Raw genomic sequence first — 60948 nt, 5'->3', positions numbered from 1 at the left:
ATCAGAATGATAGACTTCCTCATCAATAGCTGCTTGATTCAGCAAATACAAGAGGGCTGTGCTGTATTGTTCGATCTGGTTTATTGTAGTTTCTTCGAAGACGAATTTGATTTAGTCTTGTTTAATTGTATCTTATTTTACTTTAATACCTATTGTAGATGCCGTTTGACCTTCAATTAATGAAATTTCTCTTTCAAAAAAAATAAATCAATGGCTCATATATTAACTTTCCAAAATCTCTCCGATTTTTGCTCATCAAAATCCACCCACTAATTTTTTTCCTTCTTAATAATGATCCATTAATTTTAGATTATATAGTTTAATTAATCTCTATTATATAAGGGAAGGGGGGAGCAATGGTGTCCTCTTTTGAAATGCCAATTTCGCCCCCTTCCCATTCTAAATTACAATTTCACTTACAAATCAAAGGGGGCTTCAAACAAAAATTCCAAAAGTATAATTATAACAATCACTCACAAGTCAACTAAAATCATAAAATTGCATAATTTACGTTATGCAAATCACTAAAATGAGAAAACTTTATAAAAACTTAAAAATTCACTTACAAACTACAACCTATGAAAAAATTGACTTAAATCAAAGTGTCCACTTTCTTTACAATTTATGAAGTACTGTACTTAATTCAAAAATCAACTAAAAAATTATAATATTAGAAATCATAGATAAATTTAATAAAATTTCTATTTTAATCATAGAATTTAACTTTGAAAAGTAAAAAAAAAAACAAAAAGAATGGTGAGAGACTTAAGTGACAGAAACTAAACCAATCAAATTTTGCAACTAATAAAAACAATTATACTTTGTATGTCTAATGTTCAAATTTTGACTCTTATGCCGAAGAAAATCGAGTTTATGTTTCGAGAAAAATTCAAGCACGCACCGCGTGCAAAAAATTCTAGTAGTTAAATATAACCAGAATCGGACTCGGGAGGTGGGTTGCCGTTTGGCATAGACAACCTGCTAAAATCAAACCAAAAACCCTAAATTTTCAACACCAACAAAAACGACCTTCATACTCTACACTGAAAAAGGTAACTAACGTGCAACAATGGCAGTCACCAATTACTCCTACGAAACCCTAAGCCCTCTCCTTCCTTCTTCCGACACTATTCTCAGCGAAGAATCCGACGCTTACGCAGTTTTCCGCAATGAAATTTCTCTCTCCTCATTAGACCCCACCTCTGGTGTATCCGCAACAGTTGATTATTTCTCCCTTAACGTCGATGATTCTGCAGATGAAGTAATTCATCATCAAACACCTTCTCCTGTTGTTGCGGTTGCGGAGGAGAGAGAAAATGAGCCTGAACGGACGCTTGAGACCGGCTGGTTTCGGGCCGATTGCAGGTTTAAGAGCCCTATGCTTCAGCTTCATAAAGGTAATTTCGTCAAGAATTAGGGTTTGTTTTAGCTTAATAATTGTTTTTGTTAATTAGTATGCACATCATTATAATAAAACATGTGTTTGCATATGATTTTGGTGTTATAGATTGTGATAAATTGGGAGTATACGAGTATGATCTTATTTTGGATTGTTTATAGAGTGAAAGATTGTATTTTGCTTTCGTTGAGTGAAATCCGATACATGAATCAGTTAATAAAAGAATGGAAAAAGCTTTTACTGTGTCACTTAACTTATATAGGAATTCCTGAACTCAGGGTTAAGAAGATTAAGTTCTTTATTTGCCAGAATAGAACGAACTCCTTAGAATAAGGAAACAGATTAAATTTGTCGAGAAGTTTTTTTTTTTTTTTTTATATATTTAAATTAGTGCATATGATCAGCTGTGAGCATTGCTGAAATTAGTTTATATAGTAGCAACTAGAAGAAAACATTGTGCGAAGAACTGAAACAGAGTGATTTAAAAATCGATGGATACTTAAGTGGATATAGTAACATTTGCCAATCCGGAAATCCTAATAAGTGAAATTAGTTTATACATATTCTCTATAGAGGGTAACTAACTTCTTAGTGAAATTTTAACGCCACCCTTCCTATAGGTATTCAAACGGATTCTAATAACATTTGCCAACCCAAAATCGATGCTAACTAACTTGATTCCCTTTCTAAGAATTTAACTTCCTTCTTGCATAACTGCATAAGTAAAGCGTAGGATGGTCTTGTATGTTGGTGCTTAGCATAGTGGAGAGAAAGAGAAGTGTGGGAATAGTGTATAAAGGGGGAAGTATGTCAGAGGTGATTAACGTAAGATGTACTGAGAGAAACATTAAGTAGGGGATCTCATCTCTCTGAGTCTGTCTGAGTAGGTTGTAATTGAGCTGAGATCACCTTTATAGGAGTTTGGAATACAATCTGATCTTCTCTTTGCTTACTCCAATCAATTGTGCAAAATTCTCTTGCATTTTTTTTCTTAGTTGAATCCTTGCACATCCTAGCACGTAAAGGCTTGGTTTGGTTTTTCTCCCCCCCCGTGTTCTCAAGGACTAAGAAAATGCTGTATATTTTATTAACATTTGAAGGCTACTAAAAGGACGAACCTTGTTTACCCCCTCTCCTGGCAGCTCCCCATAGACGACCTAACTTTTTATTTATATATATAGATATTGCTGTATCTTCTTATTGACCTGTCAATTCAGAATTACGTTGTGGTTGCAGACCATGCAGAATAGAGATTTTGCTAACCATGACTTTATCTTAGCATTTCAGAGATCCTGGACTTCTGTGATTTTCTCTCCCCAACTCTTGAAGAAGCAGCAGCACGTAACGCAGCTATTGAACGTGTATCTGATGTTATCAGATATATATGGCCTTATTGCAAGGTACTTTTGACTCATACATGACTGTGACCCTTTTCTTTAATTTATGTTCGACAGTTCGTCTTAATCGTTGCTCACTTCTTTTATTGGTTTGCAGGTAGAGGTTTTCGGGTCATACAGAACGGGTCTTTATCTGCCATCAAGTGACATAGATGTATGTATGTTGCCTCCTTGTTTTAGGCTTAGTATCTATTGCCTTCTTGGACCATATACTTCTGGCCTTTCTTTTCTAGTGTCCTTTTTTATATGTATAAACACTCTAAAACAGTTAGCAAATATATAATGTCTTGCAATTATCTGAATAAATAAGTAGCAATATGATCTAATGTAATACTTCAAGAAATCTGTTAGAGTTTCTTGCCCTCAACATGTTTGCCTACATTGCACTTCTATGTTTCAGCCAAGCCTGATTATATGGATTAGCATAAACAAAAATGCAAAACACTAGAGCTGTCCTACTTCACATTGTTTTTTGGGATGTGGATGTGATTGCAAAATTGCTTTTGCTCAGCATCGTCATCTTTATGTTTGCTTAATACTTATGTTGTCTCTGGCTACAGTTCATCAAATACTATTCCCTGTTGCAAGCTTCAATATCCATTTATTGACATAGCTGTTCTCTAAATTTCTTCTTTCTTTGGGAGTGTTTGGTATTGTATTTAGCTTCCAGCTGTTCGAAAACTAAAAGCAGAATGAGTAAATCAGAAAAAAGTAGTTTCAAGTTCTGAGTTGCTGGTTTTCAAATAAACATAATAATATTTTGTGTTCATTGCACAACATGTATCATACGACAAAAATAAATTAAAAGCCAAAAATGGAAAATTGGCAATTTGGCGTACGGGCCCGTAGTGAGATTTGCTTTCAAGTTCTATGCTTTGATTTATGATCTTGGAGTTTTAATGCACCTAATTAAGCTAGAATTAGAAATAAGAATACATTTTGTAATGTATTTTGTTTTTATTCCCTTTCTACCTCTACCATTTTCACATCTCTCCCTTTATCATGTAATAATAACTTTAGTAGGCAATGATGCAATACTTTAAGAAGTTCTGACTTCTGAGGGTTCGACACATGAAAAGTAATTGGCCTTATGCTTCTTAGATATTCCACAACAAAATAGCCTATGCTTAGGGAACTTTCCACAAGTTAAATCTCTACCGGGCAACAGTGGCCCATTTGGTAGGCGGTTAGTAATTGGTGGTAACTAGTAAGAGTGATGTATATAGTGTAATTATGTAAGGATTCTCATGTCAATATCCATGGCAAGAAAACTTCATCACCAAAAATGTGTAATTCTTCATAAATATTATTGACACTCAATACCACCTTCTCCCCAATTGGTAATGGATGGTGTTGAAATATTAGTAAGGAAATACATGTTTGGGGGTGAAGTAGCATATCATTGATATTGACATGGGTGTTCTGTTACATATTTACACTAAAATGTGTTATTATTACCCCCATTTATAATGGCTTACTAATCTGACTGTAGAGGGCCCAAGCCTATGTTACTCAGACACAAATACGGGTGTCTACTCGGATACAGGTGTCCAAGTGTCCGACTCGACTATTTTATAGAAAAGTAAAGTTTTTAGTTTAAAAATGAAGTATCCAAGTAAACTGTCCGAAACGACACTCCGTTTTTGAGATAAATGAAGGTGTCGGAGGGCCCAAGCTATACATCTCTCTCCTATAATAGATGTAACAATTTGACTTTTGCACTATTTACATGCCTTACTTTGACCATAATTTTTGACTAATCTATTGATTCCAAAGCTAGTATACACTATACAAGATGCTTAAAAGTTTATTTCAAATTATATTTTCAACACATCAACTTTTCATGAGTTTTACTTTTAGATAATTTAATGATCAAAGCTGTGCATTATCAAGTGTGCTAGTCAAGCTGTTCCATTTCTTTATATGTTTTTCCCTCGTAGTTGGATGAACAAAGAAGCTTAGTTCCCCTCAAAGAATAGTTTCCTTTCCCTTTTGTTTTGTTCTGTTTTTATTTTATTATGTTGAAGCATGGTTGTATGTGATGTTTAGACAATTGTTATTGGTATCCATCTTAAAGTATTGGTGCTAACTGCAGGTTGTGATTCTTGAATCAAATATTAAAACTCCACAAATTGGCTTACAGGCTCTGGCCAGGGCATTATCACAAAAGGGTATTGCGAAAAAGATGCAGGTATTATGCCTCATTAATTAAGCATCATTGCTGATGTTAATACAATAAGCTGTGTAGTCAGCAATTGTTACTAATATGGGAAATCTCTTCTCAGCAAGGTAACTTGGAATTTTGAATTAGGATGGAGAGGTAATGCCTAACGAGTCACTTTAGGTGTGAATGTGTGATTTTAGTAGTATCATAAAATCAGCAGAACAGGCTGTAGTAACTGGATTCTTACTTGGCAGCTGGCACCTTTTTCTCCTATGGATCATTATTACCATACTGTCATACATGAAAGAATGTATTCTATATCTTAAGAAATGACCTACTTTTCCCAACACGACCTTAAATTTGAAATGGAGCATTTTCTCATAGAAGACGTAAATCAAATATTTGGCACTTTAGAAAAGCATTTTGTTATCGGTTTAAAGATAAAAGATGAAAAAAAAAATTAAATTTTGAAACTTTTTCCTTGTCTAAGGCTCTGAGCCAATTACATGACCTTTAACTCCCAGCATAATTCATTAAGATGAATAATTTCCCATGTCTTGCCCCCTTCCCCTCCTTTTTTTTTTCCTTTCCCTTTACTCTCCTTTTCTGCCTTCCTTATCAACCTGTTGCAGACCATGTGGTCTGCTAGCACTCTGGCGCGCTACCTTTCTTTTTTAATCTCCCTTCTCTCTTCCCCTCTTATACTCCCAACACTGTTTGCCTTTGGATTGCTTGCAACAATTGGACAATATAGGATAGGATATGACTGTCAAAGCTTAAGCTTCTTAATGCTGTCAACTGAGTCTTTAGTGGGTTCGAGTTGAGAAGGGAGGTGTAGAGGAGAAGAGTGGTGAGTGTGAGGCTTGGAGTTGCCTAAAGTTACCCTCGGTCAACAATGCTAGCTGCTGTAGGCTATTTCTTATTCAAGAGGTCAAAGTGAGGAATGTCCTGAAGGAGAAGGTGGAGGAGATAGAAGTAGGGATAGAGAACAAGAAAAGGTTGGCTTATTGGGAGGAGTTGAATGATGGATTCTGAAGGTGGGAAGGTGGTGAATGGTGGAATTGAAGGTGGTAAAGGGAGGACGTAAAGAGGGAAAGATAAGGAAGAGAAGGGAGGATGAAGAGGGAACTGGGTTGGGGGAGGGGGGGGGGGTCAGATTTCCCTTTTATATATATGTTCGGTTTAGTTCTGTTGCTTAATCAAAAATAAATACTCCGGGTTAAAAGCATGAATGTTCTATGGAATTGTGCTTGCTGGATCTGCTGGCGGTCCCATAATTCAGTGGAACCCGGGGTCTTGTTAAATTTAGATGAAAACTCAAGTTACCTTGCTGAAAATTTCCCTGCTTATATAGTTTATAAATTTACTTGTATACACTTCATATACATATATTGAGTTGATGCTCAGGTGATCGGGAAAGCTAGGGTGCCAATTATTAAATTTGTGGAGAAGGTGACTGATGTCCAATTTGACATTAGGTGGGTCAATATTTCTGTGTTACACTTTCCTTGTTTTCGCTTATTCTTGTTGCCCATCTTGTAGTAGTGGTTTTTGTGGCTCTCAATGTATATCTTAAATTTTAAGGTTGCATTTATACTGATCTCGCATCAAAGGTATGCTAAGCTAATACCTGTTCAAGGCAAAGTGGAGTTAGAACTAGTTACTTAATAGAGCATCATCTTGACATCCGGAAACCTCTCATTTATCTCGATAGGGGCAGGGGTCATTGGCAGAACATGCTGTTGTCTATGTTGTGTTTGGCTTTGAATTGCCTTATTTGCTTACTATTTTTACTTTCATGAGCAAAGTATACTAGTGGAACTCCACTCAGGCTTGCTCCATTTGAGCTCTTCAGCTTGCATAGGAGTGAAGATACTTGCTAAAGTTTGTTGGTTTATGAGAATGAGTATTGGGATCACTTGCTTTCTTATTCTTCGCCACCCCCAAGCTTCTTCTATTCTATCTCGTGATGCCACCACCATGGAGCTCTGTCTGAAGCCAGAGAATTAAATCAAGGCTACTTTTTTTGAGCTCACCATGACCATGATATTAGGCCTCAACAGCCTCAAACCATTCACATTGCCTACGAAAATGGTTCTGTGACCGTTATTATGATTGCTATCACATTTTAGATTCATAAACCTGCTGAAGCCCTGACTATGCATGGTTGCCGCTCGCTATTGAGATAAATGTTTAATGTTTGTTTAATTTCCAATGATTTTCCCTTCGCCATCCCTGATGACGATGCCATTGCTGTTACTAGGGATGCTACAGCTATATTACTTGGTTTCCCCCCCCCCCCACCCCTCTCATATGATGCCAGTAACTTTTAAAGGATTTTAGAGCCTCAAGTGCGCAATTACTTCCGACATAGTTATTGTGATTGTGACAGCGACTGTGTCTGAGATTGAAAACCATCATAAACATTAGTAATAAACCCGCTATCCTGGTTGTTGAACCACGTGGTAGTGAAAAGCAGTAGAGTGATCATGTGCTTGGGATGGTATATGTTTCTGATGGACTGCTGATAGTGCCAGTAAAATGGTATCTCTGGTAGTGACAGAGGGGTATTTGATTTTCTCTGAGGAGCTTGGAGTTAAAGCGGGGAAGTGGGGAGGATTGCAGATTGTGGCGACTGTTAATTTATTTTTTCTCTTGTTTTTGTTCCCAATATAAAGTGGCTTGAGTTAAATTTTGGGACTGCATGAAGAGATTCATTGTGGGGTATGTTCATTTACTATACTGCCTCTGTCTCTTTCAGTTTGCTCCATTTTCCTCTTTGGGTTATCTCTTAATGTTTGGCCCATCCCATCTCTGTTGATATGGTCCCATCATATGACTCTCCTTACTCACATAATCAATATCATCTTTTTTAGAGTAAAAAGGTGAAACACACCCACCGAAAATTATAGACTGTGTCTAATGCTGATAGGGAAAACAAAAAGAGACGGAGGGAGTACTAATACATTGGGAACCAAGTTTCTCTGGATTTCCTATATTTCTCTGATGATTGTCTTTCTTGGATTCTGCCAATACCTTGCTGTGTCATTGTTACACAAGTATCCGACACCTTAAATGGAATTGTGGATATATTGAAGTATTGAAAATGCGCCTAGTACATATTTGAACTGGTGCGTCACAATGGGTCACAAGTTGGTAATCTGATATCAACTGATGTGTATTAGGTTGTAAGAAGTATCCACAATGGGCCACACTTGATACTTAATCATTATACTCGTTACTTAGAATTGGATTACTACAACACTAGAGCTTGGGGCCAAAAGACAGAGGAAAGAAAGAGAGAGAGAGGAGGGCCAATGGGCAACCACATCCAATCTACTCTGACTAATGGTCGGTTCTATTCGAACTTAATTTTTCTGAACTTCTCTTAATTTTTCTGAACTTTCTGATCTTTTCTTAATGTTTTGAACACTGTAAACTTTTCTAAACTCTTCTTACTTTTTCTGAACTTTTTTTTTTTAGTATTCTGAACTTTTCTTTAATATTTTTTGAACTTTTGAGAAGTTCATGAACTTTTTTGAAGTTCATGAACTTTTCTTAATGTTTCTTAAAATTATTCATTTGAGTTTGAAGAAAAAATTGATACTGAAGTGATCTGTAAGTCTTCCGAAACATGTCTATATAGTCATTCCAGATAGTCAAATGCTTGGAACTTCTTGATCTAAACCTTGAACATGGGTCTTCGTTACCATGGAATTGAAACTCTCCCGTTTGGTTACAGAACAGCTGGATTTTGGATTTGCCATTCCGCGAAATCCTGTTACGGAACGCCATAATAAAAATCACATACTTCTCGCCGCGTTGTCCGTTCTGTAACGCGAACTCGCCGCGTTAGAATGCTTTAGTCCCTGTTACATCCGCTCTTTTTAAATATTGGCCAAAAAGAATTTACGATTTAATCATTTAGTTAATGAAACATGATATTATGATAGATTTGATTATATTGTGTTGTAATAATGTTTCATAAACTAAAATAAAGCAAATAAGATTAGAACATATTAATGTGAATTTTTTGAAAAATTCACGCCGCGTTGGCCGCGAAACGTTCTATTTTTCCATTACAAGCCGTTCCCGCGACAACGCGACCGTTCCCGTGAACGCGACCGTGACCGCGTTTTTTTCCCATGTTTGTTACCTATTATAATAAAGAAAAAAAGAGAAATATACTAGAGGTGTGGTATTTGTAATCTAGCTTCCCTTATGGACTGAAAGATTATGATCTTATCTATAAAAAAAACCTCTAACAAGAAACTGGAGCTATATAATTGGGGGCGAGGCCTGAGGGTTGATTTGAAGGGATAATAGAATAAATGGGAATAAAACTCCCACTAATTTAGTTAGTTTAGGCTATCACTTAAGACATTTCTTTGTAATTACCTGAAGCATGAAGCCTATCTCCAAGAAAATTTCATGAGATTATAGAAGGCGTGACTCGGAAAGCTTGATTGGCAAATAGGAAAGAAACATAGAAAGGAAAGGGGATAAGGTTTATGGCTTTATGCAACCTTCCCTGTAATGGATCAACGTAATGTAAACATAGAACTTGGTCAAAGAACATGAGACATGAATGCATTACGATGTGTCCTAATTTTTAAAATGTGGAAGAGAATTGATGAGATTTACTTCTGAAATTTATTGTTTATATGTTTATTTCTTTTTCTGTTGGTGACACTAATGTGAGTTCTGGTGCTGTAGTTTTGATGTCGATAATGGTCCTAAAGCTGCTGCATATATCAAGGTTTGCTCTCTTCTCTCTCATAGAAAGTTTGATTTTGAATTATGTAGCTATCTGCTGTTTGTAACTATTACTATTATTAGCGAATGACAACTCTTACAAATTAGCAAGTCAATCAAAATCTGAAGAGTCTTTCAACCCAGTGTTATTCGTGGTATTAATGTGGGTATGCAAGTGCAACTTGCTACCTGTTTTGGTTTAATTAGCCCAATGCGCACTAGTTATACGCCTTCTTCCGGTCACAGTTTGGGTTTTTGATGGGGGGGGGGGGGTGGGGCTTAGGTAACATAGTTTGAACCTGCTGCATGGAAGTACATGCTTTCACTAGGTATATGAGCTTACTTGAGCTCTATTTGCTCCGTTTCTATCAGTAGATCATGTTCTAAGTGGCACTTTGACAAGTGCAAATTGAAATATTGCGACTTTTTGGGGTTTTTCTTGGTTAGGTACCAAGGACATTATATACGTGATCATACATGAGATCCTAGATTTCCCTTTGACTAGCATTTGATCTATTTCCCAGTAAATTGCTTAGGATGTCCACCTTACATAATGTGTTTGGTGACATTGAGGGTAGAGAAAAAGAGATTTGGATTTTTTCTTTCTCTTAATTTCTTTTGAGGGATGGACAGGTGCTAGTGAATAGTAAGTTGGTAGCCTGGCAGGAACCAGATCCTAATAGCCTGCTATGATCTTACGTGTCTGAACTTGACTTATCAAAAATAATATCTGATGTTGGAGCTGATGTATTGAATATCTAATAATGGATATATAAACCCAATATATGCTATGTCTCTCATATTCCAATGGGTTTCCCCTCTTGAGCGTCCGTGTATCTTTTTGCTTTATAGGCTTCGGTTCAAATTTAATTTATGGATGCTTAGGAGCAGCTTGCTTCATTCTTCTAAGCTAGGCTTTGTTGTGGCTCTCGAGCATTGCTGCTCTACTTTATATTAGAGGTGGTGATAGACATTTGGATAGGGTTTGGTTTGGGTCATATTCAGGTGATGTGACATATGGTTTGGTTTCGAGTTGGTTCAGGTCTATTAGTCATACTACTTTTCCAATGGGTTTGTTTAAGTCGGAATGATTATTCACAAATCAAAGATGGTCTTGTAATATCTTTTATCCTGTATTTGGGTGCAGGTTGGTTCCACATCTACTTTGAACATAATATTTTATGATTGTTTCAGGCATACTTTGTCAATTTTTTTTTGCTTGACCAAATTTGGGTACAATTATGGCTTTAATTGAATCCATATACCGAGGTTTAGTAGGCTCATTCATTGGAAGGTCCTAGAGGTCTCATAATTCTAGGTGTCTGCATTCTACATTTTTTTTGTCAATTAAAAGAGAAATATATTACCCGAAAGATAAGTGCTTACAGCCTAAGTAAAACAAAAGGAAACAACGAGACCAATTTTACAAGAAATCACAGCTGCAGGCTGAGCAGCCTAGCTCATCTACTAAGTCTACACTCTACAGCCTAGCATGCTTCCAAAACAAACAGAAATTACCAGATACGTACTGCTACAAGCCACCCTAAAAATGACTTCCTTGACTAGATGCAAAGGATCAGCTAAATTGTTTACAAGCACCTTGTTGTTCCTTTGAATCCAGATGGCATACACCTCTCCAGTGAAGCACATGACCTATAATCTTGCTTGTGCGCTTTGTTTACGAGCCATTCTAGTAGCAAACTCAACCTCCTGAGTGAAGTTAACTTGCTGTTGCCTGATTCCAACATCTGAACAAAGGTCCTCCAAACAATAGCAGAATAAGAGCATGAAAAGAATAAATGCTGCACTCTCTTAATCATTTCCACAAAGTCAGCAGGAAGGATTTCAAGGCACTCCCACAAGCTCAATCTATTAGTAGTAGCCAATCTATTATGAACAGCAAGCCATAAAATAGACTCTCTTTAGAGAAGCACTGTCGTTGAAAAGGTAGTAGCCAATCTATTATGAACAGCAAGCCATAAAATAGACTCTCTTTGGAGAAGCACCGTCGTTGCAAAGGTCTTCCCCAATCCTTCTTACCAGCAGCCCCAAGATTGTACATTTTCTTATGTGTAGAAAAGATCATATTAGGAAGATGAGGTAGCCGAGGTGTGCATGTTGAGTTGGATATGTGGAATTCCCTTAAGAGATGAGATGGAGTTTGGAACGAACATCTTCTGTAGAGGGTGGACCTGCATATATTAAAGATAAGATTAGAAAAAATAGGTTATGATGGGTTGGACAGATGAGATAGCAGTCAGATGATGCATCTGTTAGGTTAATGGAGGGTTGGGATATGAGAGAGAGTAGAATGGGGAGGCCAAAGATGAGTTGGCTAGAGGGCATCAGGATCTTTATGTAGAATTTAGGTTTGCGAGAGCATGTGGAGGCAGAAAAACTACGTGGACAACCACGCAAGATAAAATCTTGATTAATGCAGCCGACCCCACGCTATTGGGATTAAGGCTTCGGGATTGTTGGTGCTGTTATTGCATTCTATGTGACATTCTTTTATACAAAATGGTCACTAATAAATCTGTAACTATGTTCCAGGATGCTATATCAAAGCTACCTCCATTAAGGCCTCTGTGTTTGATTCTTAAGGTCTTTTTGCAGCAGAGAGAGTTAAATGAGGTAGTTATATAAATTCACTTTTTCCTATCTGACAGTGTTCATTCTTCTTTTTTCATTTTCATATCTACTTTCTGGCCTCTGGGAGTCTGGGGTGTGAAATTTCGTGACTTTGATGATCTGCTTGAGTGTAGGTATACTCTGGAGGCGTTGGTTCTTATGCACTTCTTGCCATGCTGATTGCTATGTTACGAGTAAGTGGTACAAACTCTTATGCTTAGTATTGGCGAATAGGAGGTTTTGCTGTCTTGTTTGTGTTTGAAGACCCACAGAGGGACATGTTTCTTACACTATTTTACTGCACTGGTTGAAGTTATCGACAGCTGATATAATGCCTTTACTCTTGCTTTTACAAATATCTTCTGACTTGGTATCAAGATTTCTACTTTAGAAATGCTATTTGGCAGTTGCCTTTGTTTGGTCCCAATGGGTCAGTTTGGACTCAATGCATCATACAATGATGCATAAGATAGGCCTTGTATAGTTATATATGTTGGATATTACAATTGATTGAAGAACCTTTTGCACATCGGGCATCTAAACAAAGTAATATAATTATAACTAGAGAAACTAGGCGAAATGGTCTTGTGTGGTTGTGCCTCTGTTTGAAGTGAACATACTCATGAATATATATACGTCACTGTTGGCAAACACATAACATTCCAAATAAAAAACATAATAATTGGAGTTGTCTGTTTTTTTTAAAAGGCATGCACGGCTCTCAAAAGTTACTCTTGGCCACTAATATATCTTATATGATAGATACCATATGAATTATCTTAAAATGTATGTTATCATTTTCTCGTACTATTTACCAATATATATTGAGAGAAATAATAGCCAAAGTTCGACCTAAAATATTATTCGTGCCTTGACAGGGGGAGTAATATGTAATAGCAGTATGGCGCTGGTGCATCTTATTCTAAAGATGAAAAAATTCAAAACAATATCATAAAAACGCCATTACGGAATGTATGCAAACATAAAATCAGCAATCAACTCTGTCGGACTCGTATTCAAGTAAAGGTTAATAAGGATGGTGTCTTAAAACCTGAACATATACCCCAGAGTAATACTGCAATTACAATAATACTTTGCATGATTATTCCTACATAATAAATAAGTATTGATAGTACGACAAGTACGTTTTCCGAAATAGTTATAATGTTTGTTTTGCTGAAGGGATGGATGTGTTGGGGGGGGAGGGGGGTTAAGATGGGCTGTTCCGCAACTCAAAATGTATGTTCTCCTCTTTCTTTGGCTCTTTGTTCCTATCTGCCGATTATAAAGTAATGTCTTTATGTTATTGGATCTGCTTGTTTCTTAATGTTTTGTATTGACTGTGTGACCTTTCTTACATCCTTTATTTTAATACAGAGCGTAAACGACTGCCAAAGATCTCCAGAACATAACTTGGGAATACTATTGGTATGTTTTGCTTCGATTATAAGAATGCTCATATTCTTCCTTTTTCATCTTCATTGTTTACAGGGCTAGGGAGGGAGCTACTGGATATACGCTTTTAATTACTCATGTTTTATTTTATTTTCTTATATTACAACACTGAACAAATTAAGCATAGAAAGCGATTGCAACTACTGAGATGATCAATACCATTTGTGACCGTCTCTAAATATTGGAAGACTTGCTAATCTATAATGGTCACTTCTTGCCGTCTCTTTTCTCTTACCATTATGAAATCTGTCAAAGTGTAAAGTCTAGTCCTAATTTGCATCAGAATGTTCTGTTTAAATTCTAAAGATAGAATCCTAATTGTAACGGAAGCAGATCAATTGATGATGATTTTTCTTTCAAAAAAAGAATATTATCTCAAGGACTTGAAGCATTTGTTAATCTTTAGTAATTAATTGAAATATGTGACACATTATTGCTTCTGGGAACAGGTTAAATTTTTTGAGTTCTATGCTCATAGATTAAACACTTGGGATGTTGGTGTATCCTGCAATGGAAGCGGAACCTTTTATTTAAAGACTCGCAAGGGGTATGTCCCATACTTCACTTGAAACTATATCTTATTTGGGATCATTTTTTTGCCATGTAGTTTAGTCATTTTGCAGAGTGGTGGTTGTTTAAGTTTTGTGATGATGCTATGTTATGCCTTTCATATTGTGGCTTTTTCTATTTCCCTCCAGGTTTCAAGCTAAAGGACGTCCATTTCTTATATCAATAGAAGATCCACAGGTCAAAATACTAATTCACTTTTTTTTTCTCTCAAGTTCATTTCTCCTGCTGGTCCTTTGTATGTGTTACCTATTGTGCTGGCAAAACAAGTTGTCAGTTAAGCATATAGTTTTTTCGCAGGATTCTATCTGATTTGATTGTTTTGCTACCTGCATCAGTTTCGGAAAGAAGTTGAATTATCTTGCTTAACTCATTAGATACTGTTTTCTGTTGGTATGCAGACACCTGGAAATGACATTGGGAAGAGCTCGTTTAACTATTTCCAGGTTTGTTCTTCGTGGTTGTTTTGGTCATCCTTGCTCTTCCTTCACTGTCTCTGAATGTGTCAGATTGTTCCGTCTGCTGGTTCTTTATGATAGTTGAATATCATGTGATTAATTTGATATATACCAAAATTTGATGACGTTCATTGGTTACATGAATACCTTCTCTTGTTTAGAGAGATTGGTTAATAACTACGAGTATAGAGATGCTAAAAGTTTTTAGTTGGGTTCATGTGCGTGGTGTACTTCTCGACTTGTGCCTATTATACAAATTCCCCCTTTTATGTATTTTTTATTTTAAATGGAGTCAAAGTTTCCTCTTTTTTCCTAAAAAAGCCGAAAACCACTTCTAAGTTATACCAAGGGCTATTAATCTTGTTACCTCCCGCAACTAAAGAAATGAAAATAAGCCACCCATAACTACCAATCCGTCTACCCACAACCACCCAATAACAGTTTGCGCTAAACGATCATAGTCAAATAATTAAAATTCATACTTAACCTTAAACCTCAACTTATTAGCCGTAATATCCTTTATTGAAGCTGAAACCATCAACCTTTCCTCTCTCTTCCTCCCAAGACTTACCAGACCAAAATGCTCCAACCAACAAGTCTGTCCACCATAAACCATCCACTTTACGACCAATGCAAAACCACCATCTCAACCTCTTCAATCCCATCCCACCACAACTGCCGGCCCAACCAAATTCTCCACCATAACCTCCTCCCCAACAACAAAGCAACCTATCATAAATGGTGAAGCCCCAACCTAATATAGCCACAAGGCCAACAAAATGTATTCCCGTACTCTTCTCATGGATTTGTCAATTATGAAGGACCATTAATTTTACTTTCTAGGATCATGTTATTATATAATATAAGTCATGTTTCCTTATAAGGTGTCCCAAAATATAAATCTTATTTCTATTTTTAATCAATAATTATGGCCAAAATACCCTCGTGAAAATTATTTAATTCCTAAAATGTCCTCATAATTTCGCTCCCAATGTACCATTATTAATGATTAAATAGGATCTTTTACCCGATTGAACTTCTCAACATATTAAACCATGCAACATAGATGTTCAATTTCTATTTTCTTGTTAAAAAGAAAAAAACAATGTAAGTGTTCCCCAAGGAAAATGAATTTATTTATCCGAATAAAACAAGGTTCCACTTTCCTTAATTTCTGTGTACAAACAGAATCAGGATTGTATTATGGGACGGAGGGAGTAATACATAGCTGGTTGCCCTATATGCATGTCTGGTTTTCATCTGTAAACTTGATTGCTTGAACGCCTTTACTCTATATGATTCCAATACAATTTTTTGTGGACTTTAATGCACTTGCTAATTCTTCATTAGTTGATTCCTGAAAATAGTTAGTATCTTTTGCATTTCATGTAATTAATCTGTTGCTAATCTTGTAATTGTTATTTTGTCTGCTTCAGATAAGATCAGCGTTCATGATGGCTTATGCAACGCTTACAAATACGAAGACCATCATGAACTTGGGCCCTAACAGGAGTATTCTTGGAACTATCATAAGACCAGACTCCGTTTTGCTAGAGCGAAAAGGAGGGTCTAATGGAGAGATGACTTTTAATAGTTTGCTTCCAGGAGCTGGTGAAGTATTGGATTCACTGTATGATGAGAAGCAGGATATCTTATGTAATTGGCGATTTGACAATGATTATGAAGAGGAACCACTGCCTCGTGGTGGCTTTGTGGAGAACGGTGGTGCCTCTTCCTCAGGTAAGAAGAGAAAGGCTTCAAAGACAAAATCCTCTGGGAAGCTAAAAGAGAACGGGAGCATTGGAAAGAATAATTCTGAACAAAATGGATCCAGGAAAGAGAGGAAGAGAGAAAAGAAGTCCAAAATCTTATGATGTTAAGAAGCGTATCTCCATGGAAATGCAAACCGTATTTATTTTGGATGTTCATAGAGTTTGGACAGGTATATCGAGGAGGTTGATTATGCTGCCGCCAGGTTACCGCATGGCCGCCTTCCTCAGTTTCTCTCCAGAGCGCTACTGGATTTTTGATCTCTTCTAGTAGCCAATCTCAGCGGGCAGATATCACCCAGCCAAGAATATGGGAACGGTTCATAGTCCATTTGGTGATTTTTGTTGTAATTTTAGGTTAATTTATATACGACGTAGAGGTGATAGAGGGAGGACAATTTTGATAGAAAGTGTATCAAATAGCGAGTTGACACACACAGGCAATGAATGTAAATTGAGATGTTAATTTAGATGTCTGCATATTTATTATTTGCCCACATTTAGAGTGGTTTGAAGAAAGATTTTAAAGTAAAAATGATTTCATATTTTTCTTTGTTCAGATTGTATAGACTATATAGGCCATGGGGAGAAAATAGTTTTCTCAAGGATGTGTCGTTTTCTTCTAAAAAGAGGAAAATTATTGTATTTCTTCATCTTTTTTCTCTCCTTCAATCTTCTTCATTTCATTTCTTAGTTTCGTTCTTACTCTTCTCTTGAGGAATAATATGAAGGAAAACTAATCTACTATACTTTTCAGGAAATGTCAATTTGCATTGAAAATGCTTTCTATTCAATTGAGTCTTTTTTTTTTTCCTTAATATGAGAGCGCAACCACCCAACATAGACTAGTCGTGCTTGATTTCCGGGGTAGGGAGTCTTTAAGAAAGCGAAAACCCAATGTGGAGCCGCGAATCAAGTGGTGGAAGCTCCAAGGGGAGCACAAAGAGAACTTCTTAGCTAAGATGGCTAGTAAAGATATCTGGTCTTGTAACACAGAAATGGAGTAGATTCGACATGGACAAAGATAGAACTTAGTATAAAGGAAGTGGCGAAAGAGGTCCTTGGAGAATCTAAAGGAACTGTACCACCAAGTAAGGACACATCTTGGTGGAACGAGACGGTGAGACAAGCGATAAAAAACAAACGAGAAAGTTATAAACTTTTGGGAAAAGATAGCAGCGATGTGAATTATGAGAAGTACAAAGAGGCTAGAAAAGAAGCCAAGAAGGCAGTACGAGAAGCTAAAGCACAGGTAAACAAAGAGCTTTATGCAAGATTGGATACGAAAGAAGGTGAAAAAGACATTTATAGAATTGCGCGTATGAGGGACAGGAAGACAAGAGACATAAGAAAGGTAAAATGCGTCAAGGTGTGGACCAAAGAGTGCTTGTGGAGGATGAGGAGATAAAGGATAGATGGAGATCGTACTTTGATACCTTGTTCAACGGTGACAGAGCACAAGCCATCGGGGGTGTACACATCCCGCCAAGTATGTTAAATCGTGAGTTTATGAGGAGGATTCAAAAGGGAGAAGTTGTTGCAGCATTAAAAAAGATGGGATTGAAGAAAGCTACGGGGCCAGATGGTATACCTATAGAAGTTTGGAGGTGTTTAGGGGGGAGAGGAATCGAATGGTTACAACATTCTTCAACATGATTTGGAGACACAACAAAATGCCATTAGAGTGGAGGAAGAGTACTTTGATTCCTTTGTATAAGAACAAAGGCGATGTACAAGATTGTACCAACTACCGAGGAATCAAACTAATGAGTCATACTATGAAACTCTGGGAACGGGTGATTGAGCAAAGACTTAGGAAACATGTAAAGATATCGGAGAACCAATTTGGATTTATGCCTGGAAGATCGACTATAGAGGCCATCCACCTCATAAGACAAACAATGGAACACTACCGTGATAGGAAGAAGGATCTACATATGGTTTTCATTGATTTGGAGAAGGCATATGATAGAGTACCAAGAGAAATACTTTGGTGGGCGTTGGCAAGGAAAGGTGTTCCACTGAAATATATAGATATCATCAAGGATATGTATGAGGGGGCAACTACGAGTGTGCGGACTACGGGAGGACAGAAGAGTTTCCTATTACGATCGGAGTGCATCAAGGTTCTGCACTTAGTCCCTTTCTCTTTGCTCTAGTCATGGACGAAATAACGAGGTCAGTTCAAGATGATATACCATGGTGTATGATGTTTGCGGATGATATTGTGTTGATTGATGAGACAAAGGAAGGTGTTGAGAGTAAGTTGGAATTGTGGAGGCATACATTAGAAGCCGTGGTTTTAGATTGAGCAGAAGTAAGATGGAGTATATGGAGTGCAAGTTCAGTGGGGTTACAAGCAGCGAGGCGGGGCGGTCACTTTGGATAGCAAAGTGGTTCAAGGATCGAACGTCTTCCGTTACCTAGGATCCATTCTCCAAAAGGATGGAGAACTGGATGGAGACGTGGCGCATAGAATTAACGCGGGTTGGTTAAAGTGGAAAAGTGCCACCGGATTCCTTTGTGATTCCGGCATTCCCCAAAGATTGAAGGGAAAGTTCTACCGCACTGCAATTAGGCCTGCTTTGTTATATGGCACCGAATGTTGGGCGGTGAAACAATGCCACGTTCATAAGATGAACGTGGCGGAGATGCGTATGTTGGGTGGATGTGTGGCCACACAAGGAAGGACCGATTAAGAAATGAAGTGATCCGGGAAAAAGTTGGAGTTGCATCCATTGAAGAAAAGATGAGGGAGAATCGGTTAAGATGGTTTGGTCATGTGAAAAGGAGATCAGGAGATGCACCGGTGAGAAGAATTGAAGAGTGGAGGAGTAATCAAATTGTAAAGGGTAGGGGAAGACCTAAGATGACTTGGCTGAGGGTAATTGAAAGTGATATGAGGTTACTTGGGATTGAGGAGAGCATGACGTTGGATAGAAGTGGGTGGAGGGGTAGTATCTATGTGGAGGAAGGGGTCTGATTACTGCATTTATTTGCTTTTCTCAATTGTGTTGGTATTAAAACCTTTTGCTGAAAACCTTTTCTAAACACTTTTTGGTGTAAACCTTGTTTTAAAAAAAAAAAAAAATTTTATCACTCTTGACAATGCCATCTCCTCTGGTCACAATTCCAGTTGACGATTCATGTTAGCCGACCCCAATCACCTTGGGAATAAGGCTTAGTTGTTTGTAATATTTTATGGAGCGTAGATGAAGGTAGTGAGATTTTAAATTGTGAATTATACTTATTAATAGCGTATTCGTATATTGAACATGGGCAATCCTTATTAGTCTTAACTAGGGATGGCAATCCAGTCCGAATTCGACCCTAATCCGCTCCGATCCGAAGGAAAAAATTCGAGTTGACTCCGACAAAAAAGTAATCCGACTCCGTTTAAAAAATCCGACTCCGAGTCGGAGGAGGGTTGGAGTCGGATCTCATAAAATAATCCGACATCCGACTCCGACTCCGACTTTGAGTCAATCAATCCTTTTTTCTTATTTATGTAATGTATTATTTATGTATAATCTGACTTCGACTTTCAGCTAATTGTATTATATAGGATTTTCCCATAGAAAAAATGATTGTTAAAAATAATAGTAATAATTAGATTATTTGTACTATCTAAGATTTCCATATGATGATTAGAATAAATTGTAATGATTAAATTATTGTATTATAGAAGACTATTCTATTATAAAAAATTGGAAGAAAAATAAGTCGGATCAGGTTCGGAGTAAGATATCCGAATTTTAAGTCGGATGTCCGGATTTTAAGTCGGGTCGGATCTTGGAGTCGGATGTTCGGATTTTAAGTCAGGTCGGATTCGGATTTTCAAAGTCGGATGTCGGAGTCGGAGTCAGACTCAGATTTAAAATCCGACTTTCTGTAGGGTCGGAGTCGGATTATGCATAATTCGGTCCAAGTCCGACCCGTTGCCATTCCTAGTCTTAACTTAACTAACTAATACTCCTTTTGCTTCAAAATATAATGCTTATTTCTCATTTTTACATGAATTACGGCAAGTGGAACATGAATGAGAAATAATTATTATTGTCGGAAAAAAAAGCTGATTTTAGGAGAGAGAATGGTGGATAATGGGTGAAAGAACATTAACCTATTTCCAAGGAATAAATAACTGATAATTACATGGTTTTTTAGGCAAATAAAGGAGAATTGTGGAATTGAAATAAAAAAATAAGAACAATATTTTGGAACATCAAAATAAAATGTAAGCAATATACTATGCAACGGAGAAAGTATGATCGAAATATCTCTCTTACATACTCCATTACAAAATTACTAGAGCTATAAGACAAATAATTTTTTCCTTGTGTCTTAAATGCATTATCTCAAAAGTCAAAATAGTTTAAACTACTTTACCCTTCCCATGTCTTTGATAAAATATTAATTTCCTTTTGTTCGTTTTGATTAAGTACCCATTTCTTGTTTTTGGCCTGAGATTATAGTATGAAATTAGCCATTTCCATTTGTCATCAATTAATCACTTCATAATAAATTACTCCCCGATTATTTTGAGTTGCTATATTTTGATCGTAAGTACTATTCACATAATAATTTTGATTGTCTTTTAGTTTACATACATGCGAAAAAACATAGTCATTTTGGATCTTGTTTGATTAGTCCCAATTTGTATTTTCAAAAAATATAATTTTTATAATTTTTTCATATATGTAACTCAAGGTTTTTGTGTTTGAAGTTGCATCTCGTAAACCGTGAAAAAATAAATGTAGCAACTTAAAAAAGACATCGCAAATTAGATCCTGCACCGAGGTGTAGGATGAGCATCCTACACCTTGGCCAAAACTACGTCGTTTTGATGGTTTTAGGAGAGCCAAAATTTGGCAGGTTTTTGGCAGTATTTTTGAAAGTGGGCCAGCTCTTTCTCTCTCATCACTCACTCATTCCCTCTCTTTCTCTCTCATTTATTTTTCAAGAACCATTACAATTCTCTCTCTCAATTATTTTGTTCTTCATTTATTTCTCCCTTATTTTCATTCATTTCTATTATAAATTTCCAAATGTTGATATTTGATTTTATATTCTGTTTTGAATTTTTAAAACTTTTTTTAATGTACAAATGCATATGGTTTGATGTACAATAATATACGAGTGTACATTTGGGGATTTTCAGTGATCAAAGTAATGACCATCAGTGTACATTGTGGTTTATCCTTATTTACGTTGGTTGCGGTACCTTTTTTTTTTTATTATTAGCTCCACCTACAGTTGCATGTACAAGTTGTTGACATTCATGTACACTAGCATTTTTTTTGCACGCGATGCGTGCTTGAATTCTTTTTAAGATAGAAATTCGGTTTTTTTCGACTTATGTAAAAGTCAAAATTTGAACATTAGACATACAAAATATAATTATTTTTAGTTACAAAATGTAATTGGTTTAGTCTCTGTCACTTAAGTCTCTCACCCGTCTTTTTTTTTTTTTTTTACTTTTCAAGGTCAAATTTCTATGAGCAAAATAGAAATTTTATTGAATTTATCTATGATTTCTAATATTATAATTTTTTAGTTGATTTTTAGATTAAGTACACTACTTCATATATTGTGAAGAAAGTGGACACTTGGATTTCAAGTCAAATTTTTGTGAGTATGTATTGACGTTGTAGTGTATTGGTTGTAGTTTGTAAGTTAATTTTTTGGTTTTTGTAAAGTTTCATCATTTGAGTGATTTGTATAATGTAAATTATGCAATTCTATGATTTAAGTTGACTTGTGAGTGACTGTTATAATTTTATTTCCAATATTTTTATTTGAATCTCCCTTTGGTTTGTAAGTGGATTTGTAATTTTAAAGGAGAAGGGGTAAAATTTCACTCGGGGACAACAATGCCCCCCCCCCCTTCCCTTATATAATAGAGTTATGTTGTACTTTAATTCTTGAATGATATTTTACATAAACCTTTTTACCTTGATAATTAATCGCTATTATATAATAGAAAGAGATAGGTCCAAATATATGTAAAAGTTTCATTATATATAGGAAACACTATGAAAAAGTAAATAATTTTTTTTCCTTGTCTAACTTCTAAATTATGATTTCACTACAAATACACCTCAGTTTTTTTTCCTTGTCTAACTTCTAAATTATGTGTGCACACATTGATATTTAAAAATTTTCATCGTTTCAATTTTTGTCCTTTATTTTTTTAAATTTTAACACTTTGAGCTTCAATTATATTTGAAATGAAATTTTGATTTTTTTCATACACAATTTGATATTGGATTTTTTTTATAGAAAAACAAAAATCGTTACTTTTCGCAAATTGATTTAGTTTTTTTTCTGAAAATGGATTTTTGCAAAAATTGTTCGCAAAAAGTTTGATATTGTTTTGTTTTTCAAAATTTATTTCAGAACATGGACTTTTTGCAAAAGTTATGGGCAAAAATTATAATATTGGCATTTTTTTAGAAAAAACTAAATTTGTTTTATATGAAAATGAATTAAATTTAAGTCTGATTGTATAAAAGCCCTTTTGAACTCATTGTTGTCATCTCCATTTTTTTAACTACATAACAGTCAACTAATTTGCTATTGTTTATTTCAACTAATGTGAAATAATTTTGAAGTTCAAAAGAATTATGTACCTTTTTCGAAGTTCGCAAATTGTCAATGGATGAATGTGCGATATCGCCGTTAAAATCTTATGCTTTTTTCAAATTTGTGTTTATAGGTAACTTTTCTGAGTATGTAATTGTGAATGGTTCTTGAGAACAGTGATTTGTAAGTAAATTTTTGTAGTAAATGTTTTTGTATGTATTGACGTTCTAGGTTATTAGTTTTACTTTGTATATTAATTTTAAGTTTTAATAAAGTTTTCTGATTATTTGAGTGATTTGCGTGATTCTTATAACATGATTTTCTTAATTGTATGAGTGATTTGTAAAGTTTCTTCTTTTAAGTGATTTGTGAGTGAGTGTTAAATTAATTTTCGGTAGTTTTTTTGAGTCCCGATTTTAATTTTGAGATTCCTTTTGTAATTTAGAAAGGAAAGGGGGGCATAATAGTCAGTCTAAAAAAGGACACCGTAGCTCCTCTTTCCTTATATAATAGAGATTACAACGATTGAAAGAGGCAAAAATTGCTGGGACATATGTTTGGAAAAGCCCTCTGTCGATGTTGTCGGATTGAGATTTGCTCAAAATCCTCCTTTGACTCAACTTTTGATCAAAATGGTGTGATGATAAGGGAGATTTTCTTTGTTTTAGTTGTAATTATGTTTTGAACAGTTGAAAAGGTATTCAAAGTTTAGGAAAGTAATGATCAGTATATATTTTGGTTTAGCCTTCAATCTTTTGAGTTCCAATTTTAATTTTGAGATTCCTTTTGTAATTTAGAAAGGGAAGAGGGGTAAAATAGTCTGTTCAAAAGAGGACACCATAGCTCCCCCTTCCCTTATATAATATAAAGATTAACTGGGTTACAATCATGTTGTTATGTGTTGACTTTTTGTTCTAGTACCCATATTGAGTTTTTTTTTTGGTTTGTGTCTATAGAATTTGTTATGCATGCATGTTAGTGAAGCTAATGTATATTTAGTCATACACAGTGATCATTAACGCAACTTTAATGTACACAGAACAAAGTCAGCTCTATAAAATAACTTGAACATCCAGTCATAACAACATTGTACATTCAGGCTTAGTAGTTGAACAATCTTGCTAGAATATTTGTACATTGAGTCATATCCAGTGAACATTCAACCAAACAATAATGTATCCTTATTTTCAGTGATCAAAGTAATGACCATCAGTGTACATTGTGATTTACCCTCATTTACGTTGGTTGCGTACCTTTTTTTATTATTAGCTCCACATACAGTTGCATGTACATGCACGTACCTTGCATCACTAGTAGAATAAATGCTATTTGCTGCGCTGATATTGCTGCGGTATTACCTGTACGCAGCAATATAACACGCAAAAAGAAAAAAAAAATTGAAAATTACAATATTGCTGCGGTTTCCCGCCAAAAACCGCAGCAATATTAGTCAACGGGCAAATTTTGAAAACATGTGGGCCCTTAATTGCTGCGCGCCCTATTCCGCAGCAATAGGGCACTTTTTAACCGCAGCAAGTAGCCTTTTTTCTACTAGTGCATGTACACTTTGTTGACATTCATGTACATTAACTGGGTTACAATCATGTTGTTATGTGTTGACCTTTTGTTTTAATACCTATATTGAGTTTTTTTTTGTGGCACCTGGAGCACTATGAGGTATAGGACTGTAATTGTACATATTGAATTTCATTAGCGAACAAACATCAACACACCAGTGTACAAAGATTGCAAATTACTCACTTGACATCAGCTTTAGGAATTGGGTTACTTTTATTCTATTATGTTTCTTTGTACATTCTTGGCTTTGTGGTTGTTCATTAACAAAATCAAAATGTACAATGACTTCCCCCCATAAAATTGTCAATAACACACAATGAACAATAATAGACATCCAAAGTACAATCCTTGTGATATAGTGAACAATGTGATAACACACAATGAACAATAACAGACATTCAAAGTAGAGGTTCAGATATTTCTTCAGATTTTTTCCCTTTGTTCTCAAAAGTGTGGCCTATGGTATTTCTTCACTTTTTGTTCTTGCAACCTCAAAAAAATTTAGTAACTAGAGGATGAAATTTAAAAAAACGAAATCATTAAACATGGAAGGAGGTTGAGTGTGGAAAAGAGAGAAGTGGTGAACAATATATGGGGGAAAATGATGGCAGTTGACATCAAATCAGTTATTAAATGGTGAACAGTAAATGTCAAATCATTTACTTTTTGAATTTTCGACATGTACATTGGATATAAGGGGAATGTACATTGGCTGTCAAATCAATTACTTTTTGCATGTTGAATGGTTCGTTTTATTCTTCTTGCCTTGCGTTTTGGAGCTGGTGTAGGATGCTCATCCTATACCTCTGTCCACCATCTACACATTGAAAGACATAGGGAGTACCTACTATCTTTAATTATATCTATTTATTATGAGACACGAACAAGAGAAAATATTCTCATAGCCAAGTTTGCTACAATTATGTAAATGTTGTTTGACTAACACACAAATTATGAGAAATATTTACTTTATAAGAATGGGAGGGACATGCAGTTGTTTGGTTGAAAAAAATAAAAAACATTACACTTCCTATAAAGTTTAATTTCCCACAAAATGACAAAAAAATACTTCGAAAACTTTGCTCTTTCAACACTAAAAAATGCAATAACGTGTAATATACAACTTCCTAGAATGTATAACTTCTCAATTTATATGTTCAACCAAAATAACCCTAAAAAAGACTAATTCAATCCTAATCCCCATTCAAATATTCACAAATCTCTATTAATTGTGTTTCCGTTGACAGATTAATGCTTCGACTCATTATTTCTGACAAGAGTGGTAAAATGGGAGTAACATTGATGAACGACCTAACTCAACACATGTTGCGATGTACTTCGACTGAAATCAAATCACTACTTCAACAGGTTTGTCAAGTATTCCAAACTTTTTTTTTACGTATCGTTTTACAACTAAAAACTAATATCTTTATTAATTGCAGCCTAATGGAAGAGCAGCAGTTTTCAACAAAGTTATGAAAGTTTTCGGATTCAAAGAATACTCATGGTTTTTACATCCACCAAGTAACACCATGGATATTAATCAGTTCCACATCGTTGATTACATATTTGAAGTTGACTGGGCTGATGAGTGTGCGTGGATTTTCAAGAAAATTAGTTAATGTCAACAAAAAAGTAGTTACAAATGCAATTTCAATGCTTATACTTATTTATTAAAATGTTTTTAAATACTATTTGATTGTATTTCAAAGAATCTTATTCACAAAATGGATGTGAAATTAAATACTAAATTGCATTTGCTTTTTCTTTACTACTTAGTAATAATTACGCCTAAAAATGTCATCGCACGCATCGCGTGCATAAAAAGCTAGTATTAAATCTAAACCATGATAACAAATGAAATATGAACCGTAGGATTGAATCAAATACTTTATTTTGATGGCAATTATTGAATATAACATATCATCATTCATCACTTAGTGAGAATCCAACGTAAAAACGTTAAGAGTGAGGTCCAAATTGTCTAAGTGAAACTAAAAAAAACCAATCAAAAATCTTGGTGCATGCAGGCAGGCCTACCAAAGACTAGAATTTAGAAAGAGGAGAGAGAAAAGTTTGTCTTGTATAATGTAATTATTATTGTGATTATGTGCTCAATAATTTATGGTAGTAATATCTAAATGAGGCTTGAGCTACAAATCACCAGTTAAAGAAAGATAGGTTGACCTTGTTTTCCGCTTTAGTTGAATTACAAATAATTTCCCCATCAAAATCGCTGGTTTTTTCTGGCTCCCCTGAATTTTTCTCCTTCCAATCAATTTCAATATCAATATCCCATACAAATCATAAAGGAAAAGTTGGTAAAGCAGGAAAAAACAATATAGTTAAAAATAACCAACTTTTTTTTTATTACCATATCCTTTAAAACTTTCTTCTTTTTCTACAGAATTTCTTCCCTTAATCATCTACTTCTTCATTTTCATTTTTCAAAATTTGACCCAAGATTTTCTTTGAAATCCCATCTTTTGTGGGTTTTCAATATTGAAATTTCTTGGCTAGTTTAGCCTTTTTCTGAAATTTGGGTTGAATTTTTTTGTTCTGGGTATTTTTTGTTCAGTTTCTTTTTTGATCATTTAAACAAGTTTCATGAGTTCTGAGCTGAATTTCTGACGTTTTTTGGGGTTTATTTGAAGATTTTTGTTGATAAAAGTTCAATTGAGGTAATTTTTTTTTTTTGTGGTGAAGAAAGGGTTTTGTGCTATTATTGGATAATGGATACAAAAATTGAAGAAAAACAACTTTCAATGGCTCAATCTGGGGAAGAACAGCCCAAGACAAATTCTTCAAGGTATGGAATTTAATATGCCACTTTCATTAATTAACCTTACTATTTTTGTATTTCTTTCCTGTTTTAGTATTGGGTTTCTAATTTTTGTGCTTAATATTATGGTGATGATTATTGAATCAGTGAGAATATTGAATCCTCTAATGGCATAAAAGAGGATGAAAAGCCTGTGAAAGATCCATTTCCACAAGATTTAGATATAGATACCAAGTCATCTGTACCAGTTGTTGAGGATTCGGGTATTCCTTCGGATGGTGTTAATGAGTCAGATGGTCCCTTAAATGGACAACTTGATAAGGACTTGGATTCAGGTAATTTTGTGTACTTATTGTTGTACTTGTACTAGTTTTGAGTTGTTTTAGAATATGGGGACTATAGACATATATTCGTATCTCCCCATTTGAGTACCCGATGATGATACATATCGTCGCCTGGAGTCTGGACATAGGTAGTTTTTTTGTTGTTGCAAAAAATAGATAAAAAAGCTTAGTGTAATCTAGGATTTTTATTTCTTGAATTGATGATTGGGAAATTGGAGTATTGCTGATGGTAACTAGAATGTGAGACCCTATGATGATCGATTTTGAGGTTAAAATTGCTGACATGAAGCTAAGATAGTGTGACCGGTTGCTAGCTACTGAACAAAACTTGGGGTTGCTAGTGAATCAACTGCAACTCGGAAGCCTTTAGCTGAGCAGCTCATCTGTACCAACGAATCGGGGTTTTATAAAATCATTCCTGTGGTATCTTAAGGGGACAATGAATGGGACAGATGATGCTCTCTTCGGTTCAGGTATTGTTGCAGTTACTTGCTCTACTAGTTCTAGTTATTTAAAATTTAGAATGGATGCTCAAGATAACCAGAAACACAATTACGAGTCCTTGAGTTAGGGGAATGATAATCACAGGAAGCTAATAGGATTTGATGAGGATATTGTGCGTGACACATTAATTTGATGAGCCGAAGTGGAATAGTGTCATTGATTGTTAGTACCTTTTCAAAAGAATAGGATTATATATGTCATTACATGATTGGTCGAGAGCATAAATCATATTCTTTAATACAGCAAAGATTTTTCTTGTGGGACTACATCCAAATTACCTATCTTCTATCTTTTAGAACTTAGATGTTTAGAATTCAAATGTCATTTTACCATCACATAGATGTTGAATACTTAGATTATTAGTAATTGGAAGGTGAATTTCAGTTTTTCCATGTGCACATTCTACTAGTGCCAAATTTAAATCAAGGGTTCTACAAAGGATCTATGTTTACACAGTTAGGGTCTCTTATTTTTTATTTACATTGTTTTTTCTTTTGGTTCTATCTTTCTCGTTCCTCTTGTTGGAGGTTGGAGCTGAGGAAGGGGAGTGTCTCGTGCACATCCTGTAGATATACGGTTTTGTGAACAGAGTTAAAGTACGAAGGAGATCAGCTTCACTGAAAAATTTCCTTGTCTTTTCTTTACCACTCTTTCCAATTTGAGTGGTTTCGTAATGTATAAAGCTTAAAACTATGTGTTACAAATCATAAACTTAAATGAATTTGGTGTTCTAAACTTCTTGTAATTCCATCCTACAGCATTGGGTCTCCTTTTTGTTTGTAGTTATGCATATTGTTCATTCAAATCTAAACCAAGAAGCAAAGCCGATGATAGAAAAATTAGATAGAAAGAGTGGATTCAATTTGACTGTAGGGCTTATTATAGATGAGGAACTTTTGAGCTTAGTTTGAGCTGATATTTTGTACTTCCTTCCTCCCTTGATGTTTTATACACTTCCTTATTATTGATATCCCAACTTTTTGTACATTTTTCTATTTGCGTAGAAAGCACCTATTGAAACATTTCAACTATCACATGCAATGCGCCACATATGTACTAGCTTTAAAATTTGTGCGAAACTCTATTGTGGAAACCATCGAACCAAGAAGGGATAGAGGGTGCAGTATCAGCAATGTGCATATCTTAGGATTAGATCTTTTAGATAAATCAAAATGTCACTTCAGATAATGTTTATTAGTGGGAACCGCATTTCGGAACTGGGTGCTGATATGTCTTTTCTGGTTAGTTTCTTTTCTTGCTTTATTTTCTCTTACTTATCAAAATTATGTCACCTCAGATTCTGGAAAACTTGCTTCTGTGGATACTTCTGCTAAAGACAATCAGGTTTCCTCTGATGGAGATGGTGCCACCAATGGAGATGGTGCCACCAATGGGGATGGTCCCACCAATGGAGATGGTGCCACCAATCTCAAATCCGCTGGGGCTGCAGTTGGAAGTGGGGAACCTGTTAGTCCATCCAACCTTACTGCTGAATACGACTTGAACAGAATCCTTATTGATACAGCAGCACCATTTGAATCTGTGAAAGAAGCAGTTTCCAAGTTTGGAGGCATTGTTGACTGGAAAGCTCATAAAGTCCAGACTGTGGAGGTCAGTAAAGCAGTAAACTTTGGCTGGCTTTCTTTTGTTTTTTTTTTTTTTTGTTTTTCTTCTATTTTCTCTGGTTAAGTTCATTCTAGACCCAGTATAATTTTGTAAAGCCTTGAATATAGTCTTATGAGCTTTCATTTAACATGTTGAATTTCAAGTTGATTAGAAATATGGCACTTGAATATGCAGAGGCGCAAAATTATTGAACAAGAACTTGCAAAGGTGCAGAAAGAGATCCCCCTGTACAAAGAACAGTCTGAGATGGCTGAAAAATCAAAGATCCAATTACTGAAGGATTTGGAAAACATTAAGAGACTTATTGAGGAATTGAAGCTGAATCTGGAAAGAGCACAGACAGAAGAGCGTCAGGCAAAACAGGATTCTGAACTAGCCCAGCTCAGAGTTGAAGAGATGGAACAAGGAATTGCCCAGGAGGCCAGTGTGGCGGCCAAGCAACAGCTTGAGGTTGCTAAAGCACGACACGCTGCTGCAATTTCTGACCTAAAGTCTGTTAAGGAAGAGCTAGAAGTATTGCAAAAGGAACATGCTTCTCTGTTGACTGAGAAGGAAGATGCTGTGAAGAAAGCTGAGCAGGCTGTCTCTGCATCTAAAGAGATAGAGAAGACTGTGGAGGAACTAACCATAGAGCTGATTACTACAAAGGAAGCCCTAGAGTCTGCGCATGCTGCTCATCTGGAGGCAGAGGAACAAAGAATTGGAGCAGCTATGGCGAAGGATCAAGATAGTCTCAATTGGGATAAGGAAGTGAAACAAGCAGAAGAGGATCTGGAGAAACTAAACCAGCAAATTGAGTCAGCTAAGGAAATGAAAACAAAATTGGACTCTGCATCCACATTACTAGCTGATCTGAAAGCTGAATTAGCCGCATACATGGAGTCAAAAGTAAGTGAAGAAATTAGTGGTAGTGATACTACAGCAGGGCAAGAGAACAAAACTCATGCAGATATGCAATTGGCAGTTTCTGCTGCAAACAAGGAACTTGAAGAAGTAAAGATCAACATCGAAAAGGCAACTGATGAAGTAAACTGCTTAAAGGTGGCAGCCACGTCACTGAAGACGGAACTTGAGAAGGAAAAGTCAGAACTTGCCAACCTAAGGCAGAGAGAAGGTATGGCTTCGATTGCTGTTGCTTCTCTTGAGGCTGAGTTGGAGAAAATCAAGTCAGAAATAGATGTGGTTCAGATGAGGGAGAAAGAAGCTAGAGAAAAAATGGCAGAGTTACCTAAGCAGTTGCAGCATGCCTCTCAAGAGGCAGATGCGGCCAAATCAGCTGTTGCTTCAGCTCGTGAAGAGTTGAAAAGGGCCAAGGAGGACGCGGAGCAAGCTAAAGCTGGAGCTACTACCATAGAGAGCCGATTGCTTGCAGCTCGGAAGGATATGGAAGCTTCCAAAGCTTCAGAGAGGCTAGCTATAGCTGCAATTAAAGCTCTCCAAGAGAGTGAGTCAACCAAAACTACCGCTGATGATGAGGAACCACCTGCTGGGGTTACACTTTCTTTAGAAGAGTACTATGACTTGAGCAAACGGGCTCATGAAGCAGAGGAGCAAGCCAACATGAAGGTAACTGCTGCAATGTCTCAAATTGAGATAGCCAAAGAATCCGAGTTGAAATCCTTGGCCCAATTGGAAGAGGCAAACCGAGAGGTGGAAGAAAGAAAGGAAGCTATGAGAATCGCAATGGAAAAAGCTGAAAAGGCCAAGGAAGGAAAACTAGGTGTAGAACAGGAGTTGAGGAAATGGAGGGCTGAGAGTGAACAACGTCGTAAAGCTGGTGATTTAGGCCAAGGTGCAGCAAATAGCCCGAGGAAGAGTATAGAGGAAGGACAAAAGGTAACAGATTCTTCCATGTTTGGACACGGAATCAGAATTGAGAAGGTAGTAGATTCTGCTTCCCCTCTTAAGTATGGTGAAGGACTTGGGCTGAAGAACTTGGAGCAAATAGCCAATTCTAGTGCTAGCTCTGCCCAGAACTCAGATAGCCCAAAGGACTACACAAGAAGTCCAAAGGGTGTATTTGGGCAGAGTAACACAATGAAGAAGAAGCGGAGATCTCTGTTTCCGAGGTTCTTTATGTTCTTTACTAAGAGAAAATCGTCTCATAATAAGACATCTTAAGGTTCGTTTTCATCAGCTGCTGCATTCTTCATTCTTCATTCTTCATGCCACGAAGTCCTCATGTAAAGCAGCATTTACAGGTTCTATATTGTACATGGTTATCAGTTATGTATTTACGTTTATACTTTTTTCTTTTTGCTTGGTATATTTGAGCTTTACTTTTATGTACATGTTCATCGAAAGACTAAAGGGTTGTCAAGGCACTAATGTATGCCTGTTTTTGGAGCTTGTTATAGTAAGGTTTTAGCGAGATGGAATGTCATGTATAGATGAAACATATAAAAACGACTCCACTGGTAAAAGGAGTTGAGGGTTGTATGATTGAAAATTTGAGTTCAATGTAGTGAGTTCTCTTTAATCTTTATATAAAGGCTCAATTTAATTTTGGAAACTGATTCTTCTTTGTCAGATGTTTCACATTGGCCAAGTTAAACACCTAAAGCTGATGATTGATTAATACATCTAAAGCTGGCAATTCTAGTTTATTTATCAGGTCGGGGTATGCTAAAAGTAGATCAAAAATAGTGTAAAACTTGAGTTTATTACAATAACCCAATGTGTTGAATTGGGTCAAATTTGGGTTATTACGACGCGTTTGGATTTTCTCAATAATTTTAAGTTGGGTTCATATGAGTTATTGGATCGAGTTGAGATTGTGATGAGTACAATATAAACACTTTCCGACAAGAAATAAAATTGGGCTAACTTTCAATAAATACCAACTATAAGCATCATTTCGGATGATAAGAGAAAGTTATGATAAAAGAAGAGAATCAACAAGTGAGAACGATCCCAATTCGTATATTAGGCATGAACTCCTTGACAAGGATGACAAATTCTTTCATCTCCTTTTTTTTTTTTTTTTTAAATTTAGCAATTGTTTTCTAAGGTATATATGTTGGCCTCTAATATGAATGTCCTATTGTTAATTTATTTTTTAACTTCTTCCCATAGATTCTTTTGTATTTTTTTTTACATACTACAGTAAACCGTGCCTCTAATTATATGCGTTGGTCTTTCTTTTGTTTTTGCATTCTTTGTATTTGCTTGAGCTTATATATACAAAGTAGTTGTTTCTACAACAAATTAAAAGAGAGAGCAAGACATAGAGTTCGGCATATGGTGAGGGACTGAATATAAGAGCCAAAATGATTTAGGGTCATTGAGAGTACTTTAGTTTAGGAGAAGAATCCATATAGAACTTGGTTGTAAGTATTGCAACATTTTCATGTTAGCTAAGTGCTTAAAGTATTTTAAAATCGAGCAAGTATAATGAAGGATCAAATTATTTTATTCTATACTTTTTTTTTTGTTTTGTTTTGATTTTTTCTTGCTTATACTATCTCTGTTTTTTTTAGTTGATGCGTTACCCTTGGACACACATGCTAATGTACTATTTTAAACCTTTATATCTCTAATTATCAATAAGCAAAAATTATAAAAGTTGATATTATGAAAATATACATTGAGACGAATCTAACAAGATCTCACATGACTATATTTTACCTTAAGTACAAATAACAAAAGATAGTCAAAATTACACATGTGAATAGTGTCAAAAGTCAAAACGGGTCATTAAAAAAAACGGAGGAAGTAATAATAATCTGATATAACGGGATTTTTCAGGTTTACAGTACAAAATTCAGGTAAATTATTTGTTTGCAGCAGAAAATTAGATTTTTTTTTTGCAGTATTTAGCTAGTAAAACAAAATGAAATTCCACAAGGGATTATATGGGAAATAAAGGTGGGTGAAAGGAACTTAAGACTAACTTCTGCAATAGAAAAGAGAACTGTACTAAAGTACAAATAAAGTTCTAAATATAAAAAGCAAGATCTAAATGGGAAATATACTTATAATATCCACTGTAAGAGAGCAATGGTGTTCTAAACTTCCCCCCTTTCCCCTTTCTTTTTCTAGAATACATCACAGGGTACAGCCGTACAAGGTACAATGGTACAGTTTTAGAAAGTGCTAAACAAAGTGCAGAAAAGCAAAAGTAGGTTTGCTATTGACATTTCATGATGCCTAATTAAATCAAAATAATTTACTTCAGCTCCCAACAACATAACTAGAGCTTCTTGTTATGCTTACATATATGGGATCTTATGCAATTTGAAGCAAAAGAACACAAAGCAAATAGTACAAGTAGTACCCACAACAGATTACAATTGGTTACTACTCTGCCTCTTCCCTTTCCCGGGGCACGGCACCAAATTGGTTGATCAAAAGCTCTGCAACAATAGGCACCAAATCTTTACATGGAACTGCTTTCTTGTACACTTCGCCTAGATGCGAGTCACTGCCAATACGTCCTCCTACAAACACATCAGCCCCTTCACAAGGCTTACCGTTCTCATCTCTAGTCATGCATCCCATGAACCCGATATCAGCCACTTGTACCTGCCCACAACTATTAGGACACCCTGTCCAATGCATCCTAACAGGCCGTGTCACAGATACTAGTCGTTGTACCTCCTCTGTCACCTTGAGTGCCCTAGCCTTGGTCTCAATGATGGCTTGGCCGCAGAATTGACTGCCAGTGCAGGCCACAAGCCCCTTCATCAAGATGGGTGGCTCAGGAGAGAAACGCTCTTTTAAGAGAGGCTCGTTTAGTAGTGCTTCTACCTTGGAATTTTCAACATTTGGGATGATAATGTTTTGCTCTACTGTCAGACGGAGCTCACCTGATCCATACTCATCAGCTATACGAGCTAAATCTTCCATGTCATCAGCTTGGAGACGGCCCACAGGAATGTGGAGGCCGACAAAGCTAAGGCCTTCTTGTTTCTGAGGGTGAACTCCTAAGTATTCTCTCCTCTCCCATTGCTTTTGAACTAGTTCTTCTGCGGATGCTCTTTCCAGGACTTGGTTCGGCATTCTCTTCTCCACCTCGGCCCTGAATCCTTCCATACCCTGCCATCAAAGGATTTGACCATCAGAACTATGCATTTTGAAAGGTTTTGCATTATATTGGGCTACAGGGGGGAAAAACAAGTGAGAATATATTGCTTGATCAAAAGCCATATCCTAAAGCCAAAATGTAGTTAAGTTAGTCTAGTAAAAAAGGTCAGTGAGGTCAGTTTTCAATAGATATTGAAGAAAAAAACAATAATGAGTGCTTTTCTTAGTATACACTAACAGTGTCATAAAATAACTAGTAGAATAATTTTATTAGTACTCACAAGCTCATCAATAAGCCACATCATTCTGCACTTTTGCCTGTTTCCTCTAAACCCAAGATCCCTGAAAGCTTCAAGCATAGCTTTGCACACAGGGACCACATCTTCTGCTGAGACCCAAGCGTCTAGAGGGATCGCCTCTTCACATCTTTTGATACTAAAGAATCCTCCAACCAACAAATTGAATCCGAGTTTCCCATTCTTTGTCGCAGGCATGTAAGCAAGGTCATTTATGTGAGGATGCTCATAAAGATCATGAGATCCAATAACACATGGATTCCACTTCCTTGGCCTGTAAATATTCAAAACAAAGAACTGAATATTAGGCCCGATATGACACCAGTAAATTATACAACTGCACCAGCGGATCTACAAAAATTTGTTTGTTGAAAAACCAAAACTTAAAATATATTCCTAAAGGACTTACAGATTGGTAATATCAAGGTTTCCACGCGAATTGTCAGTGACAAATTGCGAAATAAGGTTGGTAAAAGGGCGGGTGTCAACAATCTCATGAGGGTCAATCCCTGCAAGAGGATTGCCCACAGGGTTTCGCACATTGTCCATCCCACTCTGGAGGCTAGTAAGGCCAACAGATTCCAGCCCCTTGATGATCTCTGGCACATCAGGTAGAACCACTCCTCGGATTTGCCAATTCTGTCTTGTTGTCACATCCGCGCACCCATCTTTCCCATACTTCTTGATCACACTTGCTAAGTATCGTGTCTGCTCACTTGTTGTTACCCCATTTGGCAGCTTTAGCCTCATCATAAATCTCCCATCTAATATTACCACATTCCACATTCATATATCAGACTTGGATACTCCAATAAAGTTAACTGTTAGCATAATCAACATCAATAAACCAAGCTATCATCATTCTCTACAATTTACTCAGGCTTAGAACATATGTTATCCCAATTCCCAAAACTTCAATCCCATAACAGGATTCCGATTTCCAGTCCCATAGATATGCAAAGTTCAATTGTCTCAATTAAAGTCAATTAGAGAATAATCCTATCAATATACAGGTTCACAGCTAATCAGGTCTAATAATTAATACGTTTTATAAGTTCAATTCAGATAAGTTCATTTCAGTTCAGAAGCAATTCTGACGAAGTTCGTTGATTTACCTTATATATACAAACAACAGTCTAATAAGGTCCTTAAATTCTGAAAAAAGAATCATACTTGATCATGAAAACGGATCTAATAACAGTTAACACCAAAAAAGGTAGCAAAATTAAAGATGAGTAATCAATATCAAATTATCAACATACATGAAAAAGAACTTACAATGATGTTTGCGACGGTGAAAGAGACCAAGCCACTTAAGTCTAACATCAACATCATCTTTAGAATCCTTAGATTGATCAACTTGTTCCATAGATAAAGAAGCAAGTTCACTAATACCATTTTCAATGAACAACTTCATTGGGTCTTTCTCAATCTTAACTTTCTCAGCTGGATTAATCCCAGCTCGAAACTTCTCCTTCAATACCCAAAACCCATCTCTCTCTTCCACTCTCGGCTCAAGTCTAGCCGAGTCAACAGAGGAGGAAGATGAAGCTGGTGCTGTTTTGGCCGCAGGCGAAACAGCACCAGCTGGCTGCACCATTTTCTGGTGCTGATGCTGTTTCTGACATCTTATGGTCCTGTTTCTAGAATGCTGTAATGTTGAAGGTATGATCTTGTTAACTGGAAGAGAAGCCATTGTTTCTCCTACAGTTTTAGCTTACTTAGTCTGTTTTATTTTTTCTCTCTGTTTTTCTTTTTATCTCTTTGACTGAATTGAATGAATTGATGATGAAGAAGAGTTAGTGGTGAGATTGTGATTGTTGTTTATTGTGATTGTGATTTGAAGATTGAGGAGAGAGAAAGACAAACGGTAGAGAGGAAGAAAGAGTCAGGGAATAGAGGAGTGTGGAAAACATACAGTAAATAAGCACAAGTTAGAGTCTCTTGGATATGGTTAAGGGTCAATTTGTATTTCTGTTTATTTTGTTTTTGAATGTTTGGTTTGCTTCGATGGTCACCTTCTAGCTTAAACTAGCGGCTACAACAAGCCTACAAGGTACTTCCCTCTTCGCCGCCAATCATTATTTTTTAATGGTGCAAGATAAATATGCAAGTTACTATTATGGGATATTTTTTATTCGCTGTTTTACTTGGCTGGTTTGATCTCAGGTTTGTTTTAGCTTGGTGGTTTATATTAGTTATTAGATTAATAGTTTTTTAAGAATGTACTTTCGTAAGTTTAATGATTGGTGTTGGTTATTTGATTCAGAATGGAAATGAAAATAAAAAGTCAATACAAGAAGCTACTAAAAGCAGCTGTTTACTTGTGGCTGAATATGGCTTTTCGACTATCTCAAAAGTCATTTACCAATGATTTTTCTAGTTGTTTAATGATAACAAATAACCAAAAGCAAATGAAAAACCATCTACTGGAAAACCATTTACCAAATACTGTTATGTGTATAAATATAGATTAAGAGATTTACGAATATATCAACGTCATTTAAGGATCACTAATACTTAATTTATATATTTTTTTTGATAAGTGTTTCCTCTCTATTGTATTTTTTTTCTCTGTTGGAGTTGAACTCAACATCCACACAATTACTATTTTCTCTATACCTTTCTTCTCTAAGAAAAAGTGTACCAAAAGCTAATATAACAACATTTTAAGCTTGAGTGTGAGGAAAAAAAAAAAGGAAAAGAAAGAGAAAAAAAGGAGAGAGAGAGTGGGTGAGAAAAAGTATCTAATATAGTCTGCTTTCTTCATTCAGGTTCATTTTGCTTCTAATTATCGAGTGAGGTAAGCCACGAGATGCAATGGGTTCATTCAATGTATGTCACGTATGATGTATTTCCTTTAGATTTTATTAGTTTATCTCTTTCTTTGGAACATATTTCTCGAGACATTAATTTGAGCCTTAATATCGCTAATTTTCGATAAGCAAAAATTGTAAAAAGTTGATATGTGGATAATACACATTGAGACGAATCCAACATGACTATATTTTTCCTTAAATACAAATTATAAGAGATAGTCAAAGTCATGTATATGAATAGTGTCAAAAGTCAAAATGAATAAAGTGATAAAGATGGGAGGGAGTATCAATTTTGGCCTAAAAAAGCTGAATGCGTGCAAAATTGAATTTGTGTTGATTTTGGATGTACAATAGCCGTATAATGAATGTCTATTCATCTATACGTTGGGCTTCTAATTTCATCTCATGGTCTTTGATGTCAACTTTGGGCCGCCCACTCTTTACCCCTATCACATAGAAATTGGTAAGGAATTCATACAAATTTTCGTATTATATAGTCACAAATCACAATATGCCATAGTGCATGCAAGGGAGCATCTACAATCTACATTACGGGTGGTTGTGAACAATTTCGATTTGAATTGGTTATATAAGTTTGGTTCAGCTCGACGTAATTATAAACAATCAGAGTTATCTAAATTTATCATCAATGTTTGAGATAGAAATTGGCTAAATGCAAAGACAATTGAACTTCACTTATAGGCTTGGCGAGGGTATTTAATTTAAGAGAATAATATTCTCTCTGTCCATATTGATCGATATATATATATATATATATATATATATATATATATATATATATATATATATATATATATATATATATATATATATATATATATATATATATATATATATATATATTTTTGATTGGGAAATTAAGTCAACTCAAGGGTTAACCCCTACAAAGGCTACTAGCCTTGTAGGAACTACCAGTACATTGGCTGGTAATGCATGCAAAGCATGCTAAGGAAATACCCGGCATTATGCTGGGGGTAAGGATCGAACCCCCACCTCAGAGATCAGAGGGGAGTGCTCTACCACATGAGCTAGCTCCTCATCCTTATATTGATTGATATATGACTAACACATAATTTTGTGAAATTTATTTCACTTTTGATTTCTATTGTTGGTACTTGATAATATAATATTTTATTTTACTGTAGTTAGTTGAGTAAAAAGATATTTAAAAACCTCATCCAATATGAAAATAGTAATGGATGATTATGGTCACCTACTTATTATGCATTACACAAACATGGCGTTGTATTACTAAATTTTCAAGACTTGTATGTGTTAGTATTAGGGGTGTTCATGGATAGTTATCCGTCCCGAAATTTGGTATTTCGATTTCGGTTTTTTATGAACACATCTAGTCAGACTATTGCCAGACTTGCATAGTTGCATATCACCCCCACTGATGACCATTCTGGTTTGGGCCCTAATCAACCCTACCCAAACCTTCTGGTTCCTTCGGTCTACTTGTGAGTAGACCTGGTTATTGGACGGGTCGGGTCAGGGTCAGTGCGGGTCGGAAGCGGGTCGGGTCATAAGAGAGTCGTCTCATAAAGGGTCGGTAGCGGGTCGGGCCAAATGGGTAGAGGGCTTATAGCGGGCCGATAATGGGCAGGTCGGTAAACGAGCAAGAAAAACAAGAAACAAAAAGAGCCAAAAGTAAGTATAAATGAATGCGAATTCGAATATGTAATCATTTTTACAAAACTTATTTTATTTTTTAAAATTATTGGGTTTCTTTGTTGACCCTATAATAGCCCTATCCAATAATGACCCTGTCCAATAATGACCACGTCCAATTGACCCTAACCCTTTAACCATTGGGATACCCTGTCCAATAACCACCTCTACTTGTGAGTGGCTATATGACTTCAGAACCAATACCACTCAGGTTGGAGGTCTTACTTGGAACAACTTCTTCCCCTTTGTCTGCTTTTAACTGTGGAAAGAAAGGAATGATGAGTTCATGCTCGAAGACAACCCCATGCTCCTGTTCATGTCACCCTTTTGACCCTTAGCCGTGCCTTGACCTCGCGTGGGGATACTTTGCATACCAACCCCAGATCCAAAATCCCCAAATTTCGATGTAATTTATGAGGATATATATTGACCTACAAGCTACAAATGCCGATGTAATATATATATATGATAATATTATATGTAAAGGGATAATATTATAGGTAAAGGGTAGAATGGTAATTTCCTAAGTCATAGGTTTGTATTGTAAACCCTATATATATTGAATGTCAGGGTTAACCTACATCAGGTTAACACAATTATTTCCCACACTTGTACATGGTATCAAGAGCTAGCCTAGGTTTTTCTAAAGAAAAACGCAAAAAAAAAACACCACCTAAATTTTTTTTTTCACCGGATTTTTTTTTCCGTTCCTGGCCATGGATTTAACGTCTCAGTCTTCCGCTGTCTCTGCCGCTCAAACACAGCCACTGTCGGCCTTCTCTTCTGCCGCTCCGACCACATCGTCGGCGTCGTACTTCGCTGCACCGGCCACCGCCGCTGCCTATGCTGGCTCGTACTTTTCGCAGCCCTTCCTCGCTGCCAGTGCAACCTCGACGATCTCTCATGGCTTCTCCCAGGCGCCCTTCTCCGCCTCCTCGCCGTCTTCGTCGACCCGCACGCCACCCCGGTTTCCCCTGGGTTCGGCGCCATCACCATGGCCCCACCGGCCGCATCCTCTTCTTCGCCGGCGTACATCACACTAGTAGAATAAATGCTATTTGCTGCGGTTAAAAAGTGCCATATTTCTGCGGTTTTGGGCGCGCAGCAATTAAGGGGGCAGCAATAGGTATTATTAATATTGCTGCAGTTTAAAACCGCAGCAAAATCTACAAATATTGCTGCGGTTTTTAGGCCAAACTGCAGCAATATTTTTATGTATTACATATTTAACAAAGAGTATTGCTGCGGTTTTGGGCCAAAACCGCAGCAATATGTCAAACTATTGCTGCGGTTTTGGCCCAAAACCGCAGCAATAGGTCCTGGTAAAAAAAAAAAAATTATTTTTTGCATTTTGCAATCACATTTGAAAAATTAAAATCAGGCAACAAACCAATCCACTATCCACAAAATTTGCATATGAATTGAAAATGAAATGACATAGAATTTTATTCTGTCAAAAAAAAATAAAACAGAAATATTATTAATATATAACGATAAAAAAAAACTAGTTACATAAATAATACAATAAATTAAAAAATAAAATGAATAAAAAAAATACTTACAACTAAAATAATGCATATAATAACAAAATATTACCAAACTCAAACTCAACAAACTCAAACGAGTAAAATACAGTAAAAAGAACAAAAAAAACAAAACAGAAATATAAACCTAAAGAAAATAAAAAAATAAAGAAAAAAAAGTAAAAAATACAAAACAGATCGACGGGCCCGCGAAGAGGTCATCGAACTTCAACATGTGATTTCTATGTCTTTTTCGTCGGAATGATGTGGTTTCACAGATCTTGAAAGGGTCATCGAACGACGGGCCCGCGAAGAGGTGCACTGAACTTGAACGACTGCGAACATTGGTGACCTGAGAACGACGAACGAGGAGAGAGAACGAGAGGGTCGAAGCAGATCTTGAATACCAATATCTTGAAGACTACTACAGAGGCGTGAAACTGGAACGATGTGGTTTCGTCGGAAATCGGAATGATGTGGTTTCGCTCGGAACGAACTGGAACGACGACGACGGATGCGTGAGAGAGACTAATGTGTTTCTGCCTGCGCATATTCTTCTGTCGCCATTGTTGAATGCAGGAGAGGAGAGGCGAAGAATTGAGAGTGAGAGGAGAGAGAGACGTGAGAGGAGAGGAGAGAGAGGCGCGAGACTTGAGGTTGAGCGGAGAGTGAGAGGAGAGAGAGGGGAGAGGGGCACGGTATTTTTAGGGTTTAGTGAGAGGTGCGGTTATGCGTTAGACAACCTTATATAATATTAGGGCTTTATATTGCTGCGATTTTTCTAGAAACCGCAGCAATACATTATAATATTAATATTTTAATGTATTGCTGCGGTTTCTAAAAAAACCGCAGCAATATAATTGGTCAAAGTAGTCAATTAAATTTGAAAATTTGTCCCGTTACTATCTATTGCTGCGGTTTTTGGCGGGAACCGAAACAATATTGTCAATTTCTACTTTTTCTTTTCTTTTTGCGTGTTATATTGCTGCGTATAGGTAAAACCGCAGCAATATCAGCGCAGCAAATAGCATTTATTCTACTAGTGTCACTCACGGCCTTCCCTATGCCGCCACCAACATGTTCAACTCGACGCCTTCTTTTTCCCTCCCGCAATTATCTGCCCCCAATTTGACGAATCTGGTAACCATTACTTTATCTTCTCCTGAAGATTATTTATTATGGAAAACGCAAATAACTTGCCTGCTTTTGTCACATCAATTACTTGGTATGGTTGAAGGCATGATTTCTATTCCTCCTGCAACTATTATTAATGAACATGGTGTTACTATCCCTAATACTCAGTTTTATGAATATTTGCGTGTGGATCAACAAATAAAGTCTTGGATTTTTGCCACACTGTCTAGGAATGTTTTTGTAGATGTGCATGATTTATCTAATTCTGTGGAAATTTGGACGCGTTTACAAACTAGATTTATGCATGTTAGTATGGCTAGGTCTATGGAGTTAAAGGGACGTTTAACTCGTATTAAAAAGACATCTTCCCAGACAATGGATGGTTATTTGCGTGATATTAAGGTGATTGCTGATTCCCTAGTTGTTATTCAGTGTCCTGTGTCAAACCAGGAATTAGTGCAGTATACCCTTTTTGGTCTAGATCGTGATTCAGAGTATGATCACCTGGTCACCACTTTGCTGCATTATCCATTCCCTATCAGTTTTGATGATTTACGTCCTAAGTTGCTCCTTCATGAGCAACGTTTATTGAACTCTAAGGACGATGCATCTGATTCTCATCATGCCTCTACTGGTTCTGGATCAAGTTCTTCCTCCCAGGCTAGTTCTGGAGGGAGAAATAGGGGAAGAAATAACAGAAACAGAGGGGATAATAATAATCATAGGGGAAACAGTAGTCAGAATGGTCGTGGAAATAATGGTGGAAATGGGGGAAATAATACTTCTCGTGGCTCTGGCAACAACAACAACAACAACAACAACAATGCTAATCAGGGACGCTCAAATGGGAGTAATTCATCAAGTAGTAACAGTGTTACCTCTACCCCTACTACCGATACATGTGGTTTATGTTGGTTTCCAGGTCACCAAGCTGCCTATTGTCCAACGTTTCAATTCCAGCTTTGTTCCCTCCTCCTCTGAAAGTGTCACTCGAGCCTTGGCTGCACTGTCTGTTGGTGGTGAATAGAAGTGGGCACAGTCTGGTACCTGGATTCGGGAGCTGCATCTCACATGACTCCTCAGGATGGTACGTTTTCTACTAAAACTCCTTATACTGGGTCTAGTTCTGTTGTAGTTGGTAATGGTACCTTACTCCCTATTAAAAGTACTGGAAATTTAACCTTAAAAATTGCTAGTCCCCTCCAGTGATCATCTGTCTGTCATGTCCTAATTTAAAACATAATTTATTATCAGTTAACAAGTTGTGTCATGAAAATGATTGTGTTGTGAGTTTTGATAAAAATTCTGTTTATGTTAAGGACCAGATAACGGGGGAAGTTCTGCTTCAGGGAACTAGTAAGCAAGGTGTCTACCCTCTTCAGCCCAACATTGTCCCTCCCGAGCCTTCAGTTCCTGCTTTCCTAGCCATTAAGGAGTCGGTGACGTTGGCATGCTCGCCTGGGTCATACATCTTCTAGCATTTAGGAAATTTATGTTCAAATAAATACATCACATGTACCTCTAAATTTCATGATGATTGTGTAGGATGTAAGCTAGGCAAAATACATCGTTTACCTTTTGATTCTGTTGAACATATTTCTATATATCCATTATATAAAATTCATAGTGATCTTTGGCAATCTCCTGTTTTGTCAAATCAATTATTTCGCTATTATGTTGTGTTTGTTGATGATTTTTCGCGCTATTCCTGGATTTATCCTTTACGTCGAAAATCGGAAGCTTATTCTAAATTCCTTATGTTTCAAAAGATGGTTGAAAACTTTTTAATTGCAAAATTAAAATATTTCAAAGTGATGGAGGAAGAGAATTTGACAATTCTCCTCTTCTTCAACATTTTTCTGACAAGGTATTATTTTTCAAAAATCTTGTCCCCACATCTCCGCTCAAAACGGTGTTGCGAACGCAAACATCGTCATATCATTGAAATGGCTCGTACTATGATTATTCATCTGACTTTCCTGCGGAATTTTGGGTTGATGCATCATATACTGCCACTTACACTATCAATGATTACCCAGCTCGGTTTTAGGGGGTGTTTCTCCTTTTGAAAAATTATTTCATCGTCCTCCTTCCTATCAATTTTTGAAAACATTGGATGTGAATGCTTTCCTTTGTTTTGAACTCTAAAAATCACAAACTGCAACCTAAATCTAAACCTGTGTTTTTATTGGATATGCATTGGAATATAAAGGGTATTGATGTTTTGATCCTACTACCAAGAAAGTCTACACTAGTCGTCATGTTCTTTTTCATGAACATAAATTCCCGTATCGTGCTTTAGTTGGCTCTGAGTCTCCCGTGCCTTACACTTCACCTTTGGTCCTTACCTTTGACTGGAATATGACCAATGTTACTCATGGGTCATCTGCGTCGTCTGGCTCGATGAACCTTCACTAGGGGAAAAGACATAAAGGGCTGCGCAGGAAGGGCTGCGCTTTTCGTAAAAGCGCAGCCCTACTAGTGAAGGGCTGCGCTTATTTAAAAAAGCGCAGCCCTACTAAGCAGAAGGGCTGCGCTTATTTAAAAAAGCGCAGCCCTTCACTAGTAGGGCTGCGCTTTTTTAAATAAGCGCAGCCCTTCTGTAGGTAAGAAGGGCTGCACTTTTTAAAAAAGCGCAGCCCTACTAAGTGAAGGACTGCGCTTTTTTAAAAAGCGCAGCCCTTCTGCTTAGTAGGGCTGCGCTTTTTTAAAAAAGCGCAGCCCTTCCTGAAAAAATTTGAAATTTCGGAATCGCGGGCTTTGAAATATTGAGCGGGGATTCGTCAAATATATTATCTCTCATTCTCTCTCCTCTCTCATGTCCCTCATTATTCCTTTCCTCCTTCTCTCTCATCCTCTCTTCTCTCTCAAAATCTCCCATAAACATTTGCGACAAAAACCTTGAAATGACTTGCACTAAACATGGCGACGGAGTCCGATTGCCTATTGTGATACCTTTTCGGAAGCGGAACGAGCCAACGAGTCAAACTCACTGCTATGCCGTGATGTTTAGGCTTTTTAAGCCATCCGAGTTCGTTTAAGCCTCCAAATAGCCATTTTAAGTTTTTCCGAAATTTTTTTTTTCCTTAAATTATGTATTTGGGTTTTGTTTTATGTATTTAAACATTATTAGGTTGTAGTTCTTGTATTTTCAGATCTATAATGTTCTTGTATACTTTCTTTTTTATATGTTTTGATTAATGTTCTTGTATACTTCTCTTTGTTTATATGTTTTGATTAATGTTCTTGTATACTTTTCTTTGTTTATTTTGATTAATGTTATTCTTGTATGCTTCTCTTTGTTTATTTTGATTAATGTTCTTGTATACTTCTCTTTCTATATAATTTCTTGTATTTTCATCTTTGTTTTGATTAATGTTCTTGTATACTTATTGTATACTTCTCTTTGTATATTAGTTTTTGTTCCTTTTTTTCATTTTCGTTTCATTCGTTTTATTGTTTTGGGTTTAGTATTTTCGTTTCGTTTCTCTTCTCTTCTGTTTAATTTCAGAAAATGTCAGATTATGAGTAAAAAAATGACAAAAAAAAAATTTTTTTTTTATTTTTTTTTTTTGGTAGGAAGTGCTGCGCTAGTTAGGAAAAAGCGCAGCCCTTTAGCCCAGAAGGGCTGCGCTTTTTCTTAACTAGCGCAGCCCTTCTGGGCTAGAAGGGCTGCGCTTTTTCCTAACTAGCGCAGCCCTTCTAGCTTAAGGGCTGCGCTTTTCTAGCGCAGCCCTACTTAAAAAGTGAAGGGTTGCTACTGAAAGGGCTGCTGTCAAAAAGCGCAGCCCTACATGCCTTTTTTAGCGCAGCCCTTCTTCATTTTTCCACTAGTGCTTGTGGCACACTCGACCCCGCCCATTCCCCTCCTCTTGCGTCTGCTCGGTCTGAGGCATCGGCCACGCACTATGGTGCGTCGTCTCCTGCTGCTCGGTCCTCTCCGACGCGTGTCGCGTCGCCAACCTCGCTCGATGGAACTTCGCTTCTCGCAGCCTCGTACACGTACGCTTCAGCGTCGTCTCCTACTGCTCGCCCAGCTGTGTCGCCAGCCTCGCCCCTATCCTCTCATGCTTCGCCTGTCCAGCATGCTGGGCGCCATGAGCTTCCTAGCTCGCCAAGCGAGGCTGCCAGCTCTCCGCGCCTGCTTGGTCATGCGTCTCCCCTAGTGTCTTCCCCTCCCTCCACGCCTCAACCATCTCACCCTGTTGTGAACCATCACCCCATGGTTACTCATCTTAAGGATGGTGTGTCTAAGCCTCGTATCTTAATGAACTTAAACACTGAAATTGTAGAGTCTGACCCTACTAATTTTAAACAAGCTTCTAAAGATTCACATTGGTGTCAAGCTATGTTAGATGAATATAATGCTTTGATTAAAAATGACACATGGGAGTTGGTACCTCGCAACTAACTATGATAAGAATCTACTTGGTTGTAAGTGGGTTTACAAGATTAAATATCATTCTGATGGTTCTGTGGAGCGGTTCAAAGCCAGACTTGTTGTTTTTGGCAATCACCAGCAGGCAGGTATTGATTACTTTGAAACCTTTAGTCCGGTTGTTAAACCTATTACTGTTCGCTTGGTTCTTACTATTGCTGTTTCTCTTAAATGGTCTATTCGTCAGTTAGATGTCAAAAATGCGTTTCTTCATCGTTTTCTCAATGAAGAGGTTTATATGCGTGAACCACCGGGTTTTATTCATCCATCTAAACCTACTCATATTTTTCGTCTTCGTAAGTCCATTTATGGTTTGAAACAAGCTCCTCGAGCTTGGTTCTCTAGGTTTAGCAATTTTCTCCTATCTATTGGTTTTAAGTGCAGCAGTTGTGACACTTCTATGTTCACTCTCAAATATCATGGTCATCTCATAATTCTGCTATTATATGTTGATGACATTGTCCTTACTGGTAGTAGTTTTCCTCTTGTTGCCAAATTCATATCTATTCTTTTTTCTCAATTTGCTATGAAAGATTTAGGGGATTTTCATTACTTCTTAGGTGTGCAGGTAGTGCGTACTCCCTCTGGTTTATATATTTTTGTCTCAACATAAGTATGGTTCTGATTTACTTCGTAAATTCCATCTTCATACTGTTAAACAAGTTACCACTCCTGTTGTTTCTAGAGTAACATTGTCTCTACTTGATGGAGAACTTCTTGCTGATCCCACAGATTATCATAGTATGGTAGGTGCATTACAGTACTTAACTATGACTCGTCCAGATATTGCTTATGCTGTTAATATGGTGTCTCAGTTTATGCATGCTCCTCGTACTACTCACCCTCATGCTGTGAAAAGAATTTTCAGATATCTGCAGGGCACTTTGGGTTATGGTCTTTACCTATATAGTAGCAGCTCTCCTACTGTGGTTATTGCCTATTCTGATGCAGATTGGGCGGGATGTCCTGACACACGGTGTTCTACTACTGATATGCTGTTTTTCTTGGGAAGTATTTAATTTCCCGGCGTTCGAAAAAACAACCTACTGTCTTCAAATCCTCCACTGAAGCTGAATGCAGGGGAGTTGCCTACACCGCTTCAGAAACTATTTGGCTGAAGCAACTTCTTGCTGACATTGGCCATTTTCTTCGTCGTCCTGTCATATTCTATTGTGACAATGTCTCTGCTACTTATCTCACTGCTAACCCAGTTCATCATGATCGTAGCAAACATATTGACGTCGATTACCATTTTGTTCGCGAAATGGTTGCCAAGGGAGGATTTATTGTTCGACATATTCCTACTCAGTCTCAGGTTGCAGTCATTTTTACTAAGGGCCTATCTACTGACTTGTTTACTAAACATCGTACCAATCTATCTGTCGTTTCACCCCGTAAAGATTGAGGGGGTGTATTGGATAATATTATATGTAAAAGGATAATATTATATGTAAAGGGTAGAATGGTAATTTACTAAGTCATAGGTCTGTATTGTAAACACTATATATATTGAATGCCAGGATTAACCTACATTAGGTTAACACAATTATTTCCCACACTTGTACAATATATAGTGATATCATACTTGATTGTAGAGAGCTACGACACTATTTCCAAGCAATGAGCCTAATTTTCGTTAGAAGAGAAGAAAACCAAGTAGCCGTCTAGTTCGCTATGGAAGTATAACCAATTCGGAAACAATTGATGTAATTAGGCATTTTCCTCATCCCTTAATTACTACACGAATATGTTACAATTTTTTTTTTTTGGTGTTTAAAGAGTCAGTGCTATCTATAAATTGTAATAGGCTATTTGCCATGAAAATGTAATTTATGTTATCCTTTGTTCCAAAACAAAAAAGGAATTTCCATACCTAAAATTTCACTTATGAGGTTTAATCCTATAGTAATAAATCTATGACTTGTGAGACAAAAACATACCACCTCTGTTTTTATTTAGTTGCAACATTCACCTTTTTGCACAAACTTTAAGAAATGAGAAAAGAGAGTATAATTGACCCACTTGCCCCTGCTACTAGTACTATAATTAAATAGGGGGAGAGAGAGAGAGTAAGGGTAATATAGTCAAATTATCCCAAAAGCTTTCCTGAAAAGGAAAATGTTGCAACTAATAAAAAATACCTAAAAGTAGAAATTGTTGCAACTAAATAAAAATAGAGGTAGTATACTACTATGCATGATATGATGCGTTGTAAAAATGAATTTCAAATTTCTTTCTTTTTACGTGCGATTTAGGATAAGTGAGATTGGGCTTAGCCAGTATATTGTTCCTGCTTGCTCTTTATAGAAAGAAAATCTTCGTTGTCTTCCGTTTGTACTAGCCTTCATATGCACGCGATGCGTGCGTTAATTTCAAAATTTGTTATTCTATTAGATACTCCATTCGTACTTTATTTATGATTAAACTTAAATGTGAAAAATTCAACAGTTAGATGAATTTAGATATATTAATTCGCTAATGTAAAAAAATAAAAAGGTTGTGAGTGATTGTTAACATTAATTTTTTGTGAATGAATATTGAACAGAAAGAACAAAAATAATGAGTTGGTTTAACTGAATTAAAGAGTATCAAAGGCAGTGAATGTTCAGACTTTAATTCATGTACACGTTATGTATGCCATCTTTTTTTATAAGGTATAAGTAATTTGTCCATTTAATTTTTGATTGAAGTATTTGATGCATATACCATTTTAAACTTGTTTTAAATGGCAAGTTGGAATGAAAATTTTTAAATGATTTGCTTTTGTAATTTTTTCATTCCATTAATTAGATCATTAAGGGTATTTTAGCCACTTCAAAAGAGGACACCACACCTCCTCCCTTGGTTTATATAATAGAGATAACTGCTTTTAATGGTCTTGCCTTGTGAGCAAAAATGAATATAGAGGGATTGTGCTTCAATCCAACGCTTAGCTACTTGACATACGAGCTGCTTTTAGAGTTTTAGTGGGTCGGACCAATTAATGCTAAAGGAGTGTTTTTCAATTTAGTTCTCATGGACCATGGTAAAGATTATAATTTTGGAAAAATTCCCATCAATAATCTCAACTAGGAGTACATTTAAAAGCATACTTTTCTCTCTCTCCTCTCTCCTCTCTCCTCCCTACTTTCAAAAACCCTAACCTCCATTGTTGATTTTTAAAGGGGTTTCCATCGGTTTTTACCATTGGAAAGCCCCCACCTTTGTTTTTTTTATTTGTTTTTAGGTTTCCAATAACGATTTCTCCCTCGGAAGAAAGGGTTTTCGATCTCCTTCGTAAGAAAAGGTTTTTAGATCTCCTTCGAAAGACAAGGTTTTTCGACCTCATTCGAAAGACATGGTTTTTCTCCTCTTTTAGAGGGGGAATTTCTACAGGTTACAATCCGGGATACTAGATCTAATGGATTGTCGTGAAATTATTTTGTTGGTGAAGAATTATGCGGGACCACAAAGGTTATCAATTTTTCGAATACGGTCAGATGAATCCGACAGAAATCGTCCTCACGACTACAAGGGATCGTTAGATTGTCTCTCCAACAAGGCTGTATTTTCCAGCGATATAAGCGGGAGATGTTCCACATTGCAAGATTTGTTTGACGATCGTAGTTTTTATGAAGGAAATTTTTGTTTGATTCAACTTATGTATTTGTTTGATTCGATTGTTTATGTAGATGTCGTATGACTTTTTATTAATGAATTAATTTTACTATTCAAAAAAAAAAAAAAAAACTAGGAGTACACTTCTAGAATTAATATCAACTAACGATTATTCCAGTATAATTCAAAGTATGAAGTGCATCTTTCCAAAATTATCCAAATTGACTAGTGACTTACTCCCTTTGATTTTTTTTTTTTTTTTTTTTTTTTTTTTTTTTTTATCGTTCTCACTTAGCACTATTCATACTTAGAGAAAATCTTCTCAATTTTGTTTTCAATTTATAAGAAAAAATATAGTCATGTGGGATCTTGTTTGATTCGTCTCAATTAGCACATTATTAATATTCAATCGTTATAATTTTTACTAATATATGATGAAAGATATTTAAGTTCAAAGATGTGCATTGCGAGATGTGCACAGGAAAGTGAGAAAAAAAAACAAAGGGAGTACTAAACAAGTAAAATTTATCAATTTTCTTAATTTATTTAACTAAGTTGAATTTTTTCCTTGAATAATGCAAAAGAGGGTATTAATTAATTCCACTAATATGCCAAAAAAAATGCATACCGTCCACATAGGACGGCACGCGAGGATTTCTTTTCTATTTAAGTTAAACCGCTACTTTGAATAGCGGTTTACACAAACAAACCGCTACTTTAAGCAGCGGTTATGGTTAAAATTAAACGCTATTCGGAGTAGCGGTTGATAATCGTTGACCACGACTTGAAGTAACGGTTTAGTCGTCCTTGAACCTAGTCATGTAAACTGCTACTTGAAGTAGTGGTTCATTAAAGGAAACCGCTACTTCGAGTAGCGGTTTACTAAAATCCCCAAATTCCAACCTAATTTCTCCAATTTCTCACATTCGAACGTTTTTTCTCTCAAACTCACTTCTCCCATTCTCTCTCTCTTACGACGACCATCCATCTTTCCCGGTCCCACTGATCGCAGCGTTCTCACCCTCCAGCACAAGCATCGGAGTGAGGATGCCTGGAGGGGAGCAGCGGACACGGTATCATCGTGTCGGTTGCATCATCATAGTCTCATTCTTGACTGGGAGGTTGAAGATAGGGTTCTTCGGTATGTTGAGCGTGCTGGTTTTCTCGGCATACATCATTTGGTAGGGGGAGGTTTAGAGATTGATCGACCACTTCTGACGGCATTAGTGGAGCGATGGAGGCAGGAGACACATACCTTTCATTTGACTGTTGGGGAGGCGACAATTACTTTAGAAGATGTCGCTGTTATCCTTGGACTCAGAGTGCACGGGCCACCTGTTGCTGGTCGAGGCGAGGGTAATTGGGCTGTAGTAGTTTTCGATTTGTTAGGGATTTGGTCCACATCGGAGAACGAGCCCAAAGTTCTCCAGGGTTCGTCTTTCAGGTTACATGGCTTCGACATCATTTTTTCTTGTTGCCGAATGATGCTGATGAGGTCACAGTACAACGATTCGCGGGCTTGTATTCTTGTTTTGATGGGGTCCATTCTTTTTACTTACAAGAGTGGAGATGCAGTCCAGGTGCTTTATCTTCCACTTTTGGCAGATCTTGACGTAGCAGGGACATATAGCTGGGGTAGTGCGACGCTTGCATACTTGTATCGATAGCTATGTCGGGCATCACAAAGGGGTGCGAGGGAGTTAGGTGGCCCTGTGTTGTTGTTACAGCTTTGGGCATGGGAGCACATACACATCGACAGACCTCGAATTTCGAGGGTGGGGGACCCACTTCCACAGTTTGACGATGGCGTTCCTATTTTAGGCTCCCAGCATGTTCCGGGGGTTGACCCCTTAGCTGTCAGCTAATATGCAGTGTCTCACTTTTGTTGACATTATTTAGTTTCATTTTTCTCAAGGATATTAATGTGTATTTCTTTTCAGTTGGCTTCGGGTACACCTCACTAGGTCCTACTTACCATCAAACGGACGAGCAGGTACATAGGGTCTTATTACATGCCTAACTTATATACATTGGTAGACATCTCTCACATGCCTAATATTTGCAAGATACTTTCTTTGTAGATCACTTGGTAGCCATATACTGATGTGAGATTGGAGTTGTTACCTGCTATATATCGAGCTGATCGACATGTATGGCGCACATTAGCTCCACTTATTTGTTTCGACATTGTGGAGTTTCATTTTCCTGATCGAGTTATGCGCCAGTTTGGATTCGAGCAGATGATTCCAGCACCTTGTGATACGAGCACAACCCTTCATGGCATAGATCGGAGGTCGAAGAACAAGAATTATCCGCTCAGACATCGACCTTACATAGCGCAGTGGGATGAGCGCGAGAGACGTGTTGTTCAGGGTACTCCGTTTAGTGGTCGTACTCATGCCATTGAGGAGTATATGATATGGTATCGTCGCATCACGAGGTTACGCATGACGAATCCGTTGAGGCGACTTCCTTCTACACATTATCAGTCTGCGTCTGCAAATATAGTACTGGTAAGTCCCATGATTTGTAGTTATACTTTTATTTATTTATACGACTATATAATATGTATTTTTCTTTCTATGCAGGCACATACTTTATCTGATGTTGCTCATAGGTGCGGCACTGTACTAGAGGCTGCTGAGTCATTGCCTCCAGATATGGGGCGCCAGTTGTTTGCACAGACATTGCAGACCATGAGGGGACTCTGTATTGATGATGTTGGCCGAGATGGACATGGCCACATCTTACAAGGCGTGCCTACTTCTGCTGCACATACATCAACTTCTACATCTTCTATATCTGCTGCCCATATATCTACCACGACACCTTTGCTTTCGCCTCCAGTCTGTCAGAGGACCTATTGACGACGTTCTGACACCATTCCATCTTCTATTGATGCCATTGCAGAGTCTCATGAGACCACACCTAGTTCATCTAGACCTTCACAAAAGAAGAAGAGGGGGTCTTAGCACTTTCATTTATTGTTTGTATAGTTAGTTAACACTATGTTACATTTTAAACTTTGTTTGTGATTGATTAATCTAACTTTGTAATTAAGAAATTCTTGGATAAATTTTAATGTGGATGAACTTCGTGTTTGGTGATTGATGTGTGGATGAACTTGGTGTTGTTTGATGGAATTTGGTGCTGGAAATTGCAGGTTGGAGAGCTTTTTTTTTGTGTTTCTGGCATTTTGGCCAGTTATGGGGAAGCAATACAGACCGGGGTTTTGTTGTACATAAACCGCTATTCGTAATAGCGGTTTACATATGCTTGAAACAGTTCTAGGTAAACCGCTACTCAGGGTAGCAGTTTATATATATAAACCGCTACTCCAGATAGCGGTTTAAAATCTGTGCAAAAAAAAAAAAAAACACTTTCTCGTGTGCCGTCCTACATGGACGATATGCAGGGAATTTTTTTTTTTTGGGCATATTTGTGGAACTAAAACTAACTTTTGCATTATTCAAGGAAAAAATTCTAACTAAGTTTGTATTCCACCACCCACCACCTAACCACTACCACGCACCACCGCACCACCATCGTACACCACCACACCCACCATTAACCACCACACTTACACAACTAACACAAATAATCCATCCCCATCGGAACCACCACGCACACAATCACATACACAATTATTCGAACCCACCAAAAAAACATACTACAATTACGGCCAACAACAATAGTCACAACCCACCCGAAACACCATGCCCTAAACACTCCCCTAGAAATGTTAAAAATCGGCTTTGGTCGAAATACGTGAGAGTATCAGACCCCATAGAGTGGAAATACATGAGAGTATCAGGATTTAAGTTGGGGGAATCAACAATAGTATCGCGCACTTTAACAGCAACAACAAGTCGATTTTGGTCGACATCGGTGATGCCGATTTTTGTATTTTTGAGGGAGGGGGTTCAGGGCAGAGCGGAAAGGTTGGTGGAGATTTTGAGGGTGTGGAGTTGGGGAGGAGGAGGAAGAGAGGATGACGAGGTTGGGGACTAAAGGTGGGGGCGAGTTGGAGGAGTAGAGTTTGGAGGTGGGTTTGAGGGGTGGACGGAGGGAATAGTGTGAGGGGTTGGGGACGTGCAATGCAAGAAGGTTTTGGGGATAGGGAGGTGGTAAGGATAATGAAGGAGGTGGGTTAGCTGACGTCTGGTTGGTGATTTTTGTGAAGGGCTGGTGGCCGGTGGGGGGCATGTGGGTTATTTCAACGCCACTAGTCAGAGGAAAGAGAGAGAAATGGTGGCTAGTAGGTTTCAAGGGAAGAAGAGAATAAGATCTGGAGAAATTAAAAGAAAAAATTAAAATTAAAATTATGTGAATTAGATTACGCCACATAAGCGAGTTAACCTATCAAATATGCTATATCAGGTAATGGATCAATTTGAAAACACAACTAATACTGTTAGGATTATACCGGAATAAAATATATAATTTGATCAGGACCCTCAAACATATTCTGAATCCACTCCAATATAGGCGGCCAATTGCATGAGTTTAAAGCTATACTCTCACCACTATTACAATGTTATGTCATAAAGTGATATATGCCTCCAATACAGGAAATAATAGTTTAATTGTTTTGGCTTTAAGCTTATCTTTCTCTTCGCCAGCCGCCTGCTTGCTCTCTCTATTCATTTCTGGATAAAGACTTTTTTGTTTTAATTAATTTTCATTTTCTTGTCTAATTCTTCGTTTTCTAGTGAGCTTAGTTTTTTCTGGTGAGCTTCATATTGTCTCCTATCATTTTCTCAGAAAATCCTTCATGTAAAAGGAAAAAGGACCCACACACTCTTTGTGTTGTAATATTTGCTTACTTTTGAGTTTCCACCCGTTAGAATATGCATTTGAGCTTTTGTCATAAAATTTGAGAAAAGGTGAAAGAGAATGATAAATGAAGAGATGTCAAACTAATAATTGGTTAAAAGCAGAAAATTATATGCCCCATATTTCACGTGATTTTGTACTCTTTGTTATGTAGAACAAAGGAATCTGACCTAGGATTGAGAAAAGGTGAGAGAGATGATATATAGAAATGAAGAGATGTCAACAATATGATAGATGGTTAAAAATGAAAAAGTATATCTTGACATCATTTTGGAGACTAAGTAGTTTTAGAACAAAGAAATGAAACATCCATTAATAGAAACTTATTTAATTTGACACCTAGAAATATGAAAAGATGTAAACAAAGAAATAAAAGAAATTGGTTTAGGAATTTTGATTGGATTCGAGCGTTAAGACAAACCACATGTTTAATAAATAGGTCAAGCAAGACTTAATATTTTTTTCATTTAATATGTGAGTTTGGCTTAGATCGGGTAAATTTTTAACCACCTTATTATCGATCTGCACCAAGAAACTAACTCAATCCAATCTCTTAACCAGCTGTAGTTGAAACAGTCCCACGTAAAATGACCTTGATGGTTTATGATATCCTTAGACCTTAATTATTAGTTTCTTAGCTTATACAGAGTAAACGTTAATTGCCAAAGTATAAAGTATAAACATTCCTCGAATCAAAATCATCTCCTGACATTGAACTCCAACCTAATCAAAATTGGAAAAGAAGTAAAGAAAGGAGAAATTAGTAGTCTAATATAGTCCATAGTTTAGGAGTAGTAGTTTTGTTTTATTTCCTGTTGCTGTAGTTTTATTGAGATTGTTGTTATTTATTTGTCTTAATTTAAGCTGATGTTACAGCTGGCAATAGTTTGTTAAGAGTTAGTTGCAGTTTGTTCGAAGTTAGTTATAAGTTCTTGTATATATGTAGCTATTAGCTTTATGGTAAAGCGGTAATTCCAGATGATAATTTATGCTTCTCTCAACTTATCTCTCTATCTTTCTTTTCTCTCATTACATCAGATGATGTATCTGAAATTCATCATGGTATCAGAGCTTATGGAACTTTGAATCAGTTCTTCCGCATTTTTTCTACCGATTCTTCTCAAATTCTTCTTGATTCTTTTGATCTTCTAACTGATTCTTCTTTAATTCTTCATTATTCTTCCTGATTTCTTTATTAAATCTTTTTCAAAATCATGGCAAATTCTTCTGATTCTTAAATAAGATCAGATAATGTTGTATCTAATTACAACGATCCTTATTTTCTGTCAAATGGAGATAGTATAAATCATTCTATCACAAATCATACTTTCAATGGCAATAATTTTATGAATTGGAATCGTGCTGTTAGAGTTGCTTTGATTGCGAGAAATAAACTTGGATTTCTTGATGGAACCTTGAAGAAACCAGCTGTTGATTCATCTGATTATTAGTAATGGATTCGCAATGATCATATGGTAATGTCTTGGCTTTCAAATTCAATGGAAAAATCAATTGATGAAAATTTCTTATCGCTGATTCTACCTATCAATTCTGGAATGAAGTAGTTGAAAGGTATGGTCATACCAACATTCCCCAGTTATACAACCTTCACAAAACTTTGATAAAAACTGAACAAAGGCAAACAATCAATTGCTGAATATTACAGTAAAATGAAAAGAGTTTGGGATGAGATTCAAGTTTTAGAAGGTTTTCCTGATTGTTCTTGTGGTGCTATAGCAACATGTAGTTGTAACTTGTTGAAAAGAATCTTAGAAGTTGATCAACGCATGAAACCTATTCAATTCATTTCTGGATTAAATGAAGAATATGATCTGTCTAGTCAAAATCTATTAAGTAGTGATCCTTTGCCTACTATTAATAGAGCCTTTCATATTCTTCAGCAAGTAGAGAGACAAAATATGAACAATTTAAAGACTGACAAGGTTGATATGAGTGCGTTATTAGCATCTCAAGTGTAATAGCCTATATTTTAAGCAGGTTTAATAACGACTTTATAAATGAGATTTGATAAGTATAATAGCTGATATTTTCAGACACGTTTTAGTCAAAGTTAGCTATGTTCATATTAGTAAAGAAATTACTTTGAGAATTTTTTTTTTATCGTCTAAAGTAAGTTCCAAGAACAAATAAGTTAGTATGAATTTTACATAATAGAGATATTGAGTTAAGGATTTTAAGCTTTGAAATAAAGAGAAACCCATTTTTAATTACAATTTATTTCTCCTCACTCATGCTATGTACTCTAGATGCTAGAGCATCACTCTCTCCTTCTTCATAACTTCTCAATCAAGTGCCAAAGTGTATTTTTCCCATAGATCAATTATTCCCTTCAAGACTTCATTTTAATTACCCAAGTGGTTAAGAATTGGGAGAAACCTTAAAACCAAAATAAAACCCCAAACAATAACTTCCTCTCTCCTCTGATTTTATACCCCGTAATTTGCATGTTCAATTTCTGCATTATGGAGTCGAAAGTTGCCAAAACTTATTTCATGAAAGTTGTAGATCTCGAAAAGTTATTTAACTTAGACCCAAAAATTACTTGATTTGGAGTTCGGAGCTATCAGTTATGGTCCTTGTAAGTTTGGTGTTGCTGCCTTCATTTCTCTCTCCTCTGTTTTTATTCCGACAATCTGTTGTCCCAATTATCTACAACATGCAATCCAATTTTGCTCTTTATTGCTGAATCAAAGTTGTAGATAACTTCGAGCTAATGAATTTGGGAACAAAAATCACTTGATTTGGAGTTCGGAGCTATGAGTTATGGTCTTTGTAAGTTAGGTGTTGCTACCTTCATTTATCTCTCCTCTGTTTTTATTCCGATAATCTGTTGCCTCAATTATCTACAACATGCAATCTAATTTTGCTCTTTGTTGATGAATCAAAGTTGTAGATCACTTCGATCTAATGAATTTGGGCACAAAAATCGCTCAATTCGGAGTTCGGAGCTATGAGTTACGCCTTATACAAGTTCAGCACTGCTGCTGTACTTTGTGTTGCGTTGTTGACGTGGTTGGCTTTGTTTTCCCATGTTGTCATTGCTAAATTGCTTGCCTTGTTGCTGCCATTGTGTTGGTATTCCTTTCCATATGAAGGTATAAGCTAATTTTTCTTAATTCCTCATCTTCTTTGATTCCAATTCAAGTGTGGTGCAATTGAATTTTATATTCTGATTTTAGAAATAAACTTGGTTCTCAATTTTGTTATTGATTAGCAAATATAGTTATGATAAGAGTTGTTAAACTTAAATATTGAATATTTTATCTTTCTTATTGGATTGAAACTTCTAATATGAAGTAAGCCTCTTAAGTAAGTTTATAAAAACTGATTTTTATAAATTATGTTGTTTGATAATACTCTCTGAAATCAGAATGAAGTTAATTAGAGATAGAATTGATGTTGTGAGTTGGATTAGTAGAATGGGTCGTATATAAGGGTTGTGGTGGTTAGTTCATGGAAGAGCTTAAAAGTATGAGTAATTCAATTTGTTTATCTAAATTGTTGTGAGGATGGTTAATGATTATTGTTATTGTTTTGAGGTCGTTGTTGGAGTATGTATATGGAGATAAATTATGAAGTTCGAGCTATAGTGGTTATCAAAAATGTCGAGTTATTGGGAATTGTTTTAAGGTACACACATGTCCTTCCACTTTTCAAATATATTATTGATATTTCGATTGATCATATAAACTATATTAGTTGATCTTGATATGTATTCATAAGTTAAACTTATGTTGTATTAAAAATGTGATTTGTGTACTATATGGTTTCTGAAATACATGTTTATGAGTTTTAAGACAAAGGTAGAACTAAATCGCATGTTAAGTTCTATTGGCTATAAGTTATTGTTTTGAGACTCAATAGTATAAATTTGTTTGATGAACCATGTTTTGTGATATGAATAAGGCATGTACATATGGTTCTAAATGAGAGTTTCACTATATTTTCAATAGTTATAAGTTTGATTCTATGAGTTCAATGAGTTATATATTAGGGGAATGGATAAGGTTATGAAGCTCAATTATGATTTAAGAAAAGAGTTCGTTTATATATGGTTATAAATGTATAAACTTTATAAGAACATAATACATGTAAGTTGTTGAGAACCTCGGTATCACATCTTGGTAACATTAATTCTTGTTCAAGTTTCGTGTATGAATTTTTAAGAAATCAATTATGATGTTTGATTACCCATTTCCAAATGCATGCATTAGAGGTTGGAAGATATGGGTTTGGAGTTGTGGTTGTAATTTCAGAGTACGCTATAACATGAGTTTTGGAGGACTATTATTTGAGTACGGAAATATACATGTAGTAAACTATGAACTAGAATAGTATGAACTATTATTATAAGGAGAATAAGTTCAGATTAAAAAGGTTACATTATGTCATAGAAGGATAGCAACAATGACTATTTGAGGAATTTGGGTTTTGTAATATTGGAAAGTTATGTCAAAGTAGTTGTGGGACAAATTAGTAGATAGAAGAATTATGTTTGAGAATGTTAGTTATTATTTGAAAAGTGGAGTTGGGTGATTGTGTAAGTTTTGGAGTGCCAACGTCAATTAATGGGTCAGTTGTCGATATAAAATTATATGGTTCTTAAAGATCAGACGACTATAAAAGTATATATTGGAAGGTAATATATAATATAGGGAATGAAAACACTCAAAGTTGTAACATAGAGTTAAATAAATGAGTTTTGTAATAGTGATATCGATATAAAAGGGCTGGAGTGATGGTTTTGGGAAGTATCAGACACTAAATTTGAGTTATGTTGACTAAGTCGAGGGAAGGTGATAACTGAGTTTGGAAAACTTCTATTATGGGTATCAATGAGGAGTGCAAAAGAGCTTAGGAGTCTTATTTTCTAATTGGAGAAGTAAAAATAGGAAATGGGAAGGTGGGAAGAGTATAAAGTTATGTATAAAAGTCAAGTTAGATATCTAATTATTTGGAAGTGAATTTTGGAAGTTCAACATTAATCTAAGGGTTAATAGAGTGGTTACAATAGCTTTGTGAGTCCAAGAGATGTTATAACCAAAATAAGTATTTGAGACGAAATATTAAATATTGAGGAGTAAGATCTGAAATGTGAAGGTCATATTAGAGAAATAAAGGATCAAGATATGGGTGGTGGTTTAAAAGAATATGAAATAGAGAAGTGTAACCTACAGTATTTAAGTTATGAAAGGTCATATGTGGAATTGGATTAAGTAAGAAAGTTTAAAGGTATAATTTTCTAGTAAGATAAGTAAGATTATGTAAATGGATATTGGGAAAGAAAAATATAAATCTAGATAATAGAGAGCATGGTAATTAAAGTTATATAATAACAATACTAAATGTATGGTGTTAAGGCTAATATGAGCTTTCAGTACAAATACATGGGGACGTATGGTTGTGAATTATAAATTTAAGAAAGATGAGGACAACGAGTTGAGTATTGGAATGGAGTGAGATATTTTGACTTGCCATAGTAATTGTGGGTGATTTATGATAATGTAATAAGGTTATATTCTGGCAATGAAAGTTCATGTATTGGGAATAAAA

The 60948-nt window shown here is 36.3% G+C and overlaps 3 protein-coding genes across 4 annotated transcripts; 2 read left to right on the top strand and 1 right to left on the bottom strand.

The window, feature by feature from the left end:
- The first annotated feature begins 951 nt into the window (after window positions 1-951).
- Window positions 952-17140, top strand: LOC104891567 (uncharacterized). The gene is made up of 13 exons (XM_010677272.3): window positions 952-1397; window positions 2687-2799; window positions 2894-2950; window positions 4892-4987; window positions 6368-6438; window positions 9677-9719; window positions 12269-12349; window positions 12481-12540; window positions 13724-13774; window positions 14251-14348; window positions 14500-14548; window positions 14770-14814; window positions 16263-17140. Exons 1-13 carry the CDS (start codon window positions 1070-1072, stop codon window positions 16698-16700), a joined length of 1530 nt encoding a protein of 509 aa, XP_010675574.2. The 5' UTR covers window positions 952-1069; the 3' UTR covers window positions 16701-17140.
- A 9617-nt stretch (window positions 17141-26757) lies between these two features.
- LOC104891569 (protein WEAK CHLOROPLAST MOVEMENT UNDER BLUE LIGHT 1) lies at window positions 26758-32523 on the top strand. Of its 2 annotated transcripts, XM_010677273.4 has the most exons (4): window positions 26758-27564; window positions 27685-27872; window positions 29683-29996; window positions 30186-32523. In XM_010677273.4, the coding sequence occupies exons 1-4, from the start codon at window positions 27488-27490 to the stop codon at window positions 32130-32132; spliced, it is 2526 nt and encodes an 841-aa protein (XP_010675575.2). In that variant the 5' UTR covers window positions 26758-27487; the 3' UTR covers window positions 32133-32523. The 2 variants fall into 2 exon arrangements, with proteins under 2 accessions (XP_010675575.2, XP_019104669.2); XM_019249124.3 differs by lacking the exons at window positions 26758-27564; window positions 27685-27872 and adding an exon at window positions 28005-28354.
- Window positions 32524-33969: 1446 nt separating this feature from the next.
- On the bottom strand, window positions 33970-37333 carry LOC104891570 (ferredoxin--nitrite reductase, chloroplastic). Its single transcript, XM_010677274.4, has 4 exons — window positions 36611-37333; window positions 35742-36096; window positions 35318-35606; window positions 33970-35048 (listed from the first exon to the last, which is right to left on the bottom strand). Exons 1-4 carry the CDS (start codon window positions 37026-37028, stop codon window positions 34311-34313), a joined length of 1800 nt encoding a protein of 599 aa, XP_010675576.2. The 5' UTR covers window positions 37029-37333; the 3' UTR covers window positions 33970-34310.
- Between the last annotated feature and the right edge of the window lie 23615 nt (window positions 37334-60948).

Source organism: Beta vulgaris, chromosome 4 (genome assembly GCF_026745355.1).
Source record: "Beta vulgaris subsp. vulgaris cultivar EL10 chromosome 4, EL10.2, whole genome shotgun sequence".
NCBI lineage: Eukaryota > Viridiplantae > Streptophyta > Magnoliopsida > Caryophyllales > Amaranthaceae > Beta > Beta vulgaris.
This window is presented reverse-complemented; position numbering and strand designations above follow the sequence as displayed.

Excerpts from the sequence above, each read along its gene's own strand:
- LOC104891567 (XM_010677272.3), top strand. The coding sequence starts at position 1,070 with ATGGCAGTCACCAATTACTCCTACGAAACCCTAAGCCCTCTCCTTCCT. Across the intron at positions 2,951-4,891 it reads TGCCATCAAGTGACATAGAT|GTTGTGATTCTTGAATCAAA; the intron begins GTATGTATGTTG and ends TGCTAACTGCAG. Across the intron at positions 14,549-14,769 it reads TATCAATAGAAGATCCACAG|ACACCTGGAAATGACATTGG; the intron begins GTCAAAATACTA and ends GTTGGTATGCAG.
- LOC104891569 (XM_010677273.4), top strand. The coding sequence starts at position 27,488 with ATGGATACAAAAATTGAAGAAAAACAACTTTCAATGGCTCAATCTGGG. Across the intron at positions 27,565-27,684 it reads CCCAAGACAAATTCTTCAAG|TGAGAATATTGAATCCTCTA; the intron begins GTATGGAATTTA and ends TTATTGAATCAG. Across the intron at positions 27,873-29,682 it reads TGATAAGGACTTGGATTCAG|ATTCTGGAAAACTTGCTTCT; the intron begins GTAATTTTGTGT and ends ATGTCACCTCAG.
- LOC104891570 (XM_010677274.4), bottom strand. The coding sequence starts at position 37,028 with ATGGCTTCTCTTCCAGTTAACAAGATCATACCTTCAACATTACAGCAT. Across the intron at positions 36,097-36,610 it reads TCACCGTCGCAAACATCATT|ATGGGAGATTTATGATGAGG; the intron begins GTAAGTTCTTTT and ends TGGTAATATTAG. Across the intron at positions 35,049-35,317 it reads TGTGGCTTATTGATGAGCTT|GGTATGGAAGGATTCAGGGC; the intron begins GTGAGTACTAAT and ends CTTTGATGGCAG.